Raw genomic sequence first — 72,089 nt, forward strand, 5'->3', positions numbered from 1 at the left:
TCATAATCTAAGATGGCCGCCAACACATACAAAATGGCGTTTCTACGTATAGCTAATTTAAGCGGGAATCGTGTAGCAAAGCTAAGCGCTAACCCAGCAATCGTCAAAATACGACAAGCCAGCACACTGGAAAAGTTTCAACCCACCCTGGAACACCAGAAGTGACAGGCATACTCAGTAGACAGTTCCACTAACCAGCCTTTGACCGACACAAGATTAGTCGGTGCAGGGTATTGTCTCATGACAGGGAAGCCAGAGAGGTCATTTGTGGGGTGGGTGGGGTCACAAGTGCTTGCATAAGTAGACTGGGGCTACAGGATAACTTTCTTTTCAAAGGTCACTAGGCACCCCGGCCTACCAGCAATCAGCTAGAAGCATAGCGAGGTCCGCGACATGCCGATTGTGTTAGAAGAAGCTCTATGCCTCAGAGTGCTGTGTATTAACCAGGACAGCAGAGAGAAAGAAACAGGGTCCCACGGCTCTCCTTAGCCTGGGGTTAGAGGTGTAGCCCCTTCCAAGACCGAGTATCACCCTCTGCTCACTTTACCACACACACACCGCTAGAGAGAAAGCTCGGACTGTGTCGACCACTGCTACAGTGTTCCCCAACCACCGAACTGAACGTAGACCACAAAAAAGGCACTGCCCTACTTGCTGACCCATGGCCTTATCCCACCCGCTCCGGATACTGTAAGGAAATAAAAAGGGGAGGATTTCTCTGTACCGATGGTAAGCTATTTGGGATGAACTGCCTACACTTTTTTTGCGCAAGAGCAACAATACGATACTGTCCAATATCGCCCTGCGGGAGACATGGCCAGCAGCACTGGCAGGCAAAAGCCCATTTCTTTCAGCACAGAAACACCACAAGCTGCTGAAGCTGCAAAGCAAAGGGGAATCGAAAATGAAATGTGACATACCTTGTATGGTAGGGAAGCTGAATCACAAATGTTGGGAGGAGAATTTAATTTTAAAACTCGGACAGAGTACGCCATCTATGCTAAAGTGAGTCGATATTTTGGTTAACAAAACAGTGGTGCCGATAATAGTTTAATGTAAAAGCAATCAGAACCGTGGGCTCATTTTTCACACAAACATTTATTTCAACATTTCAAGCTTAACTCACCTGACCAGAGACAGCAGCAAAATGTGAGTCAAGTGGTGCATTTACCGAAATTTATCAGGACGGACTTTGAAAGAAACAAGTTAAACAAGTTTTAAAAGGAGACACGGCCTCCGGCCCTGAAACTGAAAGTACGGCCTGCCGGCCGTGAATAATTAGGGGTGAGAAATGCACTGGGAGGGCTGCCTTTGATGTGCTAATGCGAGGCAGGCAGGCAGGCGGCTGGTGGCATTGTGCACGCGCTTTTTAGGGCTTGCGCTTGCGCAATCACCTAAAAAGCACATGCACTTCATGTAATCGCCAGTGGAATCGCCAGTGGTGGTTAACCTCTGGATAAGCCACATTAGAGCTTCGCCAGCTATGCGCATGCGCACAGCAGGCGAGCCCTAAAAAACAGAGTTAGATAAAAACATTGCTGCTAGGGAGATGTGGACTCAGCATAATAATCCATCTCCCATGATAAACATGGGCAAGTCAGAAAAATAGCAGGCATAAGAAACCTGCTATATAGCAGGTTAGTGCTAGTTTTAATATCGCTAGGCCGGTTAGCAATTCCCTTGCTGATAGGGAGAACCTCTGTTAGTGATTAATTTTGCTGTATTTCACACTGGAACGCCTACCTCGCATCTCATTAGCGATGCGAGGCAAGGCGAAAAGATAATGGCCCCTGAGGCATGGATTCACGCGTTAGCGTGTCCATGCTGATAGGGCGTTAAAATTATCGCAGCTTTTCGCCTGAAAATGGATGCAAAAGCAGCGATAATTTTAACGCCAGCCCCTGATGATTTGCCCCTTAGTCCGTAGAGATCTTTGCCTGGTGAACATTTCTGCTGTTCCTAATGAAATTGTTTGCGATAAGGTATCATACAATATATTTGGACTGATTGAAATGCTTCAAATTCACATTGATACAGAGCATGGATTGCTAGATGATCTACAGCATTATACTGTTTTTAATTCAGAAGAAATGTATGATGGCACGGCTAATTATGATCAAGAGTTCTATGTTCACCATAATGGTCACCATTTCATGCATAAAGCAAGTACTCCATGTGCAGTATTTAATGACATACAATGGGAACACTGCCCTACAGCACCACAGGGTAGCTCAAAAGCATTTGCACAGAGTCCTATTATTCTAAACTAACACTTTCAAGTGCTAAGAAAACTATGGTCACTGACACCAAGCTGATTTGATCTGCAGATTTTATCTGTACAAGGGTTTGACTTTTGGAACGATAATGGCGATTTAAAATCTTTAGGGAGAGCTAGAGATTGCCAGGTTCAGGGGAATTAGGCTTTATTAAGATATAAGTCTTCGAATCTGTCCGTCAGTCTTGCTTTTGAGCAACAGGACGCCTCGGTTGAGGCAGCCGTGTGATGTACAAATGTCTTTAATTGATTGATTGATATATACAATGAAGTGTGGAAGGTTTCACAGCAGGAAGGTGTTGAGAGACTGTGTGAAATTGACAGGACAAATTAGTAAGTGCTCTGGCAATAGTTGACAAGGGTATGACTACTCTTTCCATCTCAATATACTCCTTGGGTAACATTGTGTCATCTGCAATTGCAACATAGGCAGTCACCGCTTAGGGATATTATGTTACTGAGTTGGACTCTGCAGACACTTCATTTTGGCCACGTTCTATGGAAACACCTTAAAGCCACTAGCTTGTTTTTACCTTATAAATTTACAAAACAACAGACCATCATGACTAAGAAGGAAGCAACATACACTATGTTACACATAGAGAAGTTAGAGAAACTACCATTCACAATTGCAGAAATACCTTCTGTGGATTGGACAGTCCACTGTTTATTCCTCTGTCAATTTTGACTTTTCACTTCCAATACTGCTTACAACACCATCAAGTGGGCAGATATTTCAGATATTTCAGTGCCTTGAGACCCTCACGGATGAGCAGTCACGCGATATAAACCATGATTGATTGATTGATTGATATGATGCACTAGGAAAGTGGTATGTACATGAGTAATGGATTTGACCTTTCAAATACTGCTGCAGGAATGGTAGGACTGAGGTTTTTGTTAGTAGGACTGATTGCAAGCGTTCCATGGGACATTCCTTAGTTCAGCAAGGAAGTTTCACTTCATGGCACATATAAAGTATCTAAGACAAATTTGTTGTGTTATCTGAAGGGTTCTACGGCTGCTGTGATCGGTCTGGCTTTCAGATTGCTCTCAAACTGTAGTTATTTAATGCTATTTACTGGAGTTATTTAATGCTGAATGATCATAGCTGTTGTGGGATAAAGCCGGGAATAGCCTATCTTGTAACAATTTCTGCGGTTGTGACCTGTTGAACACAAGAACTTTTCCCACCTGTCCGCACAGTTAGGAATGCAACGCGATGGGCTTCAATAAAGCTTTTGAATGTACACTTTGATGCTTTGAGCAGACTGAAAGCCTTATTGTCCCAAAAAGATCTTAAAATCTACAAGGGAGACGTTTGATCTTCAAGTCTTGTTCTGAGATACAGTCACTACTTTGCACTAATTTACCACATCATTTTGAGGAGATTGTGCACAGCATTTTAGCCTAGCACGGCAGGTATAGCGTACTTTTTAAAAACAATTGGCTCTGGGTTGATTAGCACCTTCCAGATGACCTTCGGAGTAATTCCATCATTCATACGCTCTGTGCTGGGAAGTATTATTAGAGGCTTACCGCTTGTCCTGTTTCTAATTGTTGGAACTGTGTTTTATATTTTCTGCTCTACAATGGATGTCCCATCATGAGGCCAAATGGAAATGGCACTACCACACGTGCTCCTGTGTCGTGAGCAAATGATATACAGGCACATGCATGAAGCTAAATAGCGCTTGTAAAATTTTTGAATCGCAAATAAACCCTATTTCTGAACGCAATTTAGCTAATCCCAATGCATGAACACAAATCTGAGTAAAACCCTGAAATTGCAAAAATAAGGAATCGCTAATTTTACGGATACATAATTTGCGATTCCTTATCAGGGAAATCCTTATTTGCGAATCCCAAATAGAGATTCGCTAATAAGGAATCACAAACAAATGCATGAAAGATCGCAAATTGCGTTTTGGTAGAAATTCGAAATTTTGCAATTGCAATTTAAGAAGGATCACAATCAGGTGGTAACTATTAGTTAAAATGCTGTAGAGGTGCAAATCATCAGAAACCTATTTAAACCAACCCAGGAGGCCTCAGAAACTTTCACAATGGCAGTGCTCTACCTGATGGCGAGGAGGATGAGGCTCCAGGCAGCAGCACAGCGAAGAAGGAGAATACAGGAGCGCATCTTCAGAGTGTGCATCACATTGTTAGGACAAACATATGAAGAATTCTATGACAAGTACAGGCTGAATGGTGATATGATCATTTCCTACTAGTAGAATTGGAACCCCCTAATGCAGCGCCTCACTCGTAGGACTCATGCCATCCCCACTCATGTGCAGGTCCTATGTTGCCTATACCTACTTGCACCCGGCAGTTTCCAGGGGGTAGTAGCTGTTGCTGGAGGGGTGTCACAAAATTCCCTTTCACATTTCTTTAATTCTTTCCTGAACGCCATGATGACAAGGATCCATATCCACATTAGCTTCCCCACAACACCACAGGAATCGAATAGGACCAAACAGGACTTCTACCAGGTAGCCCGGTTTCCACACGTGATAGGATGCTTAGATGGAACGCATGTTGCCATTTGTCCCTCAGCTGTGAATGAATACATTTTTAGGAACCGTAAATCCTATCATTCAATCAACATACAAGTAGTCTGCAACGCCAACCATATCATCACAGACATTGTGGCTCAATACCCTGGGAGCACACATGACTCCTATATATTCAGACACAGTGGCATACACACCCGTCTGCTCAGGGGTGATTTTGGCGAAGGACATCTGCTTGGCAAACTTATATAATGATTCCTCCCTCACAATAGTCAAATGGCAATGCATAACTGTTACTAACCTTTTGCTCACTACCCTGTAGGTGACAGTGCATATGCTGTGCGCAACTACATAATGACGCCTTGCCCCAACCTAGCCACCCCAAATGAGCAGAGGTACAATGCAATGCACATTGCCACACGAAATGTCATTGACCGCAACTTTGGGCTGATGAAAAGTCGCTTCCGCTGCATCCACAAGACTGGCGGTGCATTGCAATACCGGTCCGACACCTGCTGCAGAATTGTGGCTGCATGTGCCTTGTTGCACACTATTGCCACCAGGAGGGGCATACCCATTGAACTCACCAACAGTCAACCAGAGGAGGACAACCAACAGGGGCCACAACTAAGACCAGCACATGGGGCAAGCTCAGTAGAAGGCCGAAGGAGACGTGCAGAAGTCACACAACATTTTTTCTGAGGTGAGTAATGATGAGGTGTAAAATAGTGCAAGGTTTAATTTTTTGGGGAGGGTTCTGTCGTGTCACATTAAGCACACTTTGGCTCTCAACAAATGATTAACTGTCACATATTGTTCACTTGTTTTACCTTCTTATTGTCTGTTTGCCTACGAACCTGCCTAACCTACCTGTGTCTCCCATAATGCATTTGGATGTGGGTTGAAAATGTGGACTGGAGTTGCTTTCTGTACACTTGTGCTGGACTGGGATGATGTACACATTTTGATATCTCTCTTGTAATGGTTACTTGCGTGCATCTTACCTTGAGGTGTGCTGACCACTCCGGATGTGACCAGTTGGGTCACTCCCCCCACAGCTTCAGGCTGGAGTGTGGACTCCACCAGGTCCTTCATGGTTGTGTTCCCAGGCTGTGTTGCTGGTCCCCCTCCGGTCTTCTTGCCTCCTTCAGCCTCTCAGCAATTCTCTCTTTAGCACGGCTGCGCAGGTCGTACCACCTCTTTTTTAGTTCATCTATTGAGCGATGGGTGACCCCCACTGCATTCACTTTATTCTGGATCCTGAGCCAGATTTGGCACTTGTGTGCCTCTGGGACCTTCAGTGACAATTTTCCAAATAGCTTGTCATGGCTGTTGACTGCCTCCTCAATGAGGTGTTCAATTTCCCTCTCACTAAACTTCAGCTTGCGTTTCCTGCCTGGTGTACTCTCCCCTGATGCTGAAGTATCAATTTTTAACAAGGGACAGATCTGCAAGAACAGTTGTTGGATCTCCTGTTCTGCTCCGGCACCCAGTCTCCTCCTCTCACTCTCACTGAGCACTAAATGAAGCATGGGCTGGATGACTTCCCGGTAGTGATGTCATCACCATGCATCAAAAAGCGACCTTGCTAATTGCGATTTCGCTAATAGCGATTTTCGCTATTTGCGATTTCGCTAATAGCGGGGTTGGTTCTGGGCTTTTCAGAAATTGCGCGAGCCGGCGCCTGTATCGCTATGTGCGATTGCAAATTTTACCAATTCGGTAAAAATTCGCAAAATTGGTTATGCATTGGAAATAGCGATTTCTAAATAGCGATTCCTAATTTTATGCTATTTAGGAATCCCTATTTATTAGTTTGATGCATGTGCACCATAGTTCTTTGGTGCATCCTTACTTCAGGAACTAAATGACCACTGGTCCTTGCCATTTTGGCTTGTCTGGTACACTGCGTGCAGCCCTTTTTCCGCTGTCTGCTGTGCACTTTAGAGTGTGCCTGGGACATATGCCTAGGAAAACAACTGGGTCAATTTCCAGACATAGAACTTGTGGTGGATCCCCAACAGGCCCACTTGTATCATTGTCCTTCATGTTTGCTGTTGCTTCTAAACACATACTATGAGCCTTCTTGAGATGTTTCAGCTCCTGGTGATCTGGATCCTGGCTTTTCGTCTGCGGACTCAGTACTGGCTGTTCCACCCTTGGCGGAAGCTGAGGGGGAGGGACAGGGACATATTTGTTCTATGAATCTGCTGCGTTGTATGCCCCTGGGAACAATGTCTGCAGTTGCTGGGAACAGCAATTTTTTGTCTACCGATCAGAACACATAAACAATCTGGCAGATTCGATTTGTGGGATTTTTAATTCGGCTATGTTTTCTTCATCCTAAATTGTTTTTGAATTCCACTGTTTTAATGCACTTTTACATTGATTATAATGTGATTTGGCTTTCTAGTAGCTTTTATTCTCAAAGAGCACAATGCATTTTATGCTTTTAAGTTTGTATAAATATACATTTTTAGAATTGCTTTTAGGAAGCTTTTTAGTCGCCTCACGTCGAAAGAGTTGGTGTCATGTGGTGGCATTAGACCTGACCAGGGACAACACCATTTTGCATGCTCATGTCTTTAAGTTGCCTTCTTTCTTAAACATGATGACATTTGACACACATTATATTGTGTGCCCATGTAGGAAAATATTCTCTGAAACAGCACTGCTTACATTTCCACTTCTTAGGCATACTATCACACTACCTTGAACATTCTGTGCAAGGGCTAGGTTCACCACAGAAAATCTTGTTAATATTATTGTTCATTCGGCAACAGAGCTATCACAATAATAAAAAATAATAATAATACAGCACTTTATAAAGTGCATGGTTACATAGGCCTGTGTGTGTCCATGCAAAATAACTAATTTCACAGTAAAAAAGGAGAAATAGAGGGGGTAATCAGAGCTCTAAGATCTAACCACGTAAGAAGGGAAAGAAGAACAGGGGGAGCAAGCTTCTCGACAGTAACAACTAATGACCTGAATAGCCAAGGTTTAAGTCCTTTGCTAAAAGCTGTTTCTACTGATTCTGCTCTCAGATACATCTGTAGGGAAATCCATGTCTTAGCCACCAGCCGACTGAAGGACTGTGCCCCTAACATAGTCCTCTACACTCGGGGTACCGTTAATAGGTTGGCTCTCACAGATCTTTATTCTGTGAAGGTGGGTAAGGTTTTATCATGGCACATAGGTATTTGGAGCCTTTATCCATCAGGATTTTGTGACAGTAACATATAGGGCTTGTAAATGATTCTGCTCTCCACTGGAAGCCAATGGAGAGTAGTCATGGTATTAGAGATTGAAGTCCTTCTTGGGAGATTGAAAACTAAGTGGGCTGCCACATTCTGTATCCATTGCAGTTTTTTCAAACTACCCTTGGTAGCCCCATGGTAAAGGATGTTACAGTAATCTATTTGGGAAGTTACTAGAGCATGCACAATGGTTTTCCTGGCTGCAGATGGCAGTTGGCCCATGGTCTTCCTCAGGGTGCTAAGAGTCCCTAAGCATTTTCCGGCTACACTATTTATTTGATTCACGAATGAGAGCTTGGGGTCGAACCATACACCCACATTTTTCATTTTGGATTTAGGGATGGGGTTTTGGCCCAGGACCTCAAGCCACCATTCCGATGTCCGGGTAGAGGGTGCTTTGCCAACTATCAATACCTCCATTTTGTTAGCATTCAGTTTAAGACAATTGTTTGTCATCCAGGAGGCTAATTCTTCCAGACATACAGAGAACTGGGCTGCAGTGGCATCTACTCAAAATAATCAACAATAGCAGCCTGACTCAGACTTTGACATGGCAACATGGGAGATGTTTATTATTATGAAGGGCATCCCTTCCTTGTTTAGTTAGAGGAGCCTTTTGCTGGCACTGGGAGGTCACTCATGCTGAAATTCCAGCCCAGCTGATTCCTGATTACCTCATGCGAGGGATGCTGCCCAGCTCTCCACCAAGACGGGCACCCTGATGACACTTACCCACAGGCATCGGGGGAGTTACATCACCCTATAGGGATTTAGAATATTCACCCACCCTAGGCACACTAGGTTAGGTAGCGCTAGACAGGAGTACATTATTTTACAGTACTCATATGCATATATATATTCTGTATGAAAATGGTTGAAATATTTTTCTTTTTCACCATTCTCATCGTGCTAATTATGTTATTCTGTTTCCTTCTATTGATTATTACAGCATATATATTTTACTCAAGAATCACAATGCTTCAATATATATTGAAATGCATACTGTTTATTTCTTGTGTATCTCTTTGGGTATGCACAAGTAACCAAACAAAAATGTTCTAGATCTGTTAACCCGATTTCCATGGGGAGTCAGAGTTGTCATGTTCTGAGTTTGCACACTCCATTTGTTACCATGTGAGGTTAGGGGTATAGATGGTGCACTGTGAGCTAGCAGGATTAAGGCCAACATATCCTGAGGGTTTGCTCAGAATCAATCTCACACAGTACTGACATTTATGTTGTCCAAAAAGAACACAGTTATTCTTGAACAAGTATAAGCCGCAGGACAGGTGGAGATTTTAATTTGTTGGCAAGTGTCACAACTTAGGATACGCTTTTTGCCTGTTTGTAAAGACCATGCCACCAATAGCGTTTTTACAATAGTGATATTGTGGCTGCCACACCAGCATGGGCAGATGTTACTCCCTTGTGGGTGGCTATGATTATTGTAGCCTACGTTCTTGGTTGGTAATCCCATGATCACCCACACCATGGATGTTAGCAAAAGGAATATTTTAGGCACTTAAGTGATAGGAATATTTTGCTGGATATTTTTTAGGTACAGAGGTGCTGTTGCATGAACCATTGACAGCAGCCATGATAGCTTCGTCTACCCTCGTATGAGAACAAGTAATTGCATCTACTGTAGCAGTCTTAGCTGCAGATTTAACAGCTTCACCTGCCAGTGATTTTTCTGGATTGTGTATTCCAACACGCTGATGACTCAATATGTAAATTACATGAGCCTGTGGCAAACTGTCTTTAAGTTGTGCCACCATTCCCTTAAGCAACTTGTACTTGATAGTATTACCCTTTGAATCTCTGATTCCATCCAGGTGCCGATCTGTACATTTTCATTAAAAGACTGGAAACAGTGATGCGAATTACACACAATGAGTGTGGGAAATTCAGGATCCCTATTCTCTAGTACCAGAATGAAGGCTTTTAATTCAGCCTGTTGTGCAGAAATCCCACAGGAATTTCCATCCCTCATGATGCCGTGTACTGCATCACAAGCTGCTGAGTATTGATGTTTAATGCCTATAGCACGTGAAGCTGAACCATCAGTATATATGATATGTTAACATTGAGCAAGAAGTAAAATGATTGTGGGCATGAGGTATTAATGTTCTTATTGGAGAAATTATTGAGTTTGTAAAGTAGGATCAAAAACTGTAGGTCTGATTTAGATCTTGATGGGACTACCTCCATCCCACCGCAGCGGTGATGCCAAGTACTCTGTCAAGCTGCATTTAGATGTTGCTGCAATAGACAGGAGACCACCGAGGCCGTAGTCTTCTCTGCTGGCTAGCAGTACTCCGTCGCCATCATGCTGGCCGGATTGTGCCCAGCCGATTTAGATGTTCCAGTTGTGCTGGTGGAGTCCTGGAACAGAGTCCTGATGGGGTGAGGCCATGGTGGTGTGGAGACATGTAAGTACTACTTATTTTCATCTCAATTAATGGAAATGCTGTGACTCTGTCAACATGTACATATAGGTAATGTGTACTGCGCATTTCTTTTGCATATAGCATTGCACAACAACAACATACACACACTACTGAATGTACGTCCACACCAAAAACAAAAGCCTACTTTAGATTTCAGCAACAACGGGCAGCTGAGCATCATGATCAAGTAGCAGCAGCACAGGAAGGGTATGGACAATGGTGTTCAAGATGGATTCGGAGGTGGGACCCCCCAAAAAAGGTGAGTTTTTCACCTCTTTTTCATTGATTCCGCCAACTCGCGCTTGGAGGTTTCGCAGCCACAGTTGCCTCAAGAGAAAAACACATTGTAATCTGGATGGTGGCAATCTTGGCGGGACTCCCTCCGACAGCAGCTCCTGCCTCTGACACATCAAAGTGGGAGAAAAGTTCTGGTGGAGGCTGTAGAACTGCAACGGTCTTCCCTCCAGTGACCAGCCAACATCTAAATTGAGTAGGTGGTCCGGCAAGGTGCCAGTGGGAAGATTGCAGAGAAAACAAATTGCAGTCCTGCCAAGATCTAAATCAGGCCTTGAGTCTACATCAGTAGCCATTAAGGAAGTGGATATTCTATCCATCTAGGATGTAAGGCTTTCACGTTAAGAACACTAGCCTTTGTAACAGCCTCTAAGGCTGGGATGTGGTCACAACAATTATTTGTTTCCTTGGAGTCAGTGGTCTTTCACTAACAACATAGCAACAGAATTGTTGCTTCCGGTCCAGGAACGACCTGGCTTGGCAGTTCGAACTGGACTGTTTCCACAAGGAGCAGGGTAAACACTGATTTACATGTGGCTGGGTCCAAACTGGGATGGCAAAGTGGCCAAATAAATGATGGATTAACCCAGATCTCTTAACCGGGGGTGAGTGGTTGAAAAGATTCAGTTCTCTATCCAGCATCTTGCTGTGTTTGCTATGTTTGCCTATTTGCGCCCTAAGTGGCCCAGGGTATGTCCAGATGTGGGTCTCTTGCTCTCCGTGCCACTGGATTGAAGCTAGCCTGGCTGATGAGGGGTGAGACCCTGCAACAAGTCCCAGGATGTTTGTTTCCGTTCCATGGAGGACTTGGATTAGCAGTTCGGGGTGGACTGTTCCCATGAGGATTAGGTTCAAGACTGATTTGCATATAGCTGGGTCCAAACTGGGGTGGCATGGTGTGCAAAAGAATAATGGATTAAACCCAGATCTTTTGACTGGGGTGAGTGGTTAAAAAGCTTCAGCACTCCGTCCATCATCTTATTGAGTTTTCTTTCACTAATAACAGCCATCTGAATTACAGTTAGTATTTTTTCAGTGGCTGCAAAACGCATTTCAGCTTTGGAATATAGATGAGATTTATATGCAGTCATTACTGTGTCACCCTCATTGAATGTGACATATATAGAGCCGATGGCACCCGCAATTATCCGGATTACCAATTTTTTTTATTGACATGTGTATATAAGTATTGTGATGCAAGCATGTCAGTCTGTAGTGATCTGATTATTTGTGTATGTTCTAATGTCCAATGTGAACTGGAAAAATCCGGACAAATTAAATCGTATAAGGGTTTTATGTGTTGTGCATAATCTGGTATGTATGTTCTGCCAAAGTTGCAGAATCCTAACAAGGACTGCAATTTTTTAAGTGTGTTTGGTGGTTGTAAAAAGCATATTTCTCTAGGAAATGTGGCGCCAGGGTCTTACCCTCATTTGACAACTTGTATCCTAGGAATAGGACACTAAGAAAAAGCATTTTTTCTTTCCTTGAAATTAAATTTGTAGCCTTGTTCAGCAAATTTCAATGCAATGTGATCTACCCTGGCCAAATATGTGTTTAAGTCTTCATCCATGGGATATATATCATCTACATAGGACAATGTTTTGAGGTCAATATCATATAGAATTGGCGTTTCTCTGGCTGAAAACAATCCAGGACTGTTTTTATACCCTTGAAGGAGTCGGCAAAAGCAGCAGTGAGAGGTGAGTGCGGAGAATGCTGTCACAACTCTGCTTTCAGGCGCTATGTTTTGGCAGAAAAAAACATTGGAAATATTCCAGGGTCTTTTAGAATTTTTACGTACAATTTTGTTCATTAGAGTCGTACCCCGCACATTTTGAATAGTAAATGTGTGTGTATGACTGTTCAAATGTCTATAGCCTAAGACTATGCAGTAGGAATGATCTGGTTTAGCTACTGGAAATAAGAGATTATACATAGGAGAGACACTGGGTTCTATAATTTCCTGGTACTCAAGTTGTGAGAGAATTTCCTTCAAAGGGGCTTTTGCTTCATATTTAATTGGATATTGTGGTTGCACTTGAGGCTGGACCTTGTGGGTATTGTTAGAAATGGGGGTCTCTAGTTGGCAGCAGTATGCACCCTGTTGAAGTAGGGACCCTTCCTTCTAGTCAGGAAAAGGAAATTACACACCCATGCCTACCTTAGGGGTACCTTACATGTAGGAAAAGGGAAGGTTTGGGCCTGGCAAGTGGTTGCACATGCCAGGCGAAATGACAGTTTAAATCTGCACTATAGACACTGCAATGGCAGGCATGAGACAAGTTTACAGGCTACCCATGTGGGTGACACAATCAGAGCTGCAGGCCCACTAGTAGCATTTGATTTACAGGCCCCGGGCACACACAGTGCACTTTACTAGGGCTTCCTAGTAAATCAAATATGCCAATTATGGATAATCAATCAGAATCACAATATACGCAGGAAGCACTGATCAGCAGTTGTAAAGTGCCCAGAGTACCTAAACCAGCAAAAATTAAGTCCATCACACTGTCAAAAATACAGAAGGTAGAGGCCAAAAGAAAGGGGAAACCACACCAAGGATGCCAAGTCTAACACATGTCCCTTCCAGCTTAAAGTAGGAATAACTACCGAACCTCCGGGGAGTTCTCATCACTAAGACATAAGAATCTGGACAGACCATCAGCAGTGGTGTGTTCTGTGCCAGGGTGGTGTTCTACCATAAAGTCCATTCCCTGTAGGGAGTTGGACCACCTCAATAGTTTTGGGTCCTCACCTCTCATCTGCAACAATCATCTGAAGGGCCTGTGGTCTGTCTGAACCAGGAAGAGAGTCACAAACAAATAGGACCTTAGCTTCTTCAGTGCCCAGACCACAGCAAAAGCTTCTTTCTATTCCTGGGGAAGTAACCTCCTGCTAATGAAGGCTACCGGTTGGTTCATGCCCTCTTCGTTCAGCTGTGAGAGTACTGCCCCTACACCATGATTTGATGCGTCTGTTTGCACAACGATTCCTTGGAGACGTCGGGTACCTTCCTCTTCGGCTCAGGACTTGGCCGAGGGGTACCGACGGAGAGAGCGGGGCCTCATCACTCCGAGTCGTTACCGAGTGAGGTGAGGCTATACTCCCACAACTTACTGGGAATGTATCCCCCACAAAACCATAGAACTGACAAGGATACGGTAGGATCGTCCAATTGACGATACCAGTCATTATATATTATTTTTTCACTTTACATTTACTTTACACTTCAAGTTTGAGTATAAACTTTGCAGTAGCAGTATCTCATCTTTGGCCCTGAAGAATGCCGGTGGACTCTTCACCTTAAGGCAGAAACATGTTGGCCTGTTTGACCAATTAGCAAAGAATACAGTGATTTTTTCACACTGTTCTCTCACTTGTTTTTAATTGACGTCTAGGTGAATACCAAATAAAATATTTTTTTGTCTGGATAGTCATTTTAATATCACTCTCTACACTCACTGCACTGCACTTTATCAGCACCGCCAGAGGCGAGGACACTATCACTCATTGAACCCTTGGCACATGTCATCCTGCCAATTCATCTAGGCACGGATACACCAGCCAGGTTTCACATATCCTAAATGAAGATGCTCCGCCACGAGGGTGGGCTGATAGGACTTTGTTTACACCAATAGTGTCTCTTGACTACTGTAAGGCTGGTCCAGTGCATGTCCAGTTCTGATGATTTCTTTTCAGTGAGAACACTTTAGACTCAGCTCAAGTATAGACTGTCAGGTTTTCTGTTGTTTCTAATATCTTGAGTAGGGGTTTTGACTTTGACGGTCTTTAAACTACTTACCCTTGACCCTCTTTTGAAATTTAATATTTTCCACCTTCAGCACGTGCGCCATGCACATGGCTACCTTTAGGGCATCAGAAGCAGTCTGGCAAGCCTCCATCCAGATCACCTTCCTCGGCTGCTTCCTGGAAGTCAGCTCAGTCAAGGAAGCAACAATGATGCCATACCCTTTGATAGATCTCCTGTAATAACTGGTGAGACCTAAAAAGGCTCTCACCTCAGTCTGGGTCTAGGGTGGGTATCCAAGCCAGAATGGTGTCAATCTTAGGCTGTAGGGGCACCATCTGGCTCCTTTCTACCTGGTGCCCTAAGTACACCACAGACCCCTGCCCTATCTGGTACTTACTGGCCTTGATAGTGAGGCCTGCCTTCTGCAGACATTTTAACACTTCCCAGAAGTGGTGCAAGTGATCTTCCCAGCTGGAACTGAACACTGCAATGTCATCCAGGTAGGCACTGAAATCCTCCACCCCAGCCAATACCTGGTTGACCAACCTCTGAAAGGTGGCCGGGGCGTTTTTGAACTCAGTCATAGCTCGGTACTGGTGGTGCCCCTCTGGTGTTGAAAACACAGACCTCCCTTTGGCTTCATCGGTCAATGCAATCTGTCAGTACCCAGATGTTAAATCAAACGTACTGAGGAATTTGGCAGCTCACAGCAGATCTTTGAGCTCATCAGCTCTGGGGATGGGGTGCCCGTAAGATTTAGTGACCACGTTGAGCCCACGATAGTCCACACAGAACCTCAGTTCATGTGTGGCACCGGATGCAGCAGCCTCTGGGACCAAGACCACTGGGCAGGCCCAAAGACTGTTTGAGGGCTTTTAACCCCAAGGCCAGCATCTTGAAAACTTCTTCCTTGATGCTGGCGTTGACCCTGTCAGTCAACCTAGAACTTTTATGATTCACAGGTAGACTATTGCCAGTGTCCAAATCATGGGTACACCAATGGATGACTCCTGGGGTCAGGGAAAACAGAGTGGCAAACTGACCCAGCAACTGGTAATAGTCACTCTGCTGTTCAAGGGTCAGTGCAGGAGAGAGGTTTGCATCTTCCCCTGACCCATTATGCTCCTTGGCAGACATGAGGTCAGGAAGAGGCTCACTCTCCTCTTCCACCCCATTATCTGTTGTCAAGAGCATGTTCACTCCAGACCTCTCGAAGTGAGGCTTGAGGCAGTTTACATGTAGGACCCTCAAAGGGTTCCTTGGAGTCTGCAAGTTCACCAGAGAGATGAAATCAGTCTTGCGCTCCACCACCTCAAAAGACCCAGTCCACTTGTCCTGGAGAGCACACAGTTCTACTGGGACCATGACCCACACTTTCTGGTCAGGCTGAAACTCTACTAGAGTAGCAGCCTGGTGATACCAGCATTTCATACCTACCTGGCTTGCTTCCAGGTTCACTTGGGCGAGCTTCCTGAAGCGCGCAATTTGAATTCTAAATGCCAGCATGTAGCTAATACATCCTGGGGGCTCAGTGTAAGCTTTCTCCCAGTCTTCTTTCACCAGACTGAGAGGTCCTCTCACAGGGTGCCCATAGAGCAGCTCAAAGGGTTGAACCCCAGTGACTTCTGCAGTACCTCTCTGTAAGCAAGGAGAAGGCAGTCTGGCAGTTCCCCAATCATGCCCTTTAGGGCTCAGTTGACCCTCTCAACCAACCAATTATTTTGGGGGTGGTAAGGAGTGGTGAACTTGTAGGTTACACCACACTCTTTCTACAGGGATTTCATTACTTGGATATGAAGTTGGTACACCGGCAAGATACCATCTCCTTGGGGAAACCCAAGCAGGAAAATATCCCCTTGAGTGCCTGGCCCACCACAGGTGTTGTCCCAGTTATCAGATCTATAACCTCCGGGTGGCATTGCCCACCAAGACCAGGATGAACCTGTTGCCCATGGATGTCTTGGAATCCAGAGGCCCTACAATGACAATTCCCACCCACTCAAAAGGGGTTCTGACAACAGGAAAAGTTTGGAGAGGAGCTTTAAACCTCCTCCCCCTCTTACAAATTGCCTGGCAAGTTTCAAATTTGGCAAGTCCTACAGCGGGTATCAGAGATTGTGCGCATTTGGGGCCCACCAGAAGTGGGTGGCACAGTTCTTGTCCTAACCCAAATGTCCTGCTAATGGCACCTCACGGGTCAGACCCACTAGGAAGGCTCCGAAGTGCTGGGGTACCACCAGCGCATGGGCTGCCCTAGGCTCAGCAACCTTAGGCGCACTATACAGGAGACCATTCTCTCAGTAGATCCAACTTGATCCAGACTGATCACCAGTTACCTGGTTTGCATCCTGTTGCCGCAAACCCACAAGCAAAGGACATTCCAGTAGCTCCCTTCAGAAATCCTCCCTGGTTTACCCCCCTTCTCGCTGCTAAGGGGTCAGCTCAAGCAAGTACCCCAGTCCGGCCACTTTCTCCCCTGTAGGATCTGGGTATTTTCCTCAGGGACAGCTTCCTTCCAGACCAGTGGAACATCTGGGGCTGGTTTCCCATGCCCTCTTCCCTTCCTCTTTCTAGCAGGCACCTGGTCCACTCTTTCAGGTTCCAGGTCCTCCCGATCACTCCTACTGGTTACCATTGACTGAGTGGTCACACACACCCACTCAGGCAGACCCAACATCTCCAAGTGCACCAGGTGTTCCACCCCAAGCCACGGGGAATCCTCCAGGCCATTTACATCCAGCAGTCCGCCACCTGAGCAAGCTTCCTGAGGTCAGTCAGCTTGCTATCAATCAGATGCTGGTGCAGCACTGACAAACAAAGACTTTACGCCCATGAAATCAAATTGTAAAACCCTTGTCAGTCAGCCACCTGGCTGTCCTTTATCCAACCATCCAGTGCTTTGCAAAAAAGAATAACACATTTAAACCAAGTATGAGAATCAGTTTTCTCAAGGGACTTAAACTTTTCCTTATAGTTCTCCCCTCTATCTCAAAGTGCTTCCATGCCGCCCTCCCCCCAATGGCAGTTAGAGACCTCATTTATGTGGCGTGCTACCTCATATGCTGAAAACCAAGCATGGATGTCATCCCCCTTTGTGTAATCTTTTACCAGTTCTTTTGGAATTTGCACCTTCTACCCAGACAGCACTGGCTGCCTGCTGCCACCATTTGAACTGGACTATGCATGCTTGGCCTTTATGTACAGCTTCTTCAAACTTAATTCATGGGATAAAAGGACTTTCTTTTCCTCAAAGGTAAGGGTTATCTCATCCTGGGACCATCACCCTCCACCTGGAATGACTCCTGGTGGCCCCCAGCCCTGGGCACCGCCCCCAAGTCAACCGACCACGCACGCAACCTGGGCTTCATCCTGGACTCCTCCCTCTCGATGACCAGACAAGCCAACGCCGTATCCTCATCATGCTTTCACACCCTTCGCATGCTTCGCAAGATCTTCAGATGGATCCCGACCGAAACCAGGAAGACGGTCACCCAGGCCCTAGTCACCAGCCGACTGGACTACGGAAACACCCTCTATGCCGGAACCACAGCCAAACTACAGAAAAGACTTCAACGCATCTAGAACGCCTCTGCCCGACTCATTCTGGACATCCCCAGACGCAGCCATATCTCCGGCCACCTGAGGGACCTGCACTGGCTCCCCGTTGACAAGAGGGTCACATTCAGGCTCCTCACCCACGCACACAAGTCTCTCCACGACCTGGGCCCCAAGTACCTCAATGATCGCATGACCTTCTACATGCCCACCCGCCAGCTACGATCTACCAGCCTCGCCCTCGCAACCGTACCACGCATCCGAAGAGCCACCACCGGAGGCAGATCCTTCTCCTACCTGGCAGCCAAGACATGGAACTCCCTCACCATCCACCTCTGGCTGACCCAGGACCACCTCGCCGCCAGGAGACAACTCAAGACCTGGCTGTTCGAGCAGTAGCAGACCCCTTCCCCCAAGCGCTTTGAGACCGCATTTGTGTAGCGCGCTATACAAATGCTGTGATTGATTGATTGATTGATTCCAGAGCAAGAGTCTTCTAATTTTCTTCCTCTTGTAGCTTTTGCTTCATTTCAAACTTTTTAATCAGGAACTACTGCCAGGCCTGGAGGGCCCTCCACCCACAGGCAGCACCCGAGCTCCAAAATCCTCTCAATGGCTCTGTACCTCCATATCTATATTCTCATTCTCAGCCTCCCCAGCTTCTGTTGCTGCCCAACAGGCCCTCAGTGCCTTTTTCAGCTCCTCCTTCCTAGTGGAGCATCTCATTGGGCATCCAAAATCTTTGAAAAATTGGGTTGATCCACTATGTAAGACTGCAACTTCTCAATCTCAAACACTACATCTGCAACACCACTTGCTGGGCCACCAAGCTGAGACATTTGAAGATTACTTCAAGGATTACCACAAAAATAGGACAAAGCTAAAATATAGTATGTGGTTGCATAATGGTCTGCACTCAGTAGTAATGTACACTAATCACTATATGTTAAGTACAAACACAAGTCCAAATCCTCACCCCTGACCACCAGTGTTAGTAATAGGGGTCTCTAGTTGGCAGTGGATTGCACCCTGTCCAAGTAGGTACACTTCCTTCTAGTCAGTACAAGGGGATTGCACACCCAAAATATCCCCTGCTCACCCCTTGGTCGATTGGCATGAGCAGTCGGGCTTATTGCAGAGGTAATGTAGAAAGCAATTGTACAAAACACACACAGTAACACACTGAAAACAATACAAATGGACACACCAACAGTTTACAGAAATAAAGTATGCTTATCTAAATCAAGCAAGACTAAAACATCAAAAATCGAACATAGACAACTCAAAATATGACTTTTAAAAGGTTTTAGCAATTCTTACCATAGAAAACTATGGATGCCGTGATTTTGACACAAAGTACCTTCAGATGCGTCAAAATTCACAAGGCAAAACAGCTGCAGAGGAGGGAAGTGTCAGTAAAAACACAGCGATGCGTCGGTTCCTGAGTCATTGGGGAGGAGAAGTGTCAGTTCTGCTGCACTCAGGAGAAGTGTTGCATTGGATCCGGACTGTAGGGGAAGCGAGGTGTTGAAATCCACGACAGTTCTGGTCTGCAGGTGATGTGTCAGAAAACCTTGCCGCAAAGGTGCAATGCCTAGAAATCCGGATGCCCTGGAGTTCGATGGGGTGGCAGCAAACAGGGCCTGCATCAATTTCTTCAGCCGCAGTCCAATGATGCATCAATTCTTTCAGCTGCAGAACAGGGCCTGCATTAGAGTCAGCGCAGTAGTCTCAGACTTCGGAGACACTGTGCGCTGAACTCGGGCTGTGGCGGTTTCTTGGCTGCTGACAGGTGCTGCGTCGATTTCTTCTACAAACGTGTACAAAAGGAAAGGGTCCCAGACAGAGAATAGATCATTCAAAATATGACTTGATTGAGAAAATATACAATTATTTCAAGAAGCAAAATTATTAGATGCAAAAAAGTTTAATTCAGATTTGCATATATTGCCTTTCATTGGTTAGAACACATAACACATTTTTTTCTCTGAGTAGCAACATTTATTTTTATGTGCCCACATTCACAACGGGGAAGGGGTGAAGTGAGGGAAGTGTCAAGGATGGGGTAGGATAAAGGGATAATATGAATCATTCAGTGACAGGTATTATTCACAATTTCAAAAATTAAGTACATGTGGTTCCTTTAGCCAAAGGCCACAACATAAGGCTCATAGAGATTCCAGAAACAACTGATGCAGACAACCAAACTCCACTTCAGCCGCTAAAGTCTTGCTTGGGGTAGGAGTTGGTGATTGTTGTATGGTCTACGTTTTGACCCAAAATATATGTAGGAAAGTGGTCCTTACAGAACGGGTCTTCTTCAGGACAAAACAGTTGTGGGTGGGCGACCTCCTAGGGGCAGTTAAAAAGAAATCAATTAGCACACACCCATCCTGTTAGTTAATACAAGGAAGGCGGATTTGAGAAAATTATCAGTTAAAAGCGTGTTGTCAAAATGCAAAGGACACAAGACACATAGTGAGGGATTGTAATTCAGATACACAAGATCTGATACTTGCTCACCTATCGCGGAGGGCGAGAAATACAGAGTCACCAGGGGCTGATGTCTCCCGGGCCACGTTATAAAATTATAACTGAAAATTACAAGGAAAGACATTGTCATCTCCTATTCTACTAAAGATCACACCTCATTCGGTTTCATATAGGTAATTCGGAAAGTTCATTACCAAACAGACACACCTATGGACATCTTGTCGCTGGACTTTAATCAAATACACATAAGGGAATCACCTACACCCAATAAACAGGATTAATACCCGACTTATTAATTTGAATACATAGGGCAAAGGTCTCTAAAATTATTCAGTGGTTCGGGAAAACAAGCTCCCTGAGTCAAGATATATGATTGGTCCTGTTTTTCTTGCTTCTAATGGTATCTAGTCACGTAGGCTTCTAAAATGATATACCTCACGTGCACTTGCGTGATGCCAGGCGGCACGGATATTTCGTTTGCAGTATATATCGTCTCTCTGTAACCAATTATTTGGCAAACATTAGGTCTACTAATCGAAATGGATTACCTGGTTTTACATTAAATATAATGCATTGCAAATATAAAGATCATACCTTCAAACACTTAGTTGGTTCGTGTTATCGATTTGTGGTTACTAATTTGTGGTTGGAAATACGCCTGTGTATGGGGGACAAAGTAGGAAAACAGTGCTATCGGTAAAGTGCATTTGCACAATTGTAAATCCCTTCCTGTAAACTAAATCAAAGACATACCTCTGAACTCAGGAGGGTTCTGGAGGCGTCTCGCCGATAGGCATTCATTTATTTCATGTTTCTACTGCCTTAAAATGATGAGAAAGGCATTTAGCATTGAAGTCGTATTACAACGTAATTCATCCAACTAGCACGGTTTCTGACATGAGGCTTACCTCAGATGCTCAATTGTCAAAGCAGAGTAGATCCTATATAACCGGCACACCTCTCTGCAAAATAACAAAATGCCGGTGGGTTCAAGTATTCAGACCCATGCGTGACACGTTATTGAGTCCCAAACCAAAAGCGGGACAGACGCTTACCTTCAAAGTTTTTAATTTGGACCGGAATATGCTCCCGCAACTGGACGTATTCAAATCTCCGCCACAAATACGGGGCTCCGTGAACTTCCTGGTTGGTTGCAGGGGGTGAAGCATAACACCGAAGCCTCAATAGAGGTAGTAAAAAGACCACGCCCCGGCTAATCGAGGTGATGTAAGCCGATTCAGTACCATCCATTTTTTGGGGAAATTGCCTATTATTGAAGGCTCTTTAGAGCATAAATAAATATTTGTCAGAAAATAAATAATAAACCGAGATTATTCGGATGGGTTCAGAAACGCAAGAGGGTGTATAGAAAAACCTTAAAGGGACAATACTCCTCTAGTCATTTTAGGGCGAATCAATTGTGCAGACTTGTTTCACTGTTGAAAAGCCCACGGGCGCACCGCGCCCCTTCATATTGAGTAATTATTCAAACACACATTTTAAGTTATTGCAATAGCCTGTAATAGTTGATCCTAGATGAAACATTGAGTACACACAATTTCTTCATTATGACATAGAATCTATGGCTTGCCTGCCAAACAGGGTAGCAAAAGTCACACAGTAATGATAAAGTATTGGTATGTATACAAGGTATATATACGGGCAATATGCCCTTGTCTCACAGGATATTCTAAATCATACAATTTTCTTGGTTTTTAATAGAATATACATGTAATATCTTTACGGGCAGAGTGCACTTATCTCACAGGATAGTGTAACCCATAACCCTTGTCCTGGTTTTATCAACTCTCATAAAAACCTATGAACAGTGCATTTTTCTTGCAGGGTAATGTAGACTGTTCAACATGTTGCCCTGTTGAAAGAATCAAAGGTTAGCCAACTGTACAAAACTGCTTTCAGATTCGTTTAAGCCCTCAACTACAGAATTGAAAACATGAATCCACTTCAGCTCTCTGACATTGAGAATACTGGATAAATCACCTCCCCTTGGGCCTAGTGTCACCTGTTCCAAAACCACCCATTTCAATGTTTCAGGCATGTGGTTTTCTTTTATGCAGTGTTCAACCAGGGGTGCCCCAGGCACCTTGCATCTAATGCGGCTGCAGTGTGCGAGGAATCTAGCTTTTACACGCTGCTGGGTCTGACCTAGGTATATGAGATCACATGGACAAATTATGCCATAGATCACATTCCTGGTGTTACAGTTCGTGTGGCTCTTGTATGTGTGTCGGTGATTTTTAAAAAAGAAGTCCTTTGATTGAATAGTAGAAGGGCAAGCCTTACAGTTCCCGCACCTAAAATGTCCCACTACAGGTGATTGTTTCCAGCATGAAGCCAAGGTAGGTGCAGATGGGCACTCCAAAAAGGATGATACCACATAATCTTTTACATTCCTCGCTTTTTTGAAGGCGTGCATGGGTACGTTTGTAATCTCCAAATCATCTGCAATTAAACCCCAGTGCTTGTTGATTGTCTTTCTGATTGCATGACTTTTAGTTGAAAAGGTAGTAACGCAAATCATGCGTTCTTCATCTTGACAAATACGTAAGGTGGGTTCCAAGAGTGTTTCCCGGTGACAGAACCATGCCCTCTTCCTGGAGCGCTTGATCAACCATTTGGGGTAACCTCTTTCTATCAAACGCTTCATCATTATGTCGGATTGTGCCATATAGTCTTCTTTCCTACTGCAGTTCCTCCGGACCCGGAGAAACTGGCCATAGGGCAAGTTATCTCGAAGGTTCCGCGGATGATGACTTGAATATTGCAACAGCGAGTTCCGTTTCGCAGGCTTTCTGAAGAGTGTAGTATACAGTGTGCCTTCCTCCGCTACTATCGTGATATCCAGGAAATCAATTTTGCTGTTACTGGCTTGCATCGTGAATTGAATGTCTCGAGATTGCAGATTTAGCCAAGAGTGGAAGCGTTCAAGTTCACTATCGCTACCCTTCCAGATGACCAAAACATCATCAATATAACGCATCCACAGTTGTATTTGATGCCGAAATGGGTTGTGATCACTGATGACAAAAGTCTTTTCATAAAAAGCCATGAACAAAATTGCCAGGTCCGGGGCAAAGGCTGCCCCCATTGCCACGCCCTTGGTTTGTAGATAGAATACATTTTGGAACATAAAGGAATTCCTCATCATGGCGATCTTTAATAGAAGGATGATAAATGAAGTAGGTACTTGTACCGGGGCTTCCCGACTGTCAAGGGCTGCAGTGGCCCGTCGATTTCTTCAGCCTCATGGCGGTGGTGCATGGAAATTCTTCCCACACGGCAGTGCTGCATTGGAAAATCTGGCGCTGGAAAGGGCGATGCATCTATTTTCAGGTTTCTTGTAGCTTTTTGATGCAGGAACCACCTCCAAGGGTCCAGAACTGGGATTGACTCCACAAGGCAGGTCAGAGCTCCTAGCTGTGGAGTTCAGGGATGCTGAAGGTAAAGTCTTTGTGTCTCTGAGACTTCTTAACAAGAGGCAAGCTCTACTTCAAGCCCTTGGAGAATCTTCTCAAGCAGGATACAGCAAAGTAAAAGTCCAGTCCTTTTCATTGCCCACGGACATAAGCAGCAACTGCAGGCCAACCCTGCAAAGCAACACATAGCAAAGTGGCAGTACTACTTTTGACAGCTCTTCAGCTCTTCTTCTTTTTAGGGTCCTCTTGATCCAGAAGTGTTCTAAAATTCTGGGGTTTCCGGTCAAATACTTATACCCCTTTTGTCCTTTAAGAAACGTCTTTGTTGTTCACAAGTTATTGTTTCACCCAGCCTTGGTTCAAGACACACTGCAAAGGGGGGAGACAGCATTGTGAGAGGACAGGCACAGCCCTATTTAAGTGTCAGTGACAGCTCATCCTACCACTCTAGCCGAGGAAGACCCAGTAACCTGGTGATGCCTCATCAGATTATGCAGCTCTTTTGTGTAACTGTCTAGAGTCAATGCACAAACGGCCCCTGTCAGTCTAAACCAGAGGTAGATTACACAGTCAGGCATAGCCAGGATGGTTAAATAAGAAAAGGCCCATTTTCTAAATGAATAATACCTAAAACCTCTGGTCCAGACACCACGTGCACTACTATGTCCCCCTCGAGGGTTTCTTACCCAATGTAACCTAATTAAACATTGTTAACAATGTTGAATTAGGTTACATTAGGTAAGAAACCCCTGAGGGGGACACAGTAGTGCACGTAGTGTCTAGACCAGAGGTTCTAGATATTATTGATGTTCATACAAGGGGCTGGGGTAGAACCCCTTCACCAGGTGCACACCGAGTCTTTTAACTGTGAACCAATTGTTTAGATATTTGTGGTTAAATAAGAATTAAAACAAATGCATGTCAATCACATTTATCACTTTCTAAATGAGGAATTTTCAAACACACAATTTTAAAACCACCTTCACTAAAAGCTGTATTTTTGAATTCTGAGCTCAGGGAGCCCAAACTCCAAATCTCCATCTCTTCCCGATTAAAAGTTACACTTGTAAGAGGTTACAAGGCTGGTCCAATGAAAGCCTATGGAAGATAAAGGCCTTGCAATAGTGAACAACTAAATTGGTAATATTTCATTATCAGAACATGTAAAACACATAAGTTCCTTTCATATACACTGCACCCTGCCCATGGGGGTACCTTGGGCCTACCTTAGGAGTCCCTTACATGTAGGAAAAAGGATGGTTTTGGCCTGGCAAGTGGGTGCCCTTGCCAGGTAGACATGGCAGTTTACAACTGCACTGCAAACAATGCAATAGCAGGCCTGAGACTAGTTTTATAGGGCTACTCATGTGGCTGGCACACTCAGTGCTGCTTGCCCACAAATAGCATTTGATTTAAAGGCCCTGGGCACACACAGTGCACTTTATAAGGGACTTACCAGTAATTTAAATATGCCAATCATGAATAACCAATCAGAATCACAATTTACACTGGAGCACTTGTACTTTAGCACTGATCAGCAGTGGTAAAGTGCCCAGAGTACCCAAACCAGCAAACACAAAGTTCAGCAGTCAAAAATACAGAAGGTAAAGGCCAAAAGACAGGAGAAATCTACCAAGGATGCCAGGTCTAACACATATAATGTGATAAGCAGACTCCTTAACCCAGCCTACATGGCTGTGGTATTATGCCAGGGCTTGTGCAAGAGCCCATTCTATGGCATACACTTGTGTATCCTCTTCAGGAACAAGGACTGAGAATGATGGAAAATTCCTTACTCTCTTTGTGGGACTGTTCTTACAAACTCTGGTGGCCAATCGACTTCTGGTAAGACAATGTCATAACTGAGTGTTACATTTTCCCAGAATATTACTCTAATGGTCCGCTGAATGTCAGCCTCAATTTGTATGTTTAATTTATGAAATCTGTCTGGAGGACGGACACTTTGATCTGGGGTTTCGACTTCTATGAAGTCATCAGTTGCTGTCGCATCCAGACACACTTGAAGATTATGGTGAACTATTGTGACCTCTGCTGCACTTTCTAGCAGAGTCACTGCCCACGTCTTGTTCTGAAGGAGAGTTCTCAATATGTGTGGCATATTTAGCCAAAATTCCAGCCACCTTCTTATTTTTAAATTGGGGTTTTTGTTGTGGAAATATATCTTCCTTTTTTATGATGACATCAGCCGAGCGGTGTGAGTCCATTTTTGGTTTCATACACTCTTCTTATTTGCGTTCTGATACCTCTTCTCTCTCTGGTCATTTGTCTGATGAGTCCTGAAAGGAACCAGAAGGATGTGTATCACTGTACCGATACCCATCAGGCCGTTTAATTGTATCATGGCTACGTATATTGTAACATCTATCAAAAGGTCTCAGGTTGCAGAGATCCACCCAGTGACTTTGTTTTTTCCCTATTTTTTTGCTTGACACACAATTTTTTTTATAGATAACTCTGGTGCTTGTTTGGTATTATCCTTTTCAGAATTACCTTTAAGCTGTGGCTTACTTGTTCTGGTCCCCAAATGATCTTGACCTATAGATGTATAGGTGTCCGCAGTAATTGTTGGTGATTTGCGCTCCTGGTCTACTGCTGTGATCTGCACGAGACATTGGCATATCACCAATTCTGCTGCTTTCCCTTTAATATTACTGAATATGATTTAGGATACTGTAGCAACATTGCCAATTAATTCAATCCCCAAATCCAGGGGAGGGGCACCCCATATTTTTTTTCAATCTGTTTGAGCACTTTCAGCAAAACAGCTAGTGATGCTGTACCATAAGTTATGGTATAAATTACAGCAAAAAATATACCCTAAGTGGCACAGTCGTCAATGGTGGGCACAATCCCAAGTGCAAACAAATTGTGAGAATTCTGTGTTTATCTTGGGGGTCCCATATGGGGAGAAACTGCTTCAAGCTGATTTGTTTTTTGTGATATCCAGTACGGAATCTACTACCATCTGGTGGGAATCTTATCCATGATATTATTGATAGTTGCAGGACTAATTGCAGGCACAACTAACTGTGACTGGACACTTTGAACAGCCCTAACTGGGTAGTTAATATTGTATGCACAACAAACTGCATTAAACATCTAACAAGACCAGTATAGAGAGTGCTTAATTCACCCGCATTGAGCAGTGCTAACTTTGGGTATGGTGTATAGCCAGGCAATGCTGGCAATATAGCCCCATCATTACTGAGGGGCCCCAGTCGTATGTTGTGTAATGTGTGTGGTAGGGTGCCTTGGAACCAATATTGATGTTCCTGATATTTTAAAGGTATTTCTAAGTCGTTACAAGGTCTGTATTGTCCTCGTAAAGCAGCTTCATCACACAATAGTGAAATGATTGTCTGTTAGCATCTATTGCTGGGAAGGTCACCCATGAGTAGAATACATCAGTTTTATAAGTATCTTGAGCCTCAACCACAAAGGTAATACGGCCATCCCAATTGTGTGGCCCATGTAATATGAAAGGTGCTGTAACAGCAGGTCTGCAATTAGCAACAATGTTAATTTGATTTGCCATTATAATGAATGGAATTGAAAGAGGGAATAACTATAGTGGGGTATCATTTGAAATGTTCAATTTTGAACAACCTTCAGACAAAAATAGATACTTCCTATAATGTTGAGGAGGAGTCATCTCTAACACCACAGCCGTCTCCATTTAAAGGTGACTAGGGTACATTGGGCACAAATAAAAACTACTCAGGATTCTTGTTAAATAAATACCTGACCAAAGAACATTGGTGGCACCATGTTATCGGTTCCCACTGAAACATGTAGGACTGTGTATTAGGACAACAGGACTTCAAAATGCAGCGTCTGAGTCCATCTACACCATCAGAGGCTGTTGACCCAATTCCTAGCCAGCTCACAGTACCTCACCTGAACCGCTAACCTTCCCAGGGCGCAGGTGATTTTGGCAACCTTTAACATGACACTCTGATCCCCAACGGAACTGTGTTAACAGATTTTACCCATTTCGTTGTTTACTCATGTATGCCTTTCATAAACAGAAAAAAGATACAAAGTAAGTTTTCAAAACATTTATTGAAACAATTGCAATCTTGCATAGAAGGAGAGAGCTGTGATGATTAGGCTGATAAAACAGAACAATGTAACCAGCATTATGAACATGGTATGGTGAAAAGAATATACAATTGAACCAGGGTAGTCTGATTTCCATTTGACCCTACTCTCAGAGCATAACGGGTGTACACTCTGCCTGATCTCTTAGGTTAGTCTCAGACCCCATACCTAGATGACTTGGTCTGAAGTATTATTGACAATCTCTCTCTGCAGGATCAGGATGGAAGATCAGCGTTTTGTAGAGATGCTTTTCGATAGTAAAACCACTGTGTTAGAGGTATAGCCTTGATGCAATGATGTGTCTAGATGTTAGAAGCTGTCTCCGAGTTGGCTAAACAAACACTAGGATATCGTGTTCTGTTCCTTAGCCTTGAACAACTTGTACAGATTATGTAGCATGAAAGGATTTCTGAAACAAGCAGCATGTACAGCATCTCTTAGAATAATACCTTGTAAGTAAAATATATAAAAAATAATATAGCTAAAGTGATATAGCTAAAATGAAATCTGCTAAAACGTGTAAAATAAAAAACTAAAATGGAGAACTAAAGTGGGTCCAAGAGGGCCTCACTATAACATGTAGGTAACATAACATAAAATAACATGCGCACAATAACAATAAAGCGCACGTTCACTCCAGCAACGGAGCATCTTGGTGCTGAAATAGCAGATGTATATTGTTACCCAACTCAATGGTACTCAGGTAAACCCAAGTGAGCTCATGGGACTCAAGATAATTATTTAGTCCCAAGAGCAATCAATGTTAAAGATCTATGGGTTGATCTCTGACTAATCGAGGCCAAGCGAGAGCTATGTACCTTAGAAGCAGTAGAGGCGGTGCCAGCCAAAAAACTCTACAGCAACACCCTAGGAGACCAAGTAGTTTGTGAGTTTTCTCTGCACACAAATGAATTACATTATAATAACATGTAAAATGATGCAAAGTAGTCAAAGGTTGGGAGAAACCCCCAGAAGTGTCTAAAATGGACCAAATTAGTGGTCACATTTCTAATGCCTCCCGATGAGGAACCAAGAGAGGAAGGAGTCACTCTGTGGTCCTCCTTTCCAGCTGAGAGCGGAGTCATCAGAGGACTTTCCTTGCATCACTCTCTTTTTTCCCACTCTCAAGGTTGGCATTTAATTGTCTCAGGTGAGTCAGTGTCTACTTCCCTTTGTGTATATGTTGGAACTTCCTTTCCATATCGCACACATCAGCCTGACGCTGCATCATCTACGCTTTCCCCTACAATGCTCAAGAACAACTCGCCAACAAGCAAAGCTTCTATGCCATTGCTAGTTTTCTTCATTTGTTGGGGGCAATTGAATGTACTCTTGTGCAACTTGTGCCTCCTGCAGACACTGCACACATGCCCTGCAACAAGAAGCACACATAATCGATGAATGTGCAGGCAATTGTTGACCATCTTGGAGTGTTCATCAATGTCACCGCCAAGTCTCCAGGCAATGTGCGAGACTCCCACATCTTCCGCCAATCTGTCGTCAACCTGTGATTCCAGAATGGCATCTATGGAAATGGACTACTCGTTGCTAAGTAGAAACTGAACACACCACAATCTTCAAGTCACCAATCATGTAGCTCAACTATGTACGAATGCACATGTAGCAAATTGAATTCTACATACATTGTAGCTGGGCCAACTACAATATATAAACACCTAATGCCAAATAACAACTTATATGTAAGTAGTCCCAACGAGGACGTAGGCTAGAAATACTGTCATAAACCACTAAGTCACTCTAGGAATACAGATCTTGCAGAACTCATCAGACAAAAATGACAAGGAATAAATGCAGCATGTGCCACAAGACATATACTTGTGCTGTGCTGCATTACTTCTGAAATAAAGTCATGTGTCATATGTACAACAAGATGAAAGATCACTCTGCTAACCCCTGCGGTGGTGCACAATTAGCTGACATGCACCATGGGGCAAAGGTGCCTTCGTCATGGGGAGGAAAGTATTTCTGCATGAAGGGACATCTATTTGCACACAAACAATCACGAAAGTGGAATTAACCTTATGGGTTGTGTCAGAATGTCGCATGCATGGAAAGTTGCAAAAAACACAGTTGATGGACAGAATGCAGAACAATGTCTTACATTCACCCCAGTACAAAGATCTGGGCCTAAATCCATCGTTTATTTGCACTCCACACCACCCTAGGTCAGACAATGGCTATATGCAAATCAGCCTTGAACCTGTGCCTCATGGGAACAGTCCAGCCCGAACTACCAAGCCATGTCTTTCCTAGACCGGAATCAAGCATCCAAGGACCGGTTTCTGGCTATCATCCTGAATAGCTTGACTCCAGTGATGTGGAGAGCCTGGGACTCATGTCTGAGCATACCCTGCCCACTCCGGGTGAAAATTGCAAAAAACACAGTTGATGGACAGAATGCAGAACAATGTCTTACATTCACCCCAGTACAAAGATCTGGGCCTAAATCCATCGTTTTTTTGCACTCCACACCACCCTAGGTCAGACAATGGCTATATGCAAATCAGCCTTGACCCTATGCCTCATGGGAACAGTTCAGCCCGAACTACCAAGCCATGTCTTTCCTAGACCGGAATCAAGCATCCAAGGACCGGTTTCTGGCTATCAGCCTACTTCAGCCTGGATAGCTTGACTCCAGTGATGTGGAGAGCCTGGGACTCACGTCTGAGCATACCCAGCCCACTTGGGGTGAAAATTGCAAAAAACACAGTTGATGGACAGAATGCAGAACAATGTCTTACATTCACCCCAGTACAAAGATCTGGGCCTAAATCCATCATTTTTTTGCACTCCACACCACCCTAGGTCAGACAATGGCTATATGCAAATCAGCCTTGACCCTGTGCCTCATGGGAACAGTCCAGCCCGAACTACCAAGCCATGTCTTTCCTAGACCGGAATCAAGCATCCAAGGACCGGTTTCTGGCTATCAGCCTTCTTCAGCCTGGATAGCTTGACTCCAGTGATGTGGAGAGCCTGGGACTCACATCTGAGCATACCCAGCCCACTCTGGTGAAAATTGCAAAAAACACAGTTGATGGGCAGAATGCAGAACAATGTCTTACATTCACCCCAGTACAAATATCTGGGCCTAAATCCATCGTTTTTTTGCACTCCACACCACCCTAGGTCAGACAATGGCTATATGCAAGTCAGCCTTGACCCTGTGCCTCATGGGAACAGTCCAGCCCGAACTACCAAGCCATGTCTTTCCTAGACCGGAATCAAGCATCCAAGGACCGGTTTCTGGCTATCAGCCTTCTTCAGCCTGGATAGCTTGACTCCAGTGATGTGGAGAGCCTGGGACTCACCTCTGAGCATACCCAGCCCACTCGGGGTGAAAATTGCAAAAAACACAGTTGATGGACAGAATGCAGAACAATGTCTTACATTCACCCCAGTACAAAGATCTCACTTTGCCACTGGATTCAAGCAAGCCGGGCTGAAGACGGCGGGAATGCCAGAAACCGGTCTTCGGAAGCTTGTTTCCGGTCCAGGGAAGACATGGCTTGGCAGTTCGGGCTGGACTGTTCCCATGAGGCACAGGGTCAGACTGATTTGCATATAACCATGTCTGAACTGGGGTGGCAGAGTGGGCTAAAGAACGGTGATGGATTAAACCCAGATCTTTTGACTGGGTGTGAGTGTTTGATTGATTCAGATGCTCCGTCCATCACCACCCCCTTTTGTACTCCTTTTGTCCGCCATAAGTGTGGCAGGGTATGCTCAGACGTGAGTCCCTTGCTCACTTTGCCACTGGATTCAAGCAAGCCGGGCTGAAGACGGCTGGAATGCCAGAAACCGGTCTTCGGAAGCTTGTTTCCGGTCCAGGGAAGACATGGCTTGGCAGTTTGGGCTGGACTGTTCCCATGAGGCACAGGGTCAGACTGATTTGCATATAGCCATGTCTGAACTGGGGTGGCAGAGTGGGCTAAAGAACGGTGATGGATTAAACCCAGATCTTTGACTGGGTGTGAGTGTTTGATTGATTCACATGCTCCGTCCATCACCACCCCCTTATGTACTGCTTTTGGCCGCCATAAGTGTGGCAGGGTATACTCAGACGTGAGTCCCTTGCTCACTTTGCCACTGGATTCAAGCAAGCCGGGCTGAAGACGGCTGGAATGCCAGAAACCGGTCTTCAGAAGCTTGTTTCCGGTCCAGGGAAGACATGGCTTGGCAGTTCGGGCTGGACTGTTCCCATGAGGCACAGGGTCAGACTGATTTGCATATAGCCTTGTCTGAACTGGGGTGGCAGAGTGGGCTAAAGAACGGTGATGGACTAAACCCAGATCTTTTGACTGGGTGTGAGTGTTTGATTGATTCAGATGCTCCGTCCATCACCACCCCCTTTTGCACTGCTTTTGGCCGCCATAAGTGTGGCAAGGTATGCTCAGACATGAGTCCCTTGCTCACTTTGCCACTGGATTCAAGCAAGCCGGGCTGAAGACGGCTGGAATGCCAGAAACCGGTCTTCGGAAGCTTGTTTCCGGTCCAGGGAAGACATGGCTTGGCAGTTCGGGCTGGACTGTTCCCATGAGGCACAGGGTCAGACTGATTTGCATATAGCCATGTCTTAACTGGGGTGGCAGAGTGGGCTAAAGAACAGAGATGGATTAAACCCAGATCTTTTGACTGGGTGTGAGTGTTTGATTGATTCATATGCTCTGTCTATCACCACCCCCTTTTGTACTGCTTTTGGCCGCCATAAGTGTGGCAGGGTATGCTCAGATGTGAGTCCCTTGCTCACTTTGCCACTGGATTCAAGCAAGCCCGGCTGAAGACGGCTGGAATGCCAGATACCGGTCTTCGGAAGCTTGTTTCCGGTCCAGGGAAGACATGGCTTGGCAGTTTGGGCTGGACTGTTCCCATGAGGCACAGGGTCAGACTGATTTGCATATAGCCATGTCTTAACTGGGGTGGCAGAGTGGGCTAAAGAACGGTGATGGATTAAACCCAGATCTTTTGACTGGGTGTGAGTGTTTGATTGATTCAGATGCTCCGTCCATCACCACCCCCTTTTGTACTCCTTTTGTCCGCCATAAGTGTGGCAGGGTATGCTCAGACGTGAGTCCCTTGCTCACTTTGCCACTGGATTCAAGCAAGCCGGGCTGAAGACGGCTGGAATGCCAGAAACCGGTCTTCGGAAGCTTGTTTCCGGTCCAGGGAAGACATGGCTTGGCAGTTTGGGCTGGACTGTTCCCATGAGGCACAGGGTCAGACTGATTTGCATATAGCCATGTCTGAACTGGGGTGGCAGAGTGGGCTAAAGAACGGTGATGGATTAAACCCAGATCTTTTGACTGGGTGTGAGTGTTTGATTGATTCACATGCTCCGTCCATCACCACCCCCTTATGTACTGCTTTTGGCCGCCATAAGTGTGGCAGGGTATACTCAGACGTGAGTCCCTTGCTCACTTTGCCACTGGATTCAAGCAAGCCGGGCTGAAGACAGCTGGAATGCCAGAAACCGGTCTTCAGAAGCTTGTTTCCGGTCCAGGGAAGACATGGCTTGGCTGTTCGGGCTGGACTGTTCCCATGAGGCACAGGGTGAGACTGATTTGCATACAGCCATGTCTGAACTGGGGTGGCAGAGTGGGCTAAAGAACGGTGATGGATTAAACCCAGATCTTTTGACTGGGTGTGAGTGTTTGATTGATTCAGATGCTCCGTCCATCACCACCCCCTTTTGTACTGCTTTTGTCCGCCATAAGTGTGGCAGGGTATGCTCAGACGTGAGTCCCTTGCTCACTTTGCCACTGGATTCAAGCAAGTCGGGCTGAAGACGGCTGGAATGCCAGTAACCGGTCTTCGGAAGCTTGTTTCCGGTCCAGGGAAGACATGGCTTGGCAGTTCGGGCTGGACTGTTCCCATGAGGCACAGGGTCAGACTGATTTGCATATAGCCATGTCTGAACTGGGGTGGCAGAGTGGGCTAAAGAACGGTGATGGATTAAACCCAGATCTTTTGACTGGGTGTGAGTGTTTGATTGATTCAGATGCTCCGTCCATCACCACCCCCTTTTGTACTGCTTTTGGCCACCATAAGTGTGGCAGAGTATGCTCAGACGTGAGTCCCTTGCTCACTTTGCCACGGGATTCAAGCAAGCCGGGCTGAAGACGGCTGGAATGCCAGAAACCAGTCTTCGGAAGCTTGTTTCCGGTCCAGGGAAGATATGGCTTGGCAGTTCGGGCTGGACTGTTCCCATGAGGCACAGGGTCCGACTGATTTGCATATAGCCATGTCTGAACTGGGGTGGCAGAGTGGGCTAAAGAACGGTGATGGATTAAACCCAGATCTTTTGACTGGGTGTGAGTGTTTGATTGATTCAGATGCTCCGTCCATCACCACCCCCTTTTGTACTGCTTTTGGCCGCCATAAGTGTGGCAGGGTATGCTCAGACGTGAGTCCCTTGCTCACTTTGCCACTGGATTCAAGCAAGCTGGGCTGAAGACGGCTGGAATGCCAGAAACCGGTCTTCGGAAGCTTGTTTCCAGTCCAGGGAAGACATGGCTTGGCAGTTCGGGCTGGACTGTTCCCATGAGGCACAGGGTCAGACTGATTTGCATATAGCCTTGTCTGAACTGGGGTGGCAGAGTGGGCTAAAGAACAGAGATGGATTAAACCCAGATCTTTTGACTGGGTGTGAGTGTTTGATTGATTCATATGCTCTGTCTATCACCACCCCCTTTTGTACTGCTTTTGGCCGCCATAAGTGTGGCAGGGTATGCTCAGATGTGAGTCCCTTGCTCACTTTGCCACTGGATTCAAGCAAGCCCGGCTGAAGACGGCTGGAATGCCAGATACCGGTTTTCGGAAGCTTGTTTCCGGTCCAGGGAGGACATGGCTTGGCAGTTCGGGCTGGACTGTTCCCATGAGGCACAGGGTCAGACTGATTTGCATATAGCCATGTCTGAACTGGGGTGGCAGAGTGGGCTAAAGAATGGGTGATGGATTAAACCCAGATCTTTTGACTGGGTGTGAGTGTTTGATTGATTCAGATGCTCCGTCCATCACCACCCCCTTTTGTACTGCTTTTGGCCGCCATAAGTGTGGCAGGATATGCTCAGACGTGAGTCCCTTGCTCACTTTGCCACTGGATTCAAGCAAGCCGGGCTGAAAACGGCTGGAATTCCAGAAACCGGTCTTCGGAAGCTTGTTTCCGGTCCAGGGAAGACATAGCTTGGCAGTTCGGGCTGGACTGTTCCCATGAGGCACAGGGTCAGACTGATTTGCATATAGCCATGTCTGAACTGGGGTGGCAGAGTGGGCTAAAGAACGGTGATGGATTAAACCCAGATCTTTTGACTAGGTGTGAGTGTTTGATTGATTCAGATGCTCCGTCCATCACCACCCCCTTTTGTACAGCATGCATAGAAAGAGCATACAAAAAAAGAAATGCAAATCTCACTCCATGCTGCACATCCATATGCCTCCCCTGGTGAGGTGTATCAATCTGATGCATTTCCTGGTGTAAAATTGCAGAAGTGCCTAAAATGGACCAAATTAGTGGTCACATTTCTAATACCTCCTGATGAGGAACCAAGAGAGGAAGGAGTCACTCCGTGGTACTCCTTTCCTGCTGAGAGAAGAGTCATCAGAGGACTTTCCTTGCATCTCTCTCTTTCTTCCCACTCTCAAGGTTGGCATTAAACTGTCTCGGGTGAGTCAGTGTCTACTTCCCTTTGTGTATGTGTTGGAACTCCAAGTCCATATATCACACCAATGTAGCCAAATAAATGTGTCTTTTGTGGGAAGACACGCAGCAATATCCATGGCCTGCCCCCAACATGCATCTGAGCACATTCAAAGTTACCATATGCCCAGGGACATTAATAGACATGTGCGTGTCTTGACATGTCCCAGTAAGTAGAGTGCACCAGGTAGCAGTCTTCCTGCATCTCAAACAGTGACCCAGGTGGGTTGCACGGACGATATAACTAGCCCACAATAAGTACAACATTTGATATTCAAATATTTCCAGTGCAAGCTACTCTTGGTACAATAACTCAAAATGATGGGTATTGCTGATGCACAAACATAGTAATGTGCAAAAATGCAAACGGGGCTTTTTTACAAGGTACTTGCGCCACCGGTGTGTCATTTTCAATATGTGCAAAAGTGATGTACAGGTGGTGCCAGGGACTTGTAAATATCCCTCAAAGTTTTCTGAGGTACCCATACATCCTGACAGAAACAACATGGAGGTAATACACAGGACCTGGCTAATGGCACCATAGGGATGCGTAGGCTGTAAAGTATAGGCAATTCAATGTCAGCAATGCAGGCCAATGTTTTGTACCACAACAAGATGAAGTAGAAAGTACAAAGCTGCACAATGGACACAAAATAAAAAAAGCCTACTCTGCAAACACATCCGACCAAAATAATAATGGACACTTCTCTCCATTTTCAGGTTCAGCTGATCAAGGATATTCACTGTCATCACAGCTGATGACCCCCATCAAAGTGCCCCACACACAGGCCCAGAGAGACTATATTGTGGCACTGGGATGCACAAGAGCCATCATGGAACGGACCTTCTGAGTCCTCAAATCCAAGTTCCGGTGTCTTGACATGTCGTGGCAAGACTCCTGTACAGGCCTGAACTGGTTGGCAAAATAATACTTGTGTGTTTCATTTTGCACAATATCTCTGTATGGACCGACGCCCCTCTGCCAGAAGCCCAGGAGGAGCTGGACAATCCAGAGGATGGGCAGGATGAAGAAGGTGATGCAAGACACACCACAGCTTCTGGAGCTGCAACAGCAAGGAGGGATGCCATCATCCTGAACTTTTTTCCTAATCCCTATTAACAAATGTCTTGTTACAAACATTTCTTTCAACAAAAGGTTCCACTTTGTGATTTCAGACAATAAAATATCACTACAACAATTGCTTGCATGCTTGATTTGTGACTTCAGAAGGGAAACAATAATGTAAAGAAACGCTAGCAAAATAACAGTGTCACACAGATTACTCACCTAGCAGGGGATATGATACCAACTAAAGTAGACTGGGAATGGGACAATGTTTTGGTCATCTGAACTTCTGACTGCATATGGTTACTCATTGAGAATTAAAAAGGGCATGTTGTGTGTTCTCCTCAGCACAATCTGGTCCGTTTTCACACAAGAGCATAGGACAACATACAATCGGTGTATGATGCAGTAGTGTAGCTGGGGCCACACAGTTCTAATCCATTCAAAATTTTGTTAAAACATCTCTGTGAACTCTGTGCCAGGGAGTTCACGTGGCCTGTAATACATTTTATCACAAAGTCCTGTTCTTTTCCGTTTCCCACTTTAGGAGCCGCATCACTATTCCCAATACGTCTGGTTGGAATCAACCAGTCCATGTATGAATTCCTTTTATTGGAGTGCATTACATGCTAACTTTGATACAAGCACACACTAATTAGGTCCTTTCCTTACCCCAAGGCCTACTGGTAGGACTCTCATGTCCACCTGAACATTCTTTGACACTGCCATTTGCATTGAATAATTTATGGAATTGGTGAGTTACATTTGGGCACTTTTGGCCCCTGTATGCTTTATGACGAACACATCGAACACATACTTACTCTGAATTCTCTTCCTTCAGGCTGTCCACTCAACTCCATTGTTCTGAAGAATACGCGCCATGACAATCCTTTAATAATGCTCCTGTCAGGGTTGAAACGTTGACGGTTTTATATGTCCATAGCTAGAGACACTTGTATTGTACTGTTGAAATTGGACCTACCCTCAAACTCTTCTCCCTTTTGTAAATGTATTACCAGTGTGTATTTTTTCACGTACATGTACAATACACGGATTCTATCACTTGGGCACTTTTTTCGCTGTAAATATTCGTCACTTGCGCCGTTTCGTTCAATGAATTATTAGACAGCCTGTTTCTGTGGTAATTTTGTGGTGAGAACCAAAAAAACCCTCTGATAAATCTTTATAAGCTAAAGTAAAAGTTGTTGTTGAAATCACAGATCACTTTGCCACTCTATTTGTGTTCTAGCGCCATCTTCAGATTTATTAATTTACATAAATGTTATGAATTACAAAGAAATTGGCTTACCCGACAGAACCAATTGCTATTTATGTCATACATGCCCAGGTTCTGAGGGATACGGGCTCAACCTTTTGCTTTGTGTAGTGTAATCTCTGAGAGTGGGAGCAGGCCTACCTACTGGGAAAAATTATGTGTAGATATCAAGGACCCCCTGATGATATAGAATTCAAGATTCCTAGGTCAGGGAAAATAACTGATCGGCAAAGACATGCAGTGTCAGAACGATCTATTCATTAGTGCAGCGAAGCTCAACCTTGAATGATAAAGAGAAATATTCGAGGCTGTTTTCTGCTGAGGCAGGCAGTATGAAACAGAAGCTTAATTTCGATCCAGGTACAAAACGACGGTTGAATACAAAATGGTGCCACAAATGCTAACTTAACTCGCACAATGCTAGAAAGAGTCGATTATACGCAGTTTTCAGTCCAACAGAGTGTCCTTTTAACATTTGCTAACAATGTTGTCTAATGCTAGGAAACCAATAACTGCTTACATACTAAGAAGACCACTACTACATGTTAATACACACATTATCAATATTCAAAAATACCTTGATCCATGGACATAAGGTCATGGACAGCCTGTAGCATCATGGCTGTAAACTTAGCATCAGGTATTGGGGCCTTCGGTGAGGGTGTCAATCTTCCAACACAGTAAGCACAACAAGTAGGAAGGCAATGTACGCATAGGCAACATTTGAAAATGACACCTGCAATTGCTATCAGGAAGATAAGAATCATCCACCCCCAGGATGCTATTAAACCCCAGAACCAACCAAAAACACTCCAGGTACCATTCTCTTGGTTGATGTATGATGTGAGCCTTTGCAACTTCTGTATATCAGCGTATACATTAGGGGCGTGGTCAGGTATATATACGCAGCAACTGCTGCCAATGATGCGACAGGCCCCTCCCTGATCAGCAAGGATGACGTCTAACACCATCCTGTTCTGAAGAACAACACGCCTCGTAGCCTGGAGCCCAGTTGTAATATTCGTCAAAATCCCTGCTGTGGTATTAATGACCCCTTCCACAACTCTGGTGAGCCGACAAATGTTAAGGCTTTTAGACATAGGGCCCCAAAAGGGTAAAAAACGCTTCATAGCATCTGTGAACTGCTGCAGAGTGGTGTCTGTCTGGTCTATGTCTTCTGTGTTATTAATTCTTCTAATTCAGCCAGATGGGCACTCCTACACTGCAATCAATGGTCCTTATGATAATTGGACAGGGCTTTGTACACTGGGGAAGGAGCAAAGAGAGGTAACATACACCTGACCATCACCTAGGAAGCCAAACATAAGCTTGAGATCCACAAACAAAGTAGATATTATGCGGTGGGAGCAAAGGCGGGATAATACTTATGCTCAATGAATATGTATAGTTGCAATTACTCTCACCCACTTTCACCTTCCAAATCCTCGAACACAAAACCCACCTGATGTGTTCACTACTGGCACAGGTATTGCCTCATCCTGAGTAATATTGCACATCTGGAATGAGCAAAAGCATTCAGTGACATCAAATCACTGGAAATCCAACATTTCATTTTGAAGCCAAGTTACATTTTTCTCTCTCTCATATACATTCATGCAGGCTATTGGGGATAATATATCAGGGGTCCCTTGTTCTCCCGTAGTAAATTGTTGGTGGACACATATATATTTTAACACTGTGAGATAATCGGCAGATTTCATGTTCGTAGTACAAGAATGATAATAAAGGTATACCATAGAGAACAATTCGAACCATCCCTCACAACTGCCTAAATAAGACATAGACAGCGACAACAGGCTTTCACTCCTATGTGTAACAGAAGGAAGCAGTTCACATATCCAACAGTTTGTAACCTTAGATTTATCATGTGCTTGCTGGAGCGTTAGCAAAAACACATTATCTACATACGATTTTCTGTGTTCACCTTTATGGGTGACCAAAGTTACAAACATGTGTTCAGGGGGGATAGGTGTTGTACCAATCAAAGAGTGCACAGGATATTTCTCCTCAAAGAACCATACTATTCTAAATACTGATATCAGGAAAATCAGGGCAATTGCCATGAAAACTATTTTCCTCTTTGTAGACCAACTGGACCAACCAGACTCATTCTGCCCAAAACATGGGTTGCAAATAGCTGTTCCTCCTCCACAATGGGGGGACCAAATGGATATAGTTTAACCAGAGGAAAGGACATGGAATGGAGCCAATGACAAGAAGACAAGAAAGGGGCAAATGTTTCCAGTGTCCGTCAGAGCCTCTCTGGTAGACTCCCATTGTTCATCAATTGTTGGGGCTATTGAGCTCTGGCAGTGGAGCTGTCGGACCAGCTCTTTCTTGAAGAATTCCATGTAGCTCAGGATAAGGCACCCCCCTTCCAAGGGGAGCACACTTTATCAATCCTGTCCAATGTTCGAACAATGAACCAATCTCGTCTCTCCCTATGCTACCGTTGCCTGACTTATCGAGTCCATCCCTGCTAATCTGACTTTTCCTTTGGTGCACTGTTCCTCCGTCTGGGGTGCAGATTATACCTAGCTACTCAAGGAACAGAAAGGTCAGCAAAAAGGGGCTCAAACACAGAGGGGCCAATGGACTGGGGCCCAAGCACAGATGGGCCAGTAGACTGGGGCTCCTGGATGGCCCTGATATCAGGAGGCACTGCCTCGTTTAACACTGCGTCGTTTTGTTCCTCCGTTTGTGACCACATCAGCCAGGCATCTGAGTAAGGAACGAAACGGGGCACCTGCTCACTTAAAGAGTCACCGACTTTGTTAAGCACCCATTGGTCATTGGGTAAAGGGAGGAGTACCTTGCGAAAGTGTTGACAGTGGATCCAATTCTTCCCGCCGGCCACCTTCACTGTGGTGGGGGTGGCGAGGAGCACCTGTGCATGCCCCTTCCACCGCAACTCCAAATTGCCTTTCCTCTGGAAGTGACTGGCCAGCACAAAGTCCCCAGGCCGAATATCGTGTCCTGGCCCCTCAGGTGCTGGTGACAGGGCTTTGTGGATCTGTTGGTGAATAGAACGCAAGCTTTTAGTCAACTCATACAGATAATCCACCAGTAAAGGGTATTCAATGTCCGAAAGCCGTTGAGGTCACGGGACACCCCAGACATTTGCCGGGTGCCCGAACACGACCTCGTAAGGCAACAACCCTGTCCTAGTGTGTGCCGTAGCTCTTGTAGACAAAACAGCTAATGGTAAAGCATCTGGCCACTGCAATCCTGTGCTGTCCTGAATCTTTTCCAATTTCAGTTTGAGAGTACCATTGTACTTCTCAACTAGACCTGCTGACTGGGGCTGATTTGCAGCATGACATTTTTGTTTGATGTGCAGACCATCACACACCAACTGGATAACCTTTGAATTGAAGTGACTTCCGTTGTCATTCCAAATCAAATGGGGCTAACCAAAATGAGGTAGAACTCCTTTAGGAGTGCCTTTGCTGTCGCCAGGGCTGTATTCTCTTTAGTGTGATAAGCCTCAACCCATTTACTGAATGCACAAAGAACCACTAACACATACTTCAGATTGTTGATGCGTTCCATTTCAATTAAATCCACCAGAAGGGCCTCGAAAGGGAAGGAAGGGTGAGAAAATCTTACCAGGGTGCAGGGTGCATTTTCCAGGATTATACATCATGCATAACATACAGTATTTAACAAGATGAGCATCAATCTTGGGGATGTTATTATTCTGTCATACAGGATTTAAAAGTCTACAAATACCCCTTGCACTGATGTGGGCTGGCCCGTGCACCACAGTGACCAAAGGGAGGACATATGCTTCTGGTAACATCCATCTCTGTTTTCCTGACTTATCCGTCTGACACCCATCCTCATCTAAGTGTGCTGTGCTTTCCTGCTATACTGCTAACTCCTCAACCGTTGCCTCACTATGGATTTCTTTCAATTTGTCTAGCATATCCTCAAACATGGTGACCTCTGGCACCCACCTGGCGGGACCCACTACAAACATCCTTTTCATCTTTGTTCGAGCACTCTCCTTAGCTGTCTGGTATGCAAATGCATTCCCCTTTCCCTCATCATCAGTAATCGCCTTATGGGAGCTGCACTTCACAAGAGCCACTTTCTTAGGAAGTGTCAAGTCTGACAGACGTCTATGTATAAGAGGGCCATTCGTGTCCCTTGGGAAGTAAGGAACCCTCTCCCTGCCCAGAGCCGCCCAGAATTAGGGGCGACCCCGAAGGCATCCTGACTGTCAGTATAAATATTAACAGCCAGTCCCTCACTCAATTCACAAGCTCTAATAAGGGCGACCAGTGCAGCTGCCTAAGCGGACTGATAGGGAACTCGTGATGTCTCAACTACCGTATGCAGTGTAGTAAGTGCATATGCTGCAGTGGTGGTGCCATCTGGTAATTTGAAACAAGAGCCATTGACATATAGTTACCCTTGGGGGTCAGACAAGGGAACATCAGTCGGGTCTACCCATCTCTTCGTCTCTTCGTCTGCCCGAAAAATACAATCATGTATGTCAATTTCCTCACTCTCAGAAGGGAGGAGTAGTAATGTGGCTGGGTTCAGAGTGGCACATCTTTTTATTGTGATATGCAGGGCAAAGAGAGTTAGCTCATAACCAGTCAGACACGCACTATTAAGGTGCTGCGTCTTGGTCTTATTCAAAAGGGGGTCCACAGCATGGGGCACCATGACTGGAAGGTCAGTATCAAGTACGAGCCCAGCCGAATACCTTATAGAGATGGCCACAGCCGCGACAGCTCTTAGACAGCTCAGGAGGGCTCTGGTGACTGGATCAAGCAAAGCAGAAAAATAACCACACAGCCTTTGCTTACCTCCAAAGGCATGTGTTAAATAGAGAGAGCGCACAGCCAGCCATTTTGTGTACATACAGCACGAACGGCTTCAGGTAATCAGGGGTACAAGCACAGGTGCAGAGCAAAGGGCAACTTTTAGTTGCTCAAAAGACTGCTGACATTCAGGCGTCCAAGGCAGGGGTCTCATGCACATCTTTACTGGTTAGAACAAGCAAGGGCTTTATTAGTAATGAATAATTAGGGAACCAATGGCGACAGTAGAAAGTGAGGCCAATGAAAGCATGCACATCCCTCTGAGTTTTAGGGATATGCATTTTAACAATTGTGCTGATGCACTCAGGGGTCGATCTCCTACCCTCCTTCGACAGTAGGTGACCTAAATAGGTGACCTCCTATCAACAGTATTGACATTTAGAAAGGGACACTTTATGTCCATGATGAGCCAAATGTAGCAACAACTTAACCATACTGTTTTTGCAGCTCTGTTGGACAGACACTGCTTAGAGCTGACCACATTTGGACCCATTGTCATGTAACACCTTCCGGAGAGCAATAAATGGTTGCATGGAACTTCTTTAAGAAATCTAGTCCCATTACATTTTCTCCACAGTTTGATGTCAATAGGAATGGTGAATCCACAGTAAAAAGACCAAAAGTCAAGGCAAGAGGTTTGGAAATGGGGCTTACAACCGGTACACCAGAAAATCCTGCAGAAACATTATTTTGGCAAGACAGAGCCGCCCGGGGACTAGCGAACGCGAAACAGAGCTATACATTGCACCTGTATCCACCAAGAATGTCTTAACTGAGCCTTGCAGATCTGCGGAGACATAAGGACCACACTGATCTACAGGTATCTGGACTGGTCCCTCACCCTGCCCCTGGCTGTCCTAGCTGTGAGACATCCTTGTCACTTTGTCCAGATCATAATCGTTGTGGTAATACTGTCTCCCTCGAGGATCATCAAAATAGTTCTGGTCTGAGCAACCCTGCGATGTCCTATCCTCCTGCACTCTATCTTGATCACTTTCTTCACGTCTCCATCCATGAGAACCTTGTCCTCTGGGGGGGCCGCAACTGTCTGTAAAAACACAGGACACTCACTACCCCAGTGCCCCTCATCCTTGCAATACGCGCACTGATTCGGCCCTACTGGTGCAGTGTTTCTGCTAGTACAGGAAAGCTGCCGGGACGGACCAGCACCACGTCCCCTTCCAATTCCCCTAGATGCCTGCTGTAACAACATCTTTGTCTTCAACTCCTTGTGCTTCTTTTCCACCTTCTCCTCGTTCTCCCTGTGTTCATAATATTGTGCCATACTCAATATTACAGAAGGGGAGGATGTCGTCCAAGTGCTCTTTAAAGCCTGCAATCGAGCTGCATTCTCTGGGAGCAGGTTCGTAACAAATCTGTTAATGAACAATCAGACAACCCCCTCCACTGACAAATCCTGTCCGCTAAAGTCCAAAAACACACCCTTGAACCAAGTGAAAAAATCAGATACAATTTCATCTTCCTTGTGACAACATGCAGTTAACTTGTCCCATCCACTCTCCTTGGTGGAATAAGAGAATGCATATAAGAGATAATTCGGCCAGGCAAGGCTAGTATCTCAGCTCTAGGCATCTCACCAGGCTTCCTCTCCTGATACCATGCTTTAATCTGATTCCTGTACCACCCAATTCCGCACCGTGGTCCTGTATGTTTACCTGCCTCCAAATATCAATAGGTACCAGTAAACCAAAAAAATGTCAATAGCCGCAAGCTTCATCATCATCAGTGCAGGGGCGAGTTTGGTATGTATGAACTCGTGAGAATGAATGCTGCAAAATGATATATGCGGCATGATTGTGTCTAGTCTAGAAGTGCCACTTTTAGAAGTTAGCGTATTTGTGTAATTTGTGTCTAGCGTGTGATTGGCTGGTAAGCCTGGCCCAGAGTGCCTGGGCCTGCTTGTGGATTGACTGTCTGGTTTGAGGATGACAGGGGATGGAGAGCCCAGGAGGTTGTCTGAGTCAGCCCATGGATGAAAGGCAGCATCTGCTGCCAGGGAAGTGGGAGGAGATGGCACCTGCTATTGAAGGGCTGTGCCTGCCTAACTACAAAGCTGGCTCCACCTCCCGCTGGGCGACTGTCACCTCTGTCCCTGATACTGAAGGGACTTCCCTCTAAACCAGTCCAGCTGGTTCTCACACTGAGACTTCAAAGACTTCAAAGACTTTTCACTGTATAAGAAGGGTCTGTGTCCCCTTCCAAAATGTTCTTGTTTCTAACTTGAATCTGCCAGGGGCATGCTGCTGCTGGGGTCCAGGGGAATCCCTGGGCCCTGCCCAGCTCCTGGACACCTGATGGACTGATGGGGTACTCTTCCTGACTGTCCCCCTGCTGACTGGACTCCTGAAGGACTTATTGCTGGGACCTGCTGTGTGCTGTCCTTGCTGGGGGCTGACTGGACCCTGCCCCCTTGGTTCCAGGGGGGACTTTATTGATGGACTTGCTGTGTCCCTGGGACCCTTCTTGATGCAGGGGTCGTTCCTGTGGGCTTGCCTATGCCTCTAGCGCCTTGAGAGCGCTCTTTGCGATATTACGGGCGTTTTTAGCGTCTCACGCCCGATGCGTGAGACTTGGCAGGTACCTACCCTGCGATGTTGCCCGTATGTGGATTATCGATCCTGCGAGTGCCCACCTCGCTTATTTTGGATTTATTGTCCTCTGGCAGGTGCCTACCCTGCCAGGGACCTTGCCGCGATATTATTTACTTTCCACGAGGGAGCCCACTCCTCGGGAAACTGTGCCTGCGCCTGCCTATCTAAGGAAAGGGCCGCCGCGCTGCCCGTGGCGACCCGGAAGTACCTGGCCGGCCGGCCAATCCCTTCGCGGCCGGCCGGAAGTCCCGCCCCGCAGCCTGGGAGGCGGATAGAAAATGGCGCTGCATGACGGCGGGTCGGCCGGGCTCCCGTGAGCTGAGGGAGCCCGGCGGCATCTGAGGCGGGAGGAAGGAGAGAAGCATGGCGGCCGTTACGGGGCTCCTCTGACCTGAGGGAGCCCCGGAGAAGAGGAGGAAGAGTGATGGCGGCTGGTCTGCAGGGCTCCCGTGAGCGGAGGGAGCCCTGCAGCGAGAGGAGCGGTAGCGGGGGGGCGCGAGGCACATTGCCAGGGCCTGCCCCCACCGCGAGTGAAGGAGAGCCGCCTCCCGGAGGAGCCCGCCCCTGAGAGCCCGGTGAGTCAGCAGGGCTGGGGGGGGGCTCCGTGTGGCTGCGGTTAGGTGCCGGTCGAGGCACTGAGGAAGGGTGGCCCCGAATGGCAGTGGGTCGCCCCACCGTGGTTGCAGAGCCCGTGAGAGGCTCTGGGGGGCATGCTATGAAGCTAGAGTCCCCCGTAGGGGACTCCACCGTGAATGTCGAGTCAGGGCGGCCCCGTTTGGCAGCGGGTCGCCCCAACGTTCTAGAGCCTGAGAGGCTCCCTGGGGGGGCCATTTTAATTGGAGGGGGCGCCGGGGCACATTGTCGGTGCCCGCCCCCTCCTACCAGGGAGCACATTGTTTTTAGAGCCTCTGTGGCTCCAACGATGGGCCTGCCTTGTCCCAGAGCCTGTGTGGCTCCAACAGTGTGGCGCAGTTTGCGCATAAGGGCCAGTGAGGGCCCTGGCGCAGTTTTGTTGTTCCCCAGCTACCCAGCACTTTGTGGGCAGCTGCCACGTTTAGGCTTTTTGTACTCTGTGACTGGCGCTGCATGGCAGCGCACCCTGATTTTGGACTCAGGGCATCTTTGCCCCACAAGGCCAGTTGGCCTAGGGACTGCCACAGGTAGTGGCTTAGGTAGTGTGGGCGCAATGTGATTTCTATGCTTTTAATAGTTATTGCTAATGTGAGTTTTTGAGCTATTGATTTATTATGCACCTCTGAATGTGTAGGTTTATGCATTATGTGTCTTTCTTTCCATGCGCTGCACCTCTGAATGTTTAGTCATCATGTGTCTTCTTGCGCTGCACCCCTGAATGTATTTTATTGCATCATGTGCTTTATTCTTAACACCTCTGAATGCTTTAGGCATCATGTGTTTCTCTTTATTACTCCTCTGAATGTAGGTTATTGCATCATTGGCAATGTGTTCTTTTCCTAGACCCCTAAACGCTGAGTGATACTTAGGTGGTTGTCTTTTCTACTCCTCTGAATGTAGGTTTATTGCATCATGAGTAATGTATTCTTTCTTAGACCCCTAAATGCTGTGTGATACTTAGGTGGTTCTTCTTTTTTTAGTACAGGTGGTCCTAGTAAGGTCCTGGGTCCTGTTACCAGTGGTTACTGGTTGTTATCTTTGATTATTATTTTATGTTACATTTATTCTTTATTCTAGAAGTGATTTTATATTCTACATTTTATCTAGAAGTGCTATATCTGATTCTGACAGGCGCCCATGTGGCCCTGTCTTGTGTACATAATCCCTGTGAATATTGCCCGTGCCAGTTGGCACCATGTATATTGTGTGATTTTATCTGATGTGGTTTTATAATACAAAAGTTATTTTTATAATAACCTTGTGTGGAGTCTCTTTTGTGGTGTGCCTAGTATGTTGTTGCTGTTGTGCGCTGGCGCAAATGCTTTACACATTGCCTCCGAGTTTAGCCTTACTGCTTGTGCCAAGCTACCAAGGGGGTGAGCAGGGGTTATCTTGGCGTGTGACTTCCTTGCCCTGACTAGAATGGTGGTTTTTGCCTGGCTTTGGCGTCAGCCTTAGCCTACCAGAAATAGCCAGTTCTAACATTGTTGGTCAGCGGTGCGGATTTGGACTTGTGTTTGCGCAGTGCCATAGCGACAACTGGCTACATTACAAAACTCTGCAATTTTTTTCAGATAGTCACATGTTTGGGATTATTGTTTTTGATTTTTTTCCTCAAGAGTGTCATTTTCAAATGTGTTCCTGCGCTTCATGTTTAGTGGCAGATGAGAGAAAGTGGCAGGGCAGGACGCCAGTAGAGGGGGAGGGTCGCATAGAATAGGAATCCCTTGCTGGGTCCAGTGTCCAATCCCAAATCCTGTCCCTGTGTGGGTAGATGGAAGAGAGGGAGTGTGAGGAGAAATGACTAGCTGAGGAGGGTGGTTGTTCCCTGAGTGTAGTGTGTGTGTCTGGATTCCCCAGTGTGGTAGGATCCAGTGGTGGCAGCTTAAATGTGTCCAGTGAGTGTGAAGTCCCATTCCCAGTTCCCAGAGTATGGTGCCTGGTGCTCAGTAAGAGGGTGACAGGTTGTGAGTCAAAGGCAGTAAGGAACTGTCTCACCAGTCTGGAGGGGGAGTGTGTGGATGAGTGGTGTCTTGAACTGGAGGAGTTGGTGTGAGTTTTTTTAAGGAGCTTGCACATGAGGTGTACCTCTGGTGGTGTGCAGGAGGTCCTGCAGAGGCACTGGACAAGAATGTGGATGTCTGGCGGTGTGCTAGATGTCTTGCAGAGGCATTAGGGAGTGATTCCAAAAGGAGTGGCTTGTGTATCTGATGATCCTGTGAAGGGGAAGAGGTTCATGTGTAACCCAGCTAGGTCCCAGTAGTATGGTAGGGGTGTAGGGGCTCACGCCCTGTCTTAGTGGAGGCGGAGTGAGTGTGGGACGGTGTGTCCCACGTTGGCCTGAAACCCTATCTCAAGGCCTGGAGGGTTCCCTAAGGGAGCGCCAGGTCAGGGGCCTAAGCTGTACATAGGTCATTTGAGGAGGATCTTCCTGTGTCTAGAGGACGGGGAGTGTCTGTAACCAGAACTCCGGCGGTCCTAGTATTGGGCAGTACCACTCCTAGTGGAGGGTGCAGAAGTCCTGGCTCGCTGAGCATTTGGCCGTCTAGAGTGCTTGACCATTTGTGGGGCCTCTGGAGGTCGTTCCCCGAGGAGGGGGGAAAGCCAGGTTGGGGTTGTCGCCTTACCTGGAAGGAGTACTGAAGGAGAGTGTGTCGCTGATACGCCGCTGGCGTGTACTCTGTCTAGCCTGAGACATACTGATACTGGAAGGGGGTGCAGAGGGACGGTGTCCTTACTTCTGACCCCGGTGTAACCTGAGGGTTTAGATCTTAGGTTGGGAGATTAGGAAACTTCTAGGTCAAGAGGAATCTCTGCCAAAGTGGATCAGCTGAAGAGACTGAGGGGGCTGCCCTTGCTGTGTGTTCTGGGGCTCACCTGCAGTTTGTTGTTTCCACCAAGGTAGAGGAAAGGGGACTTTGCTGTGTGCTGTGTCCCCCCACCTGCTTGAAGAGGGACTGTGCTGTGTGCTTTGTACCTCAGAAGTGGAATAGTTTCCAGGTGGTAAACCAGTGATGGAGTGAGGTCCTGATCTGGTAGGAGAATTGTGTTCTGGTGAATGCTTCTCTGTGAGGGTGCGGAAACCCAGAAGTAGAGGTAGGGTGGGGCCTTCTTGCCCGTGACCTCTGGTCAGCCTGAGGGTGTGGTCCCTAGGTTGTTGGATCAGTGGTAGTTGTAGCTGCACTGAGAGAGAGAGTGGAGAATGGCTATTGTGTGCCAGGGGTTATTACCCCCCACTCTGTGGATTAGTTAGGACCTGTGATTTGGATGGCCTATGGCCTGGTCTTGGCTGTGGATGACTAGGGAGTACCAGTGGGGTACCCTAGTTGTGTCAGAGAGTTATTGTTTGGAGGTAACCAGGTGGGTTCAGAGTGGTGTAAAACCGGAAGGTGTCCCTGCTGTGCGGGTCCGTGTCCGTGTTTTGTCGCCCAAAGCAAGGAAGCCCATCAGTGGAGTGATTGGTCTACCCTGCATTTTGGCTGGAAGGCGGTTGTGTTGGACCCGGCCCGTTGGGCAGGTTCACCCCTAGACTTTTTGCTTTTTCCTAGCCTGTTTATGGAACCTGGTGTTGGTGATTTTAGGCCTCTGCGCACTTTTTCACTGTGGTACAGTGTAAAGTGCTTGAGCTCTCTGTATGTGTGGTGAGTGACCTGCCCTCCCATAGGAATGAATGGGGAATATGTATGCCCATGGTAGTTCCTGATGTGTGGGGAGTGCAGGGGCGAGTTTGGTATGTATGAACTCGTGAGAATGAATGCTGCAAAATGATATATGCGGCATGATTGTGTCTAGTCTAGAAGCGCCACTTTTAGAAGTTGGCATATTTGTGTAATTTGTGTCTAGCGTGTGATTGGCTGGTGAGCCTGGCCCAGAGTGCCTGGGCCTGCTTGTGGATTGACTGTCTGGTTTGAGGATGACAGGGGCTGGAGAGCCCAGGAGGTTGTCTGAGTCAGCCCATGGATGAAAGGCAGCATCTGCTGCCAGGGAAGTGGGAGGAGATGGCACCTGATAGTGAAGGGCTGTGCCTGCCTAACTACAAAGCTGGCTCCACCTCCCGCTGGCGACTGTCACCTCTGTCCCTGATACTGAAGGGACTTCCCTCTAAACCAGTCCAGCTGGTTCTCACACTGAGACTTCAAAGACTTCAAAGACTTTTCACTGTATAAGAAGGGGCTGTGTCCCCTTCCAAAATGTTCTTGTTTCTAACTTGAATCTGCCAGGGGTATGCTGCTGCTGGGGCCCAGGGGAATCCCTGGGCCCTGCCCAGCTCCTGGACACCTGATGGACTGATGGGGGACTCTTCCTGACTGTCCCCCTGCTTACTGGACTCCTGAAGGACTTATTGCTGGGACCTGCTGTGTGCTGTCCTTGCTGGGGGCTGACTGGACTCTGCCCCCTTGGTTCCAGGGGGGACTTAATTGATGGACTTGCTGTGTCCCTGGGACCCTTCTTGATGCAGGGGTCATTCCTGTGGGCTTGCCTATGCCTCTAGCGCCTTGAGAGCGCTCTTTGCGATATTACGGGCGTTTTTAGCGTCTCACGCCCGATGCGTGAGACTTGGCAGGTGCCTACCCTGCGATGTTGCCCGTATGTGGATTATCGATCCTGCGAGTGCCCACCTCGCTTATTTTGGATTTATTGTCCTCTGGCAGGTGCCTACCCTGCCAGGGACCTTGCCGCAATATTATTTACTTTCCACGAGGGAGCCCACTCCTCGGGAAACTGTGCCTGCGCCTGCCTGTCTAAGTAAAGGGCCGCCGCACTGCCCGCGGCGATCCGGAAGTACCTGGCCGGCCGGCCAATCCCTTTGCGGCCGGCCGGAAGTCCCGCCCCGCAGCCTGGGAGGCAGAAAGAAGATGGCGCTGCATGACGGCGGGTCGGCCGGGCTCCCGTGAGCTGAGGGAGCCCGGCGGCATCTGAGGCGGGAGGAAGGAGAGAAGCATGGCGGCCGTTACGGGGCTCCTCTGACCTGAGGGAGCCCCGGAGAAGAGGAGAAAGAGTGATGGCAGCTGGTCTGCAGGGCTCCCGTGAGCGGAGGGAGCCCTGCAGCGAGAGGAGCGGTAGTGGGGGGGGGCGCGAGGCACATTGTCGGTGCCTGCCCCCACCGCGAGTGAAGGAGAGCCGCCGCCCAGAGGAGCCCGCCCCTGAGAGCCCGGTGAGTCAGCAGGGCTGGGGGGGGGCTCCGTGTGGCTGCGGTTAGGTGCCGGTCGAGGCACTGAGGAAGGGCGGCCCCGAATGGCAGTGGGTCGCCCCACCATGGTTGTAGAGCCCGTGAGAGGCTCTGGGGGGCATGCTGTGAAGCTAGAGTCCCCCGTAGGGGACTCCACCGTGAATGTCGAGTCAGGGCAGCCCCGTTTGGCAGCGGATTGCCCCAACATTTTAGAGCCCCGAGAGGCTCCCTGGTGGGGCCATTTTAATTGGATGGGAGCGCCGGGGCACATTGTCGGTGCCCGCCCCTCCTACCAGGAAGCACATTGTTTTTAGAGCCTCTGTGGCTCCAACGATGGGCCTGCCTTGTCCCAGAGCAGCGTGGCGCAGTTTGCGCCTAAGGGCCAGTGAGGGCCCTGGTGCAGTTTTGTTGTTCCCCAGCTGCCCAGCACTTTGTGGGCAGCTGCCACGTTTAGGCTTTTTGTACTCTGTGACTGGCGCTGCATGGCAGCGCAGCCTGATTTTGGACTCAGGGCATCTTTGCCCCTCAAGGCCAGTTGGCCTAGGGACTGCCACAGGTAGTGGCTTAGGTAGTGTGGGCGCAATGTGATTTCTATGCTTTTAATAGTTATTGCTAATGTGAGTTTTTGCGCTATTGATTTATTATGCACCTCTGAATGTGTAGGTTTCTGCATTATGTGCCTTTCTTTCCATGCGCTGCACCTCTGAATGTTTAGTCATCATGTGTCTTCTTGCGCTGCACCCCTGAATGTATTTTATTGCATCATGTGCTTTATTCTTAACACCTCTGAATGCTTTAGGCATCATGTGTTTCTCTTTATTACTCCTCTGAATGTAGGTTATTGCATCATGGGTAATGTGTTCTTTTCCTAGACCCCTAAACGCTGAGTGATACTTAGGTGGTTGTGTTTTCTACTCCTCTGAATGTAGGTTTATTGCATCATGAGTAATGTATTCTTTCTTAGACCCCTAAATGCTGTGTGATACTTAGGTGGTTCTTCTTTTTTTAGTACAGGTGGTCCTAGTAAGGTCCTGGTTCCTGTTACCAGTGGTTACTGGTTGTTATCTTTGATTATTATTTTATGTTACATTTATTCTTTATTCTAGAAGTGATTTCATATTCTACATTTTATCTAGAAGTGCTATATCTGATTCTGACAGGCGCCCATGTGGCCCTGTCTTGTGTACATAATCCCTGTGAATATTGCCCGTGCCAGTTGGCACCATGTATATTGTGTGATTTTATCTGATGTGGTTTTATAATACAAAAGTTATTTTTATAATAACCTTGTGTGGAGTCTCTTTTGTGGTGTGCCTAGTATGTTGTTGCTGTTGTGCGCTGGCGCAAATGCTTTACACATTGCCTCCGAGTTTAGCCTTACTGCTTGTGCCAAGCTACCAAGGGGGTGAGCAGGGGTTATCTTGGCGTGTGACTTCCTTGCCCTGACTAGAATGGTGGTTTTTGCCTGGCTTTGGCGTCAGCCTTAGCCTACCAGAAATAGCCAGTTCTAACAAAACCCATTACTCTTAGAACCGAGCCTCTAAAGGGCATGCTGCTGGACAAAAGGCTCATAGCCTTTCATCACCTCCCACACATCCTCTACACTGTAAATGGGGACTACAAGCCCACTGAGCTGCCTGATTGGCTACCACACTTTTCTCTTCCTCTCCCACATCAGATTGTATCTATATCCATCCCAGTCGCACCCTAGCAGTTGCCCAGTCCCCGTCCCCTGATCCACGTACAGGTGTTCCGCTACCCAGTGCTGTTGGGGAATGAAGGAAAAGGGAAGGAGTGATAACAGAAGGAGCAGGCACCAAAAGCGTTAATCGCTGTGTTGAGAGTGTAAGGGTTGGAGAGGAGGAGAGACATCAACACGATAGGCATAGTGGGGAGACTCGCAGTTATCGCAGGCACAGAAGGCGAAGCCACAGAAATGACAGGAGGCGCAGCAACCTAAGCAGCTGGGTTGGTAACAGAAGAAACAGAGACAGCAGGGGCAGAAGAGACAGACGAAAGAGAGTGTGTCATAGCAGGGTATATTCTCTGCGGGAATATTGAGGTGGAGTTCGGGTATCTAAAAATTCCTCCACAAATGTATCAGTTTCTTCTTGGAACACATAAGAATTTTCACATTGCAATTGAAACTTCTTATCGGCACACTCTATTCTCTTCTCAGTCTTCTCTTTATCATATGCAACAGCTTTCTGAGTCACTGTCTACATCCTTCCATTTCTGGCCTCTTTTTCTGATTTCATTTATCTCTGTTTAGCTTCCTTTTGCCATGTTCTAAGGGAATCTATTTGCAAATATCCTACCAAAGTTAGTCCTCAAACCTCATCAAATCCAAACCAAAGTGGTACCATGTTCATAATTTCAAGCGCTTGTCCAAAAGCGATCCTCAGACCACACCAAACACAAACCAAAATGAGGCCTTAGCCACAAAAACAAAAACAAAGCAAACTCACCTAGTTCACATAGGTCAAACAAAGTTATTCTCCACTGCAGACTCTACGGACCAAATGGTCAGATCCAAGGGTTTTGCCATTAAGGACCCCAGTCAGGATGACCACTGGCCGAGGCACTGCCCGGTCAGACAGATAGAACAGCTGTGAGTACCAGACTCTCTCGTGCACGGATCCCCGGTCTGCCTGTCTGACCCGTCGTGGCCCCATCCCCTTCACCCATCCTCGGGCAAGGAAGGGTCACTCACCAGATGAGGTGCTTCTTCGGGCACCAACTGAAGGAAGTGACCCGATTAGGGCCACCCGGGTCACTCGCGACCACCACTCTGCCTTCCATACTAATGATGAGTTGGTCAGACAGCAGAGAATACAAACCAAAGTCTGACCAGCCTCCTTGGATCACTGCAGAGGGACAGGTCCCCGCCAACATGATAATACAAGATATACATTTCCATCACCCCTAAAGACCCGCCCAGACTGGAATTTTCCGTCTCTATGTACCTCTACCTCCTTAGACCTGGACGGACCTGGACGTACTCACTCCTGGCAGATGTCCGCATGGGCCTCGGCGGCGTCCGAACTTGTGCTCCGGACGGCCAGTGCTATTTCTCGTGTTCTGAGCTGCAAAAGCGTAAAAACCCGAACCCGGATCTCCATTTCGCTGCGTTTTTCCTGCTTCACGGGGGGCAACGCAAACAAAGGACGGACGGTTACTTTTTCAACCGATTGAGCCAGAGAGTGCCTCAGGCTGTTGGGCAGCGGTAACAGTACTGGCGAGAAGGCACGTGAAACAACATGCCGGAAAGAGCACGGGAGAGAGTGCAGCATGACTACCCTGGGACAGAAGACCAACAAATTAAAAACAACAATAAATCAAGAGGAAAACGAGAAAGACAAAACAGAAAAAATGGTAGAGAAAATGGACTTTCCTCCCAAAGGTGAACGTGATGCAGGGAACAGTAAAATAAATATGGGGAGGCCAGGAGGAATACATTTGGTAAAAGAGAATGCAGCGGGAGGAGCAGGGATCTCACCATCATTTTCCTGTTCTTAAGGTGCCATCTATATCTACCTCTACCTCCTTAGACTCAAGGTCACCCTTTGGGAAAACACTGATAAACAAAAGCTGGCTAGCCAGATGAACTCAGAACAAGGGGCCACGCAACTGAATTACTCTATTTTGCAGGCAGCTATGGGTAATACTGGTGAGGGGATCATCGGGAAGAAGGCAGAGCTGGTTCCAGAACCCACTACCTCTGCCCATGACTGCTGCACTTGAAAACGAAGGTACAGAAAAGAGTCCCCGGGTGGATAGAGGGGTTGAGATTTGTGACCACTTGGAGGAGAATGGCGGCTTCAGACCTATAGACCCGCAGACCCCGGACTTAGCGGTTGAAAACTTTTTCTCTGTCTCAGATGGGTCTATGTCTGGAACAGAAAATTAATTTATTAGTTCTACAGAAAGTAGTAAAACAGAAGAAAAAGTCCGAACCCACAACTAGAACCATAAAAAAAAGGCTAAGAGTAAAAGGCGTAGTCAGTTGAAATGGAACTACTCTGATTCATGTGGGCCACTGCCCTTGGGGGCCTCCAACCTTCAACCTGAGGTGAGCCCACAGCTAGCCATTGGAAATCTGACTGAGCGCTCCCTGACCTCTATTTTTGACTCTATTAAACAGTTCCAGGAAAAAGTAAGATCCAATAGTCTTGCCGTCAAGGGAGCGTCCATAAAACATCAGGAAATTAAATAAGATCTGCACTGATATTGGCGACCGGGCTTCAATGGTCGAAGCACAGACCGAGACCCTTGAAACAGAAGTATCTCAAGTAAAGGTACAAGGAGCTTACCACGAGGCCTGTCTTACCAACTTAATGTCCAAGCTAGAGGAGCAAGAAAATAGGCTACAGAGAAATAACCTGAGACTTTTGGGGATACCTGAAGGTGTTGAGAGTGAGGATTCCAGAGGATATATTGTCAAACTGCTCCGGGCCACCTTCCCATCACAAACTGGCTGGAACTGGGGCTAGGACGTCCAAAGGGCACACCGCTTTCCTTTTAACCTGAAACTGACACGAGATGGCAATAACTTTGGAAATGAGAAACCTAGGGTATTTTTAGTTTTTGGGGGAATTTTCTTTTGAGACACTTAGTGTACGACCAGGCTAGGCCTAATTCCCAAAAAGAAGTTGACGGAAGAATTTATTTTTCTAAGCCAGACTTCTGCCATGCAACAGTCGAGCGCAGATGGAGATTGCGCCAACTGATAACTACTCTACAACAACAAGGGGCCCAAGTATATCTAATGAACCCAGCAAAACTAAAAGTGATATTTGAAGGTTCGACCCGGGTTTTCCTGTCTGAAATCAAAGCTGGGGAATATCTCAAAGATATTGTGGGGAGGAAAAAAAATGATGCATGAAGCCAAAGACTTTGATACGATCACTTAAACAAACGTGATGGCGGACCTAATTGCTATCTCTCACCAAAGATTTTTTGTTTCTCTTTTCTTCTTTAGATTATTTCTCATTGGGAGGTCAGACTAGCCTATATTCGCTGACTAGTAGATAATAAACTGAATAGGCTGGCGTCTGGGACTCACACTTGCTCACCATTGCTCAGTGTTTCCCTGACTGCTTTTTGTTGGGGGGGGGGAGGGGGTCTGCAATGAACACAGTGGGACAAAAAGCTAAAATGTTGGTTCTGTTTAAAAATGTGGTTAGACACTCTAGGAAAATTAGCACTTACAATGATGGGTAGGAGAACAGGATATAGGGGGAAGGGGGATGTGTGGGATGGGGGGATTGGGCAGGTGGGTTTTGGGGAGGAGGAAGGTGGAGAGATAATCATGTATGTTTTAATCAGAGGTAGAAATAACCAAAAAGACGAAAACAAACAAAAAAATGTTCTCTATCTGAGACTATTGTCCCTGATAATCACACAGGGTTACACATAAAATATGATAATGAGTACACCAAACAAACTTAGAATTGTCTTGATAAATATATGTGGCCTGAAAGATCCTTGTAAAAGACAAGAAACTGCTCAGGTTCTACGATTAATGGGGCCAGACATTGTGTGCCTCCAGGAGACCCATATCGAAGGGGCCCAGAAATCTTTGTTGAACTCTTTAGGATATAAAATTGTCGGGCTAAGGGAGTTAGGATTATGGTCCGGAAAACATTACCTTTAGTAGTTAACCAGGTAAAATCTGACTCTTTAGGGAGATGGGTGATTGTAGGATGCTTCTGTCTCCTCTAATCTTGTTTTTACGATTTGTTCTATTTATGCAAGCAATATAGATGATCCAGGGGTAATCAATGGTATAAACAAAGAGTTAGCACAATGGCAGCTTCCCGTAATGTGGTGACGTAAATATAAATTTGCCTAGTACCTGGGAATCAGATAAATCCAAGAGCTATAGAAGAAGGAAACCTAAAGTTTTCTGTGTAGTGCATCACCTGATAAACACTCACGGTTTAAAAGATGTTTGGGCCCACCTGAAACCTGATCAAAACGGTTTCACTTTTCTTTCAGTCCTTCACTCTTCGTTGACAAGGCTTGATTATTTTTTTGTCTCATCTTCACTAGCCCATGATGATTGTTGTATCGATACTGCCCCCGACTATTGTCGGACCACAATCCACTTAATTTAAACCTAGAAGGATGGGTCGATAGGGGTCCGAGCTCGAACTGGACATTTGAAAAGGCACTTCTATACGACAATAGTTATCCAGAACATATGATGGCTGGATCCAAGAGTTCTTGGACATAAATACTGGGACAGCACCAACAATGGTAGTATGGGACACATTAAAGGCAGGCATAAGAGGGGAGACACTCCGATTTTCCATTAGAAGGAATAAAAAGGAGAAAATACAGGCTAATCTCTTACAAAAACAAATGATAGATGCTGAAAAAAAATGAATACAGGCAGTTCAGACAGGAATAGGAATAGAAGAGGCACAGACAATGGTATCTGTGACCAAGGCAGAGATGGGGACCATATTAACTGAGAGAATAGCTGCTAAGTGGGCATCATCTCCAGAAAAACGTTATGAATGGAGCGAGCTCATTGATCATCAACTGGCTATTTCCACTAGGTAACAGGTGACTGCAAATGCAATTTCCTCAATCCAAACAGACTCTGAAGGGATAACCACGACCCTATAAAAATAGAGAAGGTTTTAAGGGAATTCTATGAGAAACTATATCTTGAAAAGGTGGCAAGATCTCTTGAATGCAGACAAATTGAGACTAGCGATTAACCAGAGACAACACCGATAGTCAAACTCAATAGTGATACTTATGATCTAATGGAAATTCCTCCAGTCTGAGTGGAAATTGCATCTGTATTAGCAAGTCTCCCAGATAGTAAAGCCTCTGGAATGGATAGCATCCCGGTTGAATTTTATAAAGTTTTTTCCCAGCAAATAAAAGATCTTTTTACTGGCGTAGTAGTTTCTATCTTTGACGGGGCCTCACCACCGACCTCTTGGTCAACCGCTAAAATTGTAATATTTCCCAAAAAAGATAAATCACCCCTGGAGATGTCATCATATAGACCTATAACAATTATTAATACCGACTCTAAAATATTTTCCAAAGTCATTGCCTCTAGATTATCCTTAAATATAGAGCCACTAATTTCTAGTTGGCAACTTGGATTCATCCCGGAAAAAAAACACTGTCGAGCATATCTGCCGGACCATCACTTTATTTGCCACCGCAGGGGTGACAGGAGACCCGATCTCACTAATCCTCCTGGATGGCGAAATAGCGTTTGATCGGGTCTCCTGGCAATTTTTATGGGCTGTCATGCGGCGGATCGGCTTTGGCCCCAGGATAGTCCAGGCATTACAAGCATTATATCAAAACTATACAGCTAGAATATTAATTAATGGACATTTGTCAAAACAAATAAAGATATCGCAAGGAATGAGGCAAGGGTGTCCCTGTTCCCCGTTACTTTTTGCCCTGTATATTAACCCTCTGATTAAAAGGATTTAATTGAACCTTGAAATAATAGCAGTGAGTAGATTTGGCACTGACACAAAGATTATGGCTTATGCCGATGACTTGGCCATAATAACGCCAGAACCTAAATCTGCCATTTGGACCCTGGAGCAAGAAGCACGAGATTTTGGAATGATTTCTGGATATTCCCTCGACAAAACAAAAACACAGATTGTCATAAATGAGAAGATAACTTGGGCTGATAACAGATTCACTAAGAAAGCCAAATATTTAGGGGTTAACATAGTCTCCGACCTAGACCTAATAGATCAAGAAAATCCGACCCTGTTGGCAGCTGACATAAAGAAGTCACTTTGAAAAATCAACAACTTACATCTCACATCTCCTAGACATGCTTTTTTAAAACCACTGTTGAGATTTTTAAATATAAGAAAGTGTAGGGCTGCGTTACAATATTTGCTCCTTTTGAAAGATGAATTTATTTGTTTAACGATTTATAAATACATTTCCACCAGGGTGCGGCTTCGGAACATGGTTGGTAAATGATTTTATATTGCTTAAAACAATATTTTTAACATAAATTTGATTGTTTTAATTGTATGAAATGTTTTATTATGTAATCTTTTATGGTTGATTTGCAGCCGAATACAGATTTATTGAAACACTTGATCATGCATACCTGCAGGATTGTCTTGCAGTCCAAAGGGCTGCAATGGTCATGTGTTGTGTGCCAGACAGGCAAAGCAGATTCCTTCATGTATGCCACATGAACAGAAACAGAACTGTTACAGGCCATCAAATTGAATGTAGATGAATCCGATAATGAACATGACACATGTGAAAAGTCATTCTAATACAAATTTTTACATGTCTCACAGCTGGGAGACCATTAATAACTCAGGGGGTTGTTGATGTCTTAATTGACCCACACGCCACTGGTGAGTGCCATCCTCAAATATATTGAGTTTTGTTGATGTGAAGATGTATTGGAAATGCTCCAGTATGTAGTTGAACACAGTCTGGGTGTGTATTACATGGACCTCACCTAGAGTGTGATGAGGCAGCAGTAATTTAAGATGTATACACACAATTTATGATGTTGTGATGGAGCACAGCATTTGCCTTCTTGGCTTAATGTTGTACACCCCTAGTTTGCTCAATTCGTCACTGCATCGTATTAGCAAATATCCTGCTTATTTGTGGGTTTCCCCCTGTCATTGAGCAATTTTTAAAGCGTTGCAAAAATGTAGGCACTCTTCCACAAATGTGCAAGGGGGCCTACTTTTGTGCTAGCCAGAAGAGCAAATGGACACTGTTATGTATGAAATTAGTGTCAGCACATTATCATGGCTCCTTTTTTGCCAACATGCATTAGCAACACCCCAGAGTCTATTTGCAAAGATTTTGGTATGTCAATACACTACAGCATCCTTTTCAAAGACACCCATCTTAAATATATTTTATCAGATGTTTGCACTTATGGTATCCATAGTGTCCCAAATCTCCTTTTTCTTTGGATGCTGTGAGTGCTCATGCCAAGATAAATGCTGTAAGCAACTGTCACACAATGGGCCAGCAATTTGAGTAATAACGTGATATCAGGTGTGAATTCATGTCCAATTCACTAAGTGTAGATGCCTTTTTGGTATTGCATCATGTGTACTTGGCAGCTTAGGCTCACGTTTCATAGCTACAGCTACATGACATATTATTTTGTCAGTCTGTATTGACTAATTTTGTCATTGAAACTTGTGAAGTTACACTAATGCTTTCACTGAGGCCATAACTTTAAAAGAGGTATGTTACTCCTGCCGATGCAGGTGGATTCCACCGTGTACATACAGAAGAAAAAACATGTGAGTGATGTTGGTGATGGATATGACCAGACATAGATTCCATGTACACCCTAGACTGAGATAGCTGTCACTGATGATCAGTTCATTGGAGCACCAGTTGTTTGCAGGTATTAGTCCAGAGAGTCAGTCTCATACACAAGATGAGAGGTCTGGTGTACATGATAAATTAGGATGAGTGGTATGACCCAGAGTCACACCTTCGTAGGATGAGTCAATATCACTGTAAGCGATAATTAGGTGCCTGCATTCGATTCCTGACAATAGTTACTGTCTTGCTTAAAATTTAGTGCATCTTTGACATGTTGGTGCATATTACAAGGACACCATTGCTTCTGCAACGTTACTTGCCACAACATTGTGGTAGCAAGAGTGGCTTAGCCTTAGTCACAAGGCAGCGTAAAGCCACTTACCTCTGATTAATGCCCAATTGTGCTTTAGATTCCCTTTCGCACCATGTATAGGGTGCACGTGGTGGGCAATGTCACCCTGCAAAGTCACATTTTCGGTAGTCTTGCCCAATCTACAAGCCCAGCGTGAATATGGTGGAGTGCGTAATGTGTAATACCATGCATAAATGTACTCAAACATGCACAATTATGAGGACTGTTTATTTTCTCACCATCTCTGCTGTACCTATGTGTTCTGCGTTGTGCGGCACACTTGGAAACAGAAAAAGGTAATTGATTGTTCATGTGCAGGAAGGTCAGCCTTACAGCACAGATAAAAAATTAGGCTCAATGCAAACATTCTTGCACTATTGTGCAAGGGTGCCTGTGTTGGTGGTAGCCTGATGTCGTTTGCACCAGCATAAGGGGAAATGCAGAGCTGCCACTCTATGATCTAATTATTGTGCACCTCAGCGTTTGCGTAGTGGTAGGGCATAGCATGAAGCCAAACTGGCTAACAACGTGCTCTGACACTTCCTGGTAAATATGCCCCATTGTTTCACAATAAACAGATTTCTGAGCTACACTTGTTCAGATGTCTCTAGTTGATGCACTCAGCATGGCTCATGGATGTGTAGCTGTATAGACACATCCAACTTGTTGATGAATTGATGTACATTGATTTGTCATACTGTTATATATGAGTACCACTGTTGTGCTTAGTGGTCTGCCTCTATTTCAACATATGCACCCTATGTCTTTGTTGGAATGTTATGGCCTGGCTCTGCAATGGGCCTGTAAAGCTGCCTCCTTGAGGTCATGCCCCTGGTAGACTCAGTTGGAGTAAGTGTCCGCACCCTCATTGAACTCTGCTAATCTGCAAATGTTGTGACTCTACTCTGCCCTTGCTATGTCCCATGCCATACATTGACATGTCGGTATCACCATCAGGTTGTAATTAGTCCTTTCATTTACATTGCATTGTTCAGGTCATGTTCGTTGTACCAAACATTTGATGAGAGTATACAGTTCATGTTTTCATGCACTTCTGTTTGTGGATTACATGATGAACCTTATAATTTCTCTTGGATCTTACATAATGTCATATGATTAAATTTTCAGATAATATGTCGATTAAAGAGGTTCGAGAGTTTCAACTCAGGAAGAAACGGTACCTACATATCCGTCGGGTGGCAAAGGGGTACAATAACATGGCTAGGAAGTACCGAGAGGAGAGTGAAGCTGGACGGCCATGCCAAAATTTGCCAAAAGAAAGTGGAGGAAGGCACACTGCCCTGCCTGCATCTTCAACTCATCAGAGGGACACAGAAGCAATGCCAGGCCCTTTATGTGTCAAACATAGCTCCAAATGTCCTCACCAAGCTCCTGCTCCCAGACAAACACCACTGGTCCATCCTGCTGCACCAACCTCAGGCCCCCAACTAGGTGCCCCCTCACAACCTGGCCTCCGAGGCACTGCATCACTACCAGCGGCACCACAGACACAGGTCGTTGGGTACACCAACAGGGACCAGAGATATCTTTTGGACCTTAATGTTAATGTTAGATTGGCTCAAGTTGAACGTGACATTTCGGAGATGAACTCCCACCTCCAGGACATCAAGGGTGCCATGGGGCTCTCCTGCTGTGCCCCCAACTTTATGATCCTATCACCTTGTATAGTCCCCCTATTAATTTCTGCATTATTCTCATTTACTTACTGTAGGTTTTCAGGTGTTCTTAGGTGTAGAGATAAGGTATTAGATAATGCAACTTATATAGTGTGATGGGCTAAATTTCCCTTTCCTTTGGGTGGGGGGTTGATGTATTTTTGTACTTGTTATAATAAAAAAAATTATATATATTTAAATAAATAAATACACATATATATATATATATATATATATATATATATATATATATATATATATATATATATTGTTTATGCTATGTGTATAGTTAGTTCATGTTTAGGTTAAGGTGTCTTTGTTCCAGCTACAGATGCGCCTTAAAGGGGGAGGCGAGTTAATGTTTCATATATGTTGTTAAGTGTATAGTATTAGGTAAGGTGGTTCATTTAGTGTTCAGTTTCATTAACATAAGTTAGTTTAGAGTAGGTTAGGATAATTAATTAGTCGTAGTTTCAGTTTAGGTAGTATTTTTTAGGAATACATTTTTATTTCTTTGAGACTTGTGGTGCCACTTATGTTCATTTTAATGTGATTTGATGAACTGGTAATTTGGAAGTTGGATACAACAGATTAAATCCCCAAACAATATTTGGAATGTCTAAGTATGGTCATGGCGTCATCTTCTAGGTAATGGCTACTGTCATACTGCTGTTGGATTGTGATTTAAAGACATGCATGATATGTAGGCGAGCAAAGTTGACTTCTGACCTTGCACAGGGATAGTCTGCTGATTAAGTTTGCATCTTATGAGGAACTGACGGAGTTGTAAAACACATTACGTTTCATCATCTTTGTGAATATAGAGAGGGATCTATCTTGAGATGTGGCATGGCATGACACCCATCACAACAACCATTATCCACATCATTGACTATGAGCATATCTGCCAAGTATGCCTTGTTAGAAATGCAAGGTAAAGCCACTGTTGTGGTTCGACAATGATTTGAATATTGAACCAAGTTCCTATCCCCAACCTTGAACGTAGGGAAATGTGAACTTCCAGCAACAATGTTCTCTTTGAGATTTGAAAGATTGGCTAATTCATACATATCCTGTCATCTCACTGCCTACTAGGGACACTGACTCAGCAGAACCCCTTTTTCAAATGGCCCTCTGCATTAGTTGTGCTGGCTAAACTGCTCAAGCATTGTTGACACGTCTAAACTTGAATAGCCACAGGTAACACACATCTTTGTAACTTTAGTGCTTTTATTTACAAGTGATTTACAGGAGTTAACAGACTGGCCCAGTTCTTTGGACAACAATCCCCACATTGTGTACATGGCCAGGGGAGGGCCAGACAGAGTCCTTGGAGGGGGGGGGACATGTCCAGTGAGATATTGAGGAATAAGTAGAATTCAGTCAGCAGGCTAATTGCAGTGTATTTGGGGACAAATGGCCACATTGACAGTCCATTAAAAGTCCAAGGTGAATGTAGCAGAGTCAAGTAGAAACAAGCAATTTGACACAGATGAGTGCTACAGCTGACTTCTCCTTAAAAATGTTGTTTTATCCCCATCCTTCTCCTCCGATGTGTCATGTGTCTCCTGTGAGAGTGATAGTGGTTTTGCGGCAGCACTGGGAGACACAGACGCATCAGGGGCAGAAGAGGTGAATGGTGTAGGTGCAGCAGTGCTAATCTGTGCCAACAGATGAGGCATCACTGCAGTGATGATGAGATGCAGGGCTTGAAGGACTCCAGCAATGTCTCGGTGGTAGGCAGCCATGGCAGCAAAGTGTAAATCCTGATCTTACACATTTCCCCCAACTGTTTGGAAACATCACTGGTGCCACTTTGACAGGACACGTGTTTTTGTCTCTGAGTAATGACTCCAGCGATGTCATTGATCGAATGCTGGAGAGCATAGAGTGGACTGTGGGTACCTCTGATGGCTTCTAGGTGGTCCCTAATGGGACTGAGGCACACACGGATCCCATCCAGTTTGGCTGCCACTCTCTCCAACCCCACCCACACCTGGTCTGCCATCTTACGTGTGACTCCTAGCACACTGCGTTGAAATATTATCGTTGGGTCAGAGTCCAGGTTGATAGCTGTGGTGCTCGGTGGTGCCTGCTGGATGTTTTGCACAGCAGGTGGAGAGGTCATAAAGCTGCTGGATCTCCCCGCTTCCGGAGATGGGCTGCCTATGGAGTCGAGTAGCTCTTGGAGGGTGTCCTGGTCGATGGTTGTGAGCTCCTCTTCATCTTCATCATTGAAGAGTGGGACAGTCTGTTGATCAGGAGGTGATGTTTCTCCCTCTGCAATGTAAAAGGCAGATACTGTTCTATGTTTATGTCCACTTTGGGCATGCATTTTTGCAGTTGACAATCAGAGTGCATGACACTTTTCTTTCTCTATTCTTACATGGTACACCTATTACCCGCAGCTTGGTTAAGCAATGTACAACGTCCATAATGTTACAGTTCGGTTGTCCATAGATTATGACAGTTTCCCAGTATGCCAACAGTGAGGGGCGTATTTTTAGGCCCCTGCTGCACCTGTTACATCATCTGTTTATACCTTTCTGTGGTGCAGATTGGTTCACCTTATTGACAATGCATATTTCATCTCATTAATGTGCATTTATACTGCATTGTGGGTGAGTCTCCCTTACTCAGTGAGGTTGGTGTATGGGTGTTAGTCACTAGGTTTTGAGGTTGAGATTAGACTGCACCCCCCCATGGATGTTGGCACTGCCACCTATTTGTAGTGATTATAAAGAAGAAGAAGACCCGGTCACTCGTTTATTGGTTCTGCTCAATTTTTATTTAGGGCAGAATCTTGCACTCAGGTATTTAATCTTTCTGTGCAACCTGTATATTTTATAGGAAATTCAGGAAAAGTAAATGCAATGATTTTTACAAATACTATGACTGTCCGAAGAATTACTTGCTGTCCTGCACAAAGACACATGTATTTACATGTATTTACAAACACAATTTACATATCACTTAGAAAAACACAAAAAAATTCCACATTTAGATAATATATACAAGACAAACATTTGGGAGAAAACGACTCATTAAGATTGAAAGTACCCTGTCCACATACTTTCTGTCAGGCCACTAAAACTGAATATTTTTTCTTTTTCTTTTGGCCTGATAGCGCAAGAGGCTACTAGTGCAATCAATGTTCAATGTATTTATCAAAACACAAAAGCCTTATGCGCAAAAAAACATTCGGACTTAAGACGAATGAAGGTCAAGAGCCTGTAAGCCGACGCGTTTCTGAGCCTGTCTGTGTACTTGGCAGGCTCGTCTTCAGGGCTTTGGGGCTGGGTACCCACATGAGTACAAATATAGGGCATAGTAAGTTTTTAACCCTCTTTTATGCGTCACCAAAAACTATTCAGCTGACGTTGTTGTTACCTTTTTGTTGTGCAGTCTCTATTATCTGATCTTCAGATCGATTTCTTTTAGGGGACTCCTTAGGTTCTGTAATGGAAACAGTAACGTGGTATGTTTCCCAAAGTTCTTATCTTTACATTAGTGGTTTATTCTCAACCTTTTTTAGCACTCACGTGTTTAACAGCCAAGACGTTTTCGAGCAGGTTATCAGTCTCCGTTATGAGCGGTAATTGACGCTGGCGCTATAAAGTCAACAGGGACGTTTTTAGTAATATGCCAATATCCTTTTTATCGCTACAAACTTCTTAGCGCTGTAACAGCGGATCATTCGGCACTTACTTTTTGTGTGTTCAGCGGGCGCGGAGCGCCGTATTTCTTTGTATTGGGACGCCACCTCTTGTTAGTCTGTAACCCTCGGCGCTGTAAGTTTAAGCGGATGCGGTATCTTAGTGTGAGATTTTCACTATTATGGACATTCAGTTTCCACAATACAAAAGTAAAGCACCTACTTGCACGATGTAGACGTCGAGTCTATATTGGAGGGGGCGTTGCTCAACTTCTAGTTTGTTTACGGTGGATGCGGTTAGCGCTGCAATCAATTAATAAAGCGGAGGTTTAGGATTACGTTTTAACAAGTGTTAAAACATTTAGTATTTAACGCATATGCTCGTTTACCTGTGGATGAGTCGCTAGGCACTGCTGTTTGTTGGAAGTAAACAGCAGTGACTGCTGCAGAAACTGAATGTCCATAATAGTGAAAATCTCACACTAAGATACCGCATCCGCTTAAACTTACAGCGCCGAGGGTTACAGACTAACAAGAGGTGGCGTCCCAATACAAAGAAATACGGCGCTCCGCGCCCGCTGAACACACAAAAAGTAAGTGCCGAATGATCCGCTGTTACAGCGCTAAGATGTTTGTAGCGATAAACAGGATATTGGCATATTACTAAAAACTTCCCTGTTGACTTTATAGCGCCAGCGTCAATTACCGCTCATAACGGAGACTGATAACCTGCTCGAAAACGTCTTGGCTGTTAAACACGTGAGTGCTAAAAAAGGTTGAGAATAAACCACTAATGTAAAGATAAGAACTTTGGGAAACATACCACGTTACTGTTTCCATTACAGAACCTAAGGAGTCCCCTAAAAGAAATCGATCTGAAGATCAGATAATAGAGACTGCACAACAAAAAGGTAACAACAACGTCAGCTGAATAGTTTTTGGTGACGCATAAAAGAGGGTTAAAAACTTACTATGCCCTATATTTGTACTCATGTAGGTACCCAGCCCCAAAGCCCTGAAGACGAGCCTGCCAAGTACACAGACAGGCTCAGAAACGCGTCGGCTTACAGGCTCTTGACCTTCATTCGTCTTAAGTCCGAATGTTTTTTTGCGCATAAGGCTTTTGTGTTTTGATAAATGCATTGAACATTGATTGCACTAGTAGCCTCTTGCGCTATCAGGCCAAAAGAAAAAGAAAAAATATTCAGTTTTAGTGGCCTGACAGAAAGTATGTGGACAGGGTACTTTCAATCTTAATGAGTAATTTTCTCCCAAATGTTTGTCTTGTATATATTATCTAAATGTGGATTTTTTTTGTGTTTTTCTAAGTGATATGTAAATTGTGTTTGTAAATACATGTAAATACATGTGTCTTTGTGCAGGACAGCAAGTAATTCTTCGGACAGTCATAGTATTTGTAAAAATCATTGCATTTACTTTTCCTGAATTTCCTATAAAATATACAGGTTGCACAGAAGGATTAAATACCTGAGTGCAAGATTCTGCCCTAAATAAAAATTGAGCAGAACCAATAAACGAGTGACCGGGTCTTCTTCTTCTTTATAATTATAATTGTCCTACCCGGCCACACCTTTTGGACAAAACCCCCCTTGATAACAGACCTATTTGTACTGAGGCATGAGGAGAACACTCATGCACTGGAGATCAGGGATACAGTGATGTCCACATTGTGATGAAAAGGATATGTGCTTGAATTTCTCTGTTCGGAGAAGTATCTATGGGCCACATGCATCAAGCTTTTTTCCAGTCGCAAACGGGCCAATTTGCAGAATTGGCCCGTTTGCGACCGAAAAAAGGCCTTTTCCGATGCATGTACCTTTTTGCATTCGCAATATAGGTAATCACAATTTACTGCGATTACCTAAATTGTGAATGCAATTAGGGAATCACAAATTTTGATTCCCTATTTGAGATGCATCAAGCTTTTCCTAAATGCGACATTGCATTTAGGAAACGCTAATTACCATCAACTTCAAGTTGATGCTTATTTGCAAATTCTTTAAAAATGCACAAATGTGCATTTTTCAAAGTGACATGTGGTGCGCACACATTCCCTTAGGGCATGTGTGTGTACCACATGTGCTCACTCACATTTTGGGGGGTGCATCAGGGGGACCTTAAGCCCCCTGGCACCAGTGGAATTGCATTCGCAATAGCGATTACCAATTTGGTATTCGCAATTTGTGAATGCAGGCCCATTTATTCCTATTGGCCTATAGTCCCATAGGAATGAATGGAGTGACATTACCTAATAGCGATTCAGAATTTGCGAATTGCTATTAGGTAATATGTAGGAATTGCTATTTATTTTGCGATTCCTACATGCATAAGGAATTGCGATTCCTAAATAGCGGTTCCTTAAAAATTGCTATTTACTAATTGCAACTCCTTATGTTGATGCATGTGGCCCTAAGTTTTTCAAGTTTGCCAAGTCACATTGACACAGGTCAATTCCATTAATGGATGCTGATGCCAGGGAGGGACACCTTCCTCTTCATTGACAATCATTCCCTCAATCCAGACAGCCTTGCACTTAGGTGCAATGCCAGTGTTTAAATTATGCAAGCAGGAGGACATAGGAATTTGAGACAGGCTTCTAATATTGGTGCATTGTTGCACTGCAGACCTTTGTTGGACCTCAAAGGGATGGAGACATGGATGATACATACTGTTGTGCACAGGAAAATTGGATGCGTTTGTTACTGGAAAGATGTTTAAGAACATCAACAGGTATGAATTTGTCCACTACCACTGTTAACTTTACCTAAGGGCCAGTTTCCATGCATGTTAATGTGACTTGGACCTCCAAACCCAGGAACATGATGACAATGACGTACTGCTAACTGACCAACACAAGGAGATACTTTAATGTGTATGACTGCATTTTGAGGAATACTGTCAAGGCAACGTATAGCCAAATGACATGCATTAATGCCACATTGTGAATGAGGCCCATTCTCAAATTTCACTTACCATGCACTTAACGGTGATTGTGTTGTTCTAAGAGCATTGCAAAAGAAGATACATGTTGTGATTTCAGGGTACACATGCCTACGATGCTGCGGCCTTACACTGTACTTTGACATGCATATCCCTTTTACTCAAAGGTGAACAGCACCTTGGCCCTCCAGTATGTTAATTTTTGACAATTTGGAATGTGCTCATCATTGACACAAGGTGCTTGCAAGAACAGTGCTGCTTTTGATGTGTGCAACATGGATGAGTCTACTTAAATAAGTGCTCTCCAACATTTTTAGATGTGATTAAGTGTGCTTCATTTAGCTACACACATAAAAGCAGCAGTTAAGCCATTACAATTGCTTTTGGCATATTTCCAAGGCACTATTGCAACAGGTTCAAGTTCAAATAACTTTATTCGATTGTAGACATTACAATCATAAAAGTACATATCATCAACAAACAATTAAAAACAGTCCGGGTAATTCATTTTGACAGGTAAGAAATCCAATACACAGTAAAAGGTAAAAAAGAGAAAGCAGCGGGCAACATGAGCATAAGCATTATTAAAAGTACATTAAAAACATAAATAGATTCATTATAAAAATTAAAAGTGCCTAGAGCATTAGCAGCATAGTTATCCATCCATACTTTTCCTGAAGGTAATGGCTGATTTTAAAAAGTTACAGACAAATAAAGTGCAATCACAATTCAGCAATTGAAGATAGTAAAGTGCGGGTTTGATTTGTGCAAAGTTCAGTTTTTTAAGGCATGGTTTAAGATATAATTTCCGTGGTAAAGTGTAGTAATGGCAAATGAATAAAAAGTGTGCCAGGTCTTGCGGAGACTTCCCGTCGCAGCCGCAAGCTGGCAACTTCTCACCCCGATGAGCCCCACTTGGGACCGCCAGTAAGAGATGGAATAGGTCAAAGCGAAACCTTGTTAACAGAAAACGTTCGTAGCCAGTCATATGCCATGACAAGTAAGGTTCCATTTGTGGACAGGTTTTGAGCAGTAGGTGTTTCCTAACACTGTCCTTCTGTAGCTCAACCTCTTCTCTGTCTGAGCATCTTAGTATTAACATAGCATTTTTTACAAAGATAACATCGGGTTTCGTAATCAAGTTGGGAGCAAAGAACAAATCAGACCGGCCAATAGCCGTCAAACAGTCCTTTATATACTTCAACCACGGCACTTGAAACCTCCCATCAAGTGTTATGGCTTCTTTTAACAAAGCTTGGGTGAGAGGTATATCTTTGTTAAGCCAACAATTCAACCAGCACAGTACCGGGTTCATTGCTATTCTGTCACTTAAATAAGGGACACCCAGCTCCTCATGTACCAAGAAATTCCCAGTGCCCCTTGGTAGCCTCAGTATCTTTTTCAGAACATTATTTTCTGTAACCTCTAGGTTCTTTATCTTGCAGTAGCCCCAAAGCTCGCTTCCATAGCTGGCGACAGCAACACTTTTTGCCTGGTATAGTTTGAGCAGGGCGGCCGTTGGACAATTTCCGATTTTTTTCGCAAAGCCAAGAATGGCCGCATTTACACGTGTTGCCTCACCCTTTTTTTTGATAACTGCGGGACCCCAGGATAATTTGTGATCTAAGAGGACTCCAAGGTATGAAAAGGTGTTGGTGGTAGGGATTTTCTCCCCATTTATACAAAAAGAGTTAGTTTTCCGTATACCCTGACCTATTTTCATAACGTAGGACTTAGAGTTGTTTATACTTAGTCCACGGGACTCCATGAACTTAAAGAAGGAATTTAATAGTTCCTGAAGGCCATTTGCTGTTCTAGAAATGAGTACAGCATCATCTGCATAAAGCAGCACAGGAACCCCTTTGCGCTCTACAAAGGGGTAGTCTGCTTCAATTTTTAGAAGAAATTCCTCCAATTCGTTGATATACAAATTGAAGAGGAATGGAGCCAGGATGCACCCCTGTCGTACACCCCGATTTATTCTAAATTCACCCGTTACTTTTAGGTCTTGGGTGTAACGGACATTGGCTCTTGTGTCCGAGTGCAGATCGGCCAAAAAGTTAACAAGATTCCTCTCTACGCCCATTTTTATTAGAGTAGCCCATAGTGTGCCTCTGTCCACGCAGTCAAAAGCGGACGATAAGTCCATAAATGCCATATAGACTGTTCCTTCTTTGGCCAGGGTATATTTACTTAAAATCAAATACAGGTTCAGACACTGTGTAATTGTCGAATGACCAGGTCTGAATCCGTATTGTATGGGTGATAAAATATTATTTTCTTTAGCCCATGTAGATAGCCTGTTCAGGATTATTCCTCCTACCACTTTAGCTACTGAATTTATTAGAGATATCGGCCTGTAACATAATGGGCTACTACGGTCGCCCTTTTTAAAAACAGGGACTATGGTCGATAACCCCCACGCATTTGGGCACCCCGATATCACTGCTGCATTCACTACCGCAGTGAGGACGGGAGCCCAAAAGGAAATACTTGACTTAAAGAGGTCCGGTGGTAAGCCATCCGGGCCCGGGGCCTTATTACTAGTTAGTCCCTGGATACCCCTTTCAACCTCATTAACTGAAAAGCACAAAAAAATTTCAGATGGAGTTACAAAGACATTTTCTGCCCG

The sequence above is a fragment of the Lissotriton vulgaris genome, unplaced genomic scaffold (assembly GCF_964263255.1).
Source record: "Lissotriton vulgaris unplaced genomic scaffold, aLisVul1.2 SCAFFOLD_370, whole genome shotgun sequence".
In the NCBI taxonomy this organism is placed as follows: Eukaryota; Metazoa; Chordata; class Amphibia; order Caudata; family Salamandridae; genus Lissotriton; species Lissotriton vulgaris.